This window comes from Sturnira hondurensis, unplaced genomic scaffold, assembly GCF_014824575.4.
Source record: "Sturnira hondurensis isolate 20B ecotype Veracruz unplaced genomic scaffold, ASM1482457v3 Scaffold0006566, whole genome shotgun sequence".
Taxonomy (NCBI): Eukaryota; Metazoa; Chordata; class Mammalia; order Chiroptera; family Phyllostomidae; genus Sturnira; species Sturnira hondurensis.
In genome coordinates, this window is record NW_028079197.1 from 237,780 (window position 1) to 309,868 (window position 72,089).

Sequence of the window (72,089 nt, forward strand, 5' to 3'; positions counted from 1 at the left end):
TATTTAATTTCTTTGTGGTTTAATTAATTTCTCCATCAAATTGAGAAAACTGTTTATCACATAGAGTTTTTAGAAAAATTATATGACATATGTAAATTATTTTCATAGTACTTGGCACATAAGAGTACTAAAATGTTATTATTATGATTATTTTTTGCTATTTTTTGTTATTCAAATATAACGACTAGAAATATATTCACTAAATGATCTATACTGGTTAAGTTGATGTTCTTTTTGGTAAAAGGTAGATTTTATATTATATACTTATGTATTTTTCAAGTAAAATACATTTTTTAAAAGTCTGTATTTATATATACTATATCTATATATTATCTTCTATACACAAACCTATCCTGTTTGTATCCTTTTCCTTAGAAATTACTTTATTTTTCATTCTACTCATTACTTTCCATCAAGAAGTGATTACAGATACATTATTTTTCACATCCTCTATGGTCCTCTGGTTTGCTGATTTATAGTTCTTTTAGTGCACCCAAAGCTCACCTCTAACACCTGAGAGTTTTATTCCTCAGGGCTTTCCTTCTTAACTGCCCAGGTGGCTTCCTTCTCATTTGCTCCACAGCTGTGTGGTGGTACTTCTATTAAGAAGATAGACCTGTAGCCATCAAAACCAACAATGCACTCAAGGAAATTCTGGAGTTCTCATAGACTCCCTTAGTGTTTTTCCCCTCAATAAATTCATGGCATTTCACTTCAATCAGCCCATCAATTCTTTTACAAAATCCTTGTCATGGTTTCAAAAGGAATGAAAGGAAAATATGGTAATGTTTTTGAGTTACTGGTGTCTTATTATAGAAATAACATACGTTTTTATTATTGAAAATTCTGGAGTAAAAATACAAAGAGAAAAAATCAGATGTCATTTTAAAAAATATACAAAATTATTCAGAAACAAACATATGTACATTTTAAGATCTGATATAATTCTGTGAATTACTGTATACTCTATATGTATTAAATATATATATATATAGATAGATATCTTATGTATACAAATATTTTATAATCTTTTCATATTTCTATTTTAAATTTACAGGTGTGTATTTATAACATACAAAAACTACATATGTGTGAGGATACACACAAACACACCATTATAAATTTACACTTAAATAAATGTACCATTTTACATGGTCAAAAACTATTAATATCACCTTATTCATTTCATTCTCATTAATTCATTTTGTCCATATTCTCCCTGTCTTTTTCTTCTCCTTTTCTTTTTCTCCTTTCATTTGTCTCTCTTTTAACTAAAAAGAGGGGGATAAAAGAGAGGGATAATTTCATTATTTAAAATATGCTTTTTAAAAAATTGTAACTTAAAATTATCATATTATCATCCAGTTAGAGTTTTTATTTTATAAAAGGTACATATCTTCTAGTTGCCTATGTTTATATTGCTTGATAGCTTTATATGGGATTGTTATAATCTTCATCAATGATTTTGTTATGGATTGAATTCCCCCTCCTCCCAAATATATATGTTGAAGTCTTAACTCCCAGTTCCTCCGAATGTGAGTGTGTTTGGAGACAGGTTCTTTAAAAAGATGATTATGCTAAAATTATCTTTTAGCAGAGTCTGTGTGTTGTGGCTGCAATGAACAAATTCACATGGACTACAGAAGTTCTGTGGAGAAAAGGGACAGCAGGCCACTGTCTCAGTGAGAGAGAGTGTCCCGCACAACCCTTGCCTGGACAAGCTTTTATTTCTTCTCTGGGCACATTATATCCAGGATTGTCCTCATTTACTATGCACAAGTTCACTTTCAGCGGTTACCTTTTACAGAAAACAAAGGAGAGGATGTTGCTAATTACATCAAAAAAGAGGGATGTTTGCAAAGGGAATGTGGTTGAACTGGTTACACTCATCCTTGGGAGGGTTAGCATAGATTTTAGGAAGTCACTTTAAACATATGCAGTGCACATTTTCTGCCTCAATTCAGGGTGAGGGAGTTTTAGCAAAAGCAAGCCTCAAAGCAGCCAAGGTACAATGCAGGCGTGATTCGCCATGGGAGAACCTATCCATCGACATGGGCCCTGTGTAATGACCTCTCATCCCATTGGTTTTCTTACATTAGGGACTGGGCTACATTCCCGACTGCCACGTGGAATGGTCCCCTATAGTAATCAGAGTTGGCATGAATCCAATATAACTGGTGTTCTTCAAGAAGAGATTAGGAAGCAGAAACAAAGAGAAGTGAAACCATGTAAAGACACAGGGAGACGACAGAAAAGCCTTAGGACAAAACAATCCTAAAAACACCTTGATTTTGGACTTCCAGCTTCTAGATTTTTTTTAAATTTTTATTTTTATTTAATTCTTGTTCAAGTAGAGTTTTCTGTCTTATATTCCCAGCCCTGCCCACCCCCCAGTGCTCCCGAACTCCTTCCCATTTCCACCCCCCACCTTAGTTATTGTCCATGTGTCCTTTATACTTGTTCATATGAGTCCGTCCCCTTTTCCCCTGTGATTCTCTCCCCTCTCCTTTCTGGAACCTGTCAGCCTGTTCCATATTGGAGTGTCATTGGTCATAATTTGCTTGCTTGTTTGTTTTGTTGTTTAGATTCCTGTTAATGGTGATAACATATGGTATTTGTCTTTCACCACCTGGTTTCTTTCGCTCAGCATAATGGCTTCCAGTTCAATCCATGATGTTGCAAAGGGTAGGAGCTCCTTCTTCCTTTCTGCAGCATAGAATTCCATTGTGTAAATGTACCATAGTTTTTGATCCAGTCACTTACCAATGGGCATCTTGGTTGCTTCCAACACTTGGCTATTGAAAATTGTGCTGGTATGAACATCGGGGTGCATAGGTTCTTTTGGATTGGTGCTTCAGGGTTCTTAGGATATATTCCTAACAGTGGAATTGCTGGGTCAAAAGGCACGTTCATTTTTCTTTTCTTAGAAAATTCCATACTGTTTTCCATAGTGGTTGTACCAGTCTGCAATCCCACCAACAGTGAACTAGGGTCCCCCTTTCCCCACAACCTCTCCAGGACTTGTTGTTTGTTTCTTGTTTATGATAGCCATTCTGACTGGTGTAAAGTGGTATCTCATTGTGGTTTTAATTTGCATCTCTCTGATAGCTAGCGATATTGAGCATCTTTTCAAGTGTCTCTGGATCCTCTGTATGTCCTTCTTGAAGAAATGTCTGTTCAAGTCCTTTGCCCATTTTTAATTGGTTGTTGGTCTTCTTTGAGTGGAGTTCTGTGAGTTCTTTGTATATTTTGGAGATTAAACCTTTGTCTGAGGTATCATTGGCAAATATGTTTTCCCAAACTGTTGCTTCTCTCTTTATCTTGATTCTGTTTTCCTTAGCCATGCAGAAGCTTTTAATTTTGATGAGATCCCATTTCTTTATTCTTTCCTTTATGTCCCTTGCTCTAGGGGACATATCAGTAAAAATCTTGCTGCATGGAATATCTGAGATTCTCCTGCCAAAGTTCTCCTCTAGGGCTTTAATGGCTTCATGGCTTATATTTAAGTCTTTTATCCAATTTGAATTTATTTTGGTGTATGGTATAAGTTGGTGCTCAAGTTTCATTTTTTTTTTTTTGCATGTAGCTGTCCAGTTCTCCCAACACCATTTGTTGAAGAGGCTGTGTTTACTCCATTTGATGTTATTGCCCGCTTTGTCAAATATTAATTGACTATAGAGAGTTGGGTTTATTTCTGGGTTTTCTCTTCTATTCCATTGGTCTATGTGCCTGTTTTTATGCCAGTACAAGGCTGTTTTGATTACAGTGGCCTTGTAATACAGTTTGATATCAGGTATTGTGATCCCTCCTACTTTGTTCTTGTTTCTCAACATTGCAGCTGCTATTCAGGGTTTTTTTATGGTTTCATATAAATTTTTGAATTGTTTGCTCTATGTCTGTGAAATATGCAATTGGTACTTTAATAGGTATTGCATTGAATCTGAAAATTGCTTTAGGTAGTATGGACAATTGATGTTGTTAATTCTTCCAATCCATGATCATGGTATATGTTTCCATTTGTTTGTGTCTTCCTTGATTTCTTAATTCAGTGTTGTGTAGTTTTATGCATACAGTTCTTTAACCTCCTTGGTTAGGTGTATTCCCAGATATTTTATTTTTGTTTTTGCTATATCGAATGGGATTTTTGTCTTGATTTCTGCTTCTGCTGTTTTATTGTGGGTATACAAAAATGCCTTTGATTTCTGGATATTGACTTTGTATCCCACTGTTTTGCTAAATTCATTTATTGGTTCGAGCAGTTTTTTGGTAGAGGCTATAGGATTTTTCATGTACACTATCATGTCATGTGCAAACAAAGACAGTTTTCTTTCCTACGTTCCAATTTGGATGCCTTTTATTTCCTTTTCTTTCTGATCGCTGTGGCTAGAACTTCCAATACTATATTGAATAGAAGTGGTGAATGTGGGCAACCTTGTCTTGTTCCTGATCTTAGTGGAAAAGCTTTTAGATTTTGCCCATTGAATATGATGTTGGCTGTAGGTGTTTCATATATGGCCTTTATTATATTGAAGAATGCTCCCTCTATTCCCATTTTTCTGAGTACCTTTATCATAAATGGGTGTTGTACCTTATCAAAAGCTTTTCCTCCTCTATTGATATGATCATGTGGTTTTTGTCTTTGCTTTTGTTTATGTGATGTATTACATTTAATGATTTTTGAATATTGAAACTTTACGAACCATCCTTGCATCCCTAGGATGAATCCCACTTGGTTGTGGTGTATGATCTTTTTGATGTATTGTTGGATGTGATTTGCCAATATTTTATTGAGGATTTTAGCGTCTATGTTTATCAGTGATATTGGCCTGAAGTTCTCTTTCTTTGTTGTGTCTCTCTCTGCCTTTGGAATTAGGATGATGCTGGCTTCATAAAGAGAGTTGGGGAGTTTTCCCTCCTTTTGGATTTTTTGGAATAGTCTGTGAAGAATAGGGGTTAGCTCTTCTTTAAAAGCTTTGTAGAATTCTCCTGTGAAACCATCTGGGCCAGGGCTTTTGTGTGATGGGAGTTTCTTGATTACTTCTTCAATTTCATCTGCTGTTATTGGCCTGTTCAGGTTTTCTGCTTCTTTTGCATTGAGCTTTGGAAGATTATATTTTTCTAGAAATGTGTCCATTTCACCTAGGTTTTCAAATTTCTTGGCATACAGTTCTGTATAGAAATTTCTTACAATCCCTTCTATTTCTGTGGTATCAGTTGTAATCTCCACTTTTTCATTTCTGATTGAAATGTGTCCCATGCCTTCACTGTGTCCCATAAGTTTTGGGTTGTTGTGAGTCCATTTCATTTGTTTCCAGAAGCTTTTCAATTTCTTCCCTAATTTCAATCTTGACCCATTCGTTGTTTAATAGCATACTATTCAGTCTCCGTGCTTTTGGGTATTTTGGTTTTTTTTCTTGTGGGGTTGGTTTCCAATTTCAGTCCCTTGTAATCAAAGAAAATGCTTATGATTTCTATTTTCCTGAATTTGTTGAGACTCATTTTGTGTCTTATCATGTGGTCTATCTTTGAAACTGTTCCATGTGCATTTCAAAAGAATGTGTATTTAGTTTCTTTGGGATGGAGGCCTCTATATATATCAGTTAGTTCCATTTCATCTAGTGTATCGTTTAATGTTGCAATATATTTGTTGATATTTTGTTTGGAAGATTTATCCATTTTTGATAGTGGGGTGTTAAAATCCTCTACTATAATTGTGTTGCTGTCAATATCTTTCTTGAGGTCCTCTAGGATTTTCTTTATATATTTGGGTGCTCCTCTGTTGGGTGCATATATATTTATGATGTTAATGTGTTCTTGGTGGATTCTTCCCTTGAGTAATATGAAGTGACCTTCTGGGTCTCTCTTGATGGCCCTTCTTTTGAAGTCTATTTTGTCTGATATGAGAATTGCTACCCCAGCTTTTTTTTCTTGTCCATTTGCTTGGAACATTTGTTTCCATCCTTTCATTTTTAGTCTGCAATGGTCTTTTGACCTGAGGTGGGTCTCTTGTAGGCAGCATATTTGTGGGTCATGCTTTCTTATCCATTCAGCCATTCTATGTCTTTTAATTGATGCATTTAATCTATTTACATTTAAGGTTATTATTGAAAGGTACTTATTCATTGCCATTTGTGTACATGCATTCCTCTCCGTCTCTCTCTTTTCTTTCCTTTCCTTAAAGGAGCCCTTTTAGTAATTCTTGTAGAGCTGGTTTGGTGGAGGCATTTTCTTTTAGACTTCTTTTGTCTTGGAAGCTCTTTATTTGGCCTTCTATCTTTATTGAGAGCCTTGCTGGGTAAAATAGCCTTGGTTGTAGGCCTCTGGTTCTCATTACTTGGAATATTTCTTGCCATTCTCTTCTTGCTTGGAATGTTTCCATTGAGAAGTCAGTAGCCAACCTTATTGGGACCCCCTTGTATGTTACTTCCTTTTTCTCCCTTGCTGCCTTTAGGATTCTCTCTTTGTCTTGGAGGTTTGCCATTTTAATGATGATGTGTCTTGCAGTAGGCCTCTTTAGATTCTACCTGATTGGGACTCTCTGCAATTCCTGGATTCGTGTGACTTTCTCTCTCCTCAGCTTAGGAAAATTTTCCCTTATTACTCTTTCAAGTAGGTTTTCTATCCCTTGTTCTTCTTCTCCTTCTAGTATTCCTATCATTTGGATATTATTACGTTTCACATTGTCTTGCATTTCTCTTAATCTCTCCTCATTCTTTCTGATTCTCTTTTCCATTCCTTGGTCCGTCTGGGAAATTATTTCTACCCTGTCCTTGAGCTCACTTATGCGGTCTTCCACCTCATAGACCCTACTCTCATACTTTCTACTGTGTTCTTCAGTTCAGAAATTGTATTCTTCATTTCCTCTTGGCCTTTACTGATGGTTTCTATTTCCTTTTTCATGTTGGTATAGTTTGCAGAGAGTTCATTGTAGGTCCCCTGTAGTTTCTGGTAGCTCTTTGTAAGCTCTTTGAATTTCCTGATAACCAGTGCTTTGAATTCCATATCTGATAGTTGACTTGCCTCTATTTCATCTAACATTCTTTCTGACACTTCCTCCTTTTCTTTTATTTGGGGATTGTTTCTTTGTCTTCCCATTGTTTGTGATGCTCTTCTTGTTGGCCTCAGCTTCTTATATTGATCTGTTCTGGTTCCCTGGGTTTATGGTGTGAAATTCAGTGGTGCAGTATCCTGGAGGTATCTTGGTGTTCTCCACTTCCGCCTACTCCTCTTGTTGGTTTCCAGCTGGTCAAACCTTTTCTTCTGGTCTCACTAGCTGCAGCAGCCTGAGGGGCTGTTAGTGTGGTCTTCCTCACATCTGCGTGAACTCAACTGATCTCTCCAGTGCTCTCCTAGATACAGCCTGGCACCACTCTCCAGTGCCCCACTGAGAGCAGATTTTTCTCCAGGCTGCCTAGCCACGCTTTCTGGGTCTCTCAGGCTTGGGCATGAACCTTTCCCAGTGCTGTGGCAGTACACACAGGGCAACTCACAATTCTCCCAAGCCAACAACCATGGCCTGACTCCCAGGTTTTTCAGTCTGGGCCTGGCTGGGTAGGGAGAGAGATGGCGATTGGCTGTCTTCCAGGGGATTTGCTAGCAACCCAAGGCTCCCAGAGTCTGTGGCAGACCCGGCTCTGACACTGCACGACAGGGAACACATGCACGACTCTCAGTTCTCCCAAGCCAGCAACCATAGCCTGACTCCATGGGTTATCAGAGCTCTGTGGTTTGCTTCCCAATGCCCAGTCCTCTCTCTGCCACTACAGGCAAACCGATCTCTCCTGGTGTTTTCCAATCTGCACCCTGCCAGATAGGGATGGTGCTGGTGACTAGTTCTCTCCCAGGGTTGTTGTTACTCGCCCTCGGCTCTCAGAGACCAAGGCAGCCTGGCCAGGGCCCTGGCATGGCCCAGCAGAGGTTCTGCAGCCTCTGCGCTGGTCCCTCGTACCTTATTGATCTGTAGTCGTCTCCTCTCCTCAATCTCTGGTCATTCAATGTCCACTACACTTTCTGGAGTCCTTCCTTCCTATATGCTGGGTCCCTGTTGGCTATCTGCTGCGCTCCTCCACAGATCAACTTGGTTTTTCTCTGGCGCATGGAGGGAAGCATAATCCTTTGTCCTACTCCGCCGCCATCTTCTCCAGCTTCCAGAATTACAAGAAAATAAATTCCTGTTGCTTAAGTCACCCAATCTGTGGTACTTCTTTATGGCAGCCCTAGACCCCTAATCTAGGTATTAATCACTTTTTTCTCAATATACATTAAAAACATATTTCCTAGTTCAATATTATTTTTTAAAGTAAACTTTTTTGAAATATGACATAATGCCAGAAAAGTACAGAATCATAATTGCACATCTTCATTAATTTTCTCAAAAACAGCAGAACTTCTCCCTCCTCCCTTCCCTCCTCCTGCCCACAGTCACCACGCTGTTGCCCTTGTCCACGAGTTTTCTCTTCTTTCTTTTTGGTCGACCCCCTCCCCCTGAACAGACACACACAACCTCTGATTCACTTTTATTCCTAGACTGTATCCCTTCAGTTTAAAACAAATGAGGGTCTGGAATGTTGAAAAGAGCTCAACGTCCTTGGCAGGTTCTGAACTCAAATATATGTTTTTAACAATATAGCCTTTGAAATTTATTGCAGAGAGAGAGAGAGAAAGAGATTGCTTGTTCCACTTATTTATGCATTTGTTGGTGATTCTTGTAATATATGCCCTGACTGAATATTGAAACTGCAACCTTGGCTGATCTCATATTTTTGTTAGAAAAGCTGTATATAAGGATCATGTGAAATGTCTAGGCTCACTCAGCACATGCAGCTTCTGATTCAATGGGTCTGGATTACGACACAGATATCTACGTCAGATACTGAACAGGCCTCTTCACTCCCCTGACCCCTGAGATTCTGATCGAAATATAGTACATATCACACTTTGACGAATGTTACTTTATTTTTATTTTTTTATTTTTTTAAATATATTTTATTGATTATACCATTACAGTTGTTCTATTCCCCCCTTCATTCCCCTCCACCCGCACACTCTCTCCCCTACTATTCTCCCCCCTTAGTTTATAACCACGTGTCTCAAGTTCTTTAGATTCTATATTTCCCCCACTATTCTCGCCCTCCCCCCTATCTATTTTCTACCTACCATCTATGATATTTTCTGTGCCTTCTCCCCCCTTCTTCTCCTCCCACCCACCTGTTTCCAACCCTCCATGTGTTCTTCATTTCTATGGTTCCACTCCTGATCTAGCTGTCCTCTTGGTTTGCTTTTGTTTTAGGTGTGGTTGTTAATAACTGTGTGTTTGCTGTCCTTTCACTGTTAATATTATTCATCATCTTTTCCTTATATAAGTCCCTTTAGCATTTCATATAATAAGGGCTTGGTGATGATGAACTCCTTGAACTTGACCTTATCTGAGAAGCACTTTATCTGTCCTTCCATTCTAAATGAAAGTTTTGCTGGATAAAGCAATCTTGGCTGTAGGTCTTTGGATTTCATGACTTGGAATACTTCTTTCCAGCCCCTTCTTGCCTGTAAGGTCTCTTTTGAGAAATCCGCTGACAGTCTGATGGGTACTCCTTTGTAGGTGACTGTCCCCTTATCCCTTGCTGCTTCTAGGATTCTCTCCTTCATTTTGGTCTTGGCTAATGTAATTATGATGTGCCTTGGTGTGTTCCTTCTTGGGTCCAACTTCTTTGGCACTCTCTGAGCTTCCTGGATTTCCTGGAAGTCTATTTCCTTTGCCAGACTGGGGAAGTTCTCCTTTATTATTTGTTCAAATAAGTTTTCCACTCGTGGCTGTTTCTTTCCCCCTTCTGGTACCCCTATAATCCGGATGTTGGAACGTTTAAAGATGTCCTGGAGGTTCCTAAGCCTCTCCTCATTTTTTTGAATTCTCATTTCTTCATTCCTTTCTGGTGGGATGTTTTGTTCTTCCTTCTGGTCCATTCCATTGATTTGAGTCCCAGTTTCCTTTCCATCGCTATTGGTTTCCTGGACATCTCCCTTCATTTCAAGTAGTTTAGCCTTCATATGTTTCTCTAATTTGTGTCTGTAGTCTACCAATTCTGTGAGCATCCTGATAAATAGTGTCTTAAATTGGGCTTCTGAGAGGCTGGCAATTTCCTGGTCACTTAGGGTTATTGGCTCTGGGACTTTGAGTTCCTCTCACGCCATCTTTTGGCCTGTTCGTGCCTGTTACGTAGCAGGATCGGAGCCCTAGGTTTTCACCAGAGCAGGGAAACTCAGTAGCTGGGTTGTGACATTGTATGTGGGGGCGGGGTCAAAGAGGGACAATGGCTTTCCTCCGCTGCCTGCTGCCGCGACCCCCACCGGCACCGCAGCTACCACTGTCACCGGGCCCACACATTTCGTTTCACTGCACTCGAGTGTGCCACCACTGTCGGCCCTCCACCACTGGGTTCGTCCCCTGGGGCCTGCATGGTCCGTCTCACCGTGCGCAAATGTGCGACCTTGGTCAGTCTGGCTTTGGGCTGCCCGAGCGCCTAGCACCTAGGTCGGGGGATCTGTCCTGCCCGACCCAGCTCTGTTGCTGGTTCAGCCTCTCTTATCGTCCCCGTTGAACGGTTCGTAGCTGTAAGCCTTCTGTATAATTCTGTGTTCTGGTCTTTGGGTGTGTTCTAGTTCTCCAAAACTTTTGTTGTAGTCAAACTTGGTTGTGGGAGAAGGCACAGTGTTTCCACCTGTGTCTCCATCTTGGCGGAAGTTCGATGAATGCTACTTTTTATTAGGAGTTAAACAATATTTTCAAGGCCCTATACTCTTTTAAAATTTGAACACTTTTCATCAATATATGGATTATCTTGGTTGATTTTATGTTTTTTATACTAGAATTTTAATCTAGCCATGAGACTTTTTTAGAGGTTCCTCAAACTCCCTGAATCAAAGGGATTGAGTATGTGTAGACATCAGATGGGTGGGACTCCCTTGGCTCCATAGAATACCACTTCTGTCTCCCCCGATTGCCACACTTAAGACTACATTGTAAAATATTCATTTCCCATACTTGGATGATATCTAAGGCAAGTCTTGTGATTTCCCAGGCAGAACTGAACATTAGAGCATTAGAACAGTCCGTCATCGTGTGTTCATAATCCTAGTGATCCAAATCTGCACTTCAGGCCCATTTCTAATATAAAGTTTCTCCTCTCCCCTCTAGTCGGCTTAGATGTGTCAGAGAAATCTGCAGAAAAGAAAATGGGTGCAGTCTGTTCTTTACCTACTTTTTGTACTTTACTCCTCTGCTCCACAATTGGACTGATGAAGGGAGATGAGGTTAAGGAGCAGAGGGGTCTCAGTTGGCTCTTCCAGTTGCAATAGCTCACCCCTGACACTTTCTATCGCTGGGGTTGAGTCACCCTAATGGGTAGCTCTCTCTAGAACAGGTGTTTGGAAGCGGCTCTATCTTCCCTTCCTTGATTCACTGCTTGTCCCCAGTTCTAGAAGTTTAGGAGGCTCTGTTGTGTCTCTAACATTTCTCTGCTGTCACAAACAGCTTTGGCCAGACTCACTTTTGTACTTTTCCAGATAAGATTTAAAGCAGGGTCTTCATGCCTCCCAAGTCCAGGAAAATTGGAAGAATATATTTTGAGAACTTTTTTGCCCATTACACTTTTGTAGCAATGCAAGTGAGTTTAAGCAATTTCATAAATCAGCAATAATCCTTTCAGGAAGTAAGATATTATACTGTACTCCTGGTAGATAATCTCACTCTTCAAGGCACTTTTACCTTTTGAAGCACAGAGGTATGATGATACATAAAGTAATATAACAATTCTCTTCAAAAAGAATATTACTCCCTCTCTGTGATCAACTTCCTATCTTTTCAAAGATATAAGCTAAATATTGGTGATTAAGAACCCTAATGCAAATAATTTATTATCTTCTATTTGAACTTTGAGAAATTTAATGGCCATCTTTTTTTTTAATTGACCAGGCTCCACCAGGATTCTGAGTCAAATCATAATGTCCTATTTAATATCCAAGTTCAGAAGAGCCATGTAAACTGTATGGCTTTGTTAAGAAGGTAAGCCTCAACATTGCATGCTGTATAGATTGCCTAAAGTACTTGGGTTCTGGTCATTTGAGCTGCTTTTCTTGTCTACTGGGACCAGAGCTAGGTCTTTGGTGCATTGTTTTCTTTCAATTTTATTTCAAGTACTAAAACTGAGTAGTTGTATATGGCATAAGAGCTAAGAGAATTACCCTAAATCTGGAGAAAAGATCCAATAAGTGAAAAGAGAAGCTAAATTACGAAACAGAAAGAGTGTCTACAAAAGCAGGAGCATGTGAGCCAATGAGAAGCAGAGCAGACAAAGGGAGAGGAGACATGGAATGACTGCAGAGAGGTCTGGTGGTGGTTATGGACCCCCGGACATCTCTAGCAGAGAGCTGAAGAAGACAGGTTAAAATGGGTCCACAAAGCAGCTTTGTGCACTACTCAAGATTGTCAGTTTCTCTTTTATGTATGCTTAATTATTTGTTGCCAAAGTGTCTTGAAAAAAAACTGAATTTATTTCCATTGTATTGAATATTTCAAAATGTTATTTCTCTATATATTAAGGTACAACAATTGAGACAGAACTTATATGACCACATTCCTTTAACATGCCATCTATTTGGAGGACATGGTATTAACTGATGATTTTCCACTTCTGCCACACATTTTTAAAATAGTTTGCAATTTTACTTTAGAAAGACATAAAGTAGAAATTTCTAACATCTTCCTTTGTATTACACTATTCATACTTTTGGCAAATCAAAAAACCATTATAATTTCTCTCCATTTTCAAAGTTATATTAATATCATGACTTTTCAGGCTACTTCAAAATTTGATAGTGTATTGTTTACTCTGACTGAGTTTAATTAACACATTTTCTTCTATGTCAAGCAATCTCTCTGGTGGAAAACAACTTTTTCATTAGTGACTCTGATAACCTTCCCTAATTATGAAACATGTCTCTATGTACACCTGTATTTATGAATCTGTCTATTCATGATTTTCTAAGTTATTCATATATATTTCATTGATTTCCACTTCCTCTTCAAATTGACACCTATATAATATTCAGCCTAACCCATATTTTAACTATAGTTGAAGCATGCACAGTTCAAATAACTTGTTGGATATTTCAGAGGGATGTTTAATATTTTAAGGTGTTGAGCATAAACATAAAAAAGGTGTCATTACTGATGGAAAAGGAAAATACTCTGAGATAAACTTGAGAGTTTGAGATGCTTTGAGTAGAGACAGACCATTGCCCCCTCTACATCAGGCAAAAAATTAAATGAGACTGTTAACTCTTGTCAGTGATTAAGGAAACTATCAGTTATCTTTACAACTTTAAAAGATAAAAACTACTCCAAGAACACCGGAACTCCTGATTTATAAGTTCTAGGTTGCAATCCTGGCATATGTGTGTTTTGCAGCCCAATAGAAAAGAAAATAGAGGTTATGTATTTATGTTTACTTTTATTTATTTTTTATTCATCAATGTGTAAAGAAGCAAAAGTTTGGCTCAGAAAACAAGGGTGTACTATGAAATATATTTCTCTGAGTTCCTTTTAGAAAGACAAAAGTTTAGTAATGTACTGAAGATTAATAATTTTCTACTATTTCTTCAAAAGACAACTATTCAGCAAAAGGCCATTTCTGAAGGGAGTGAGAGATCATAATAGATCACAAGAGATGGCTTCAATTTAATTATATGCAATAAGTAAAAGAAGATCTTTAAAAGGTGATTTTAAGTAAGAATTTAAAAAAAATCAAGTGTTTTAAAGGAGTAATGTAAAGGCTAGAAATCAGTGTAAATTAAAATTAAATGTAAAAGAATTCACAGGTATATGAAAACAATGATTAACAAAATAAATACTATAAAATTGTACTTAAAATTTAAAATCAATAAAGAAAAAATATATTTTTAATTTTTAAACATTTATTTAATTATTTTTCAAGTACAATTTTATGTCTATTACTCCCATCCAACCCACCCCCTTGTGCTCCCCCTTTCCCTTCCATTTCCACCCTTCTTAGTTGCTATTAAGGTAAAATATAATTGTGGTTATTTGTAACCCTAAAATGACAGAACCAACTTAATTCAAAAAATATAGATGCGTATAAATATGTGTGTATAAATATACATATGTATATACATATGTGTGTGTATATATAGATGTATATGTGTACACATGTATATATGCATGTGTGTATATGGTCTGGTAGATAGTATCCAGGTATGTACTATAAAAAATAGACACATTTACTGAAGAAGATACAAGAAACACTGTATATAGGACAATGACACCTCAGTTTTCTTCAAAGTAGGCACTTTGGGACCTCACACAGTGCTCCCATTAGCCATCAGCTGCCCCATCATATTTTCCTGAATTTCATCGATGGTCTGAAATTTCCTCAGAAAACTAAAAATGGATTTGCCTTTTGACCTGGCAATTCCACTACGAAAATTATACCCTAAGAACCTTGAAACACCAATTAAAAAGAACGTATGCATCCTAATGTTCATAGCAGCACAATTTACAATAGCCAAGTGTTAGAAGAAACCTAAATTTGCCTATCAGTAAATTACTGGATTAAAAAACTATGGTACATTTACACAATGGAATACAATGCAGCAGAATAAAAGAAGGAGCTCCTACCTTTTGTGACAGCACGGATGGATCTGGGAACATTATGCTAAGTGAAATAAACCAAGTGCTGAAAGACAAATACCATGTGATTTCACCTATAAGTGGAAATTAATCAACAAAACAAAGAAGCAAACAAACTATAACTAGAGACATTGAAATAAAGAACAAACTGACAATAACCAGAGTAGAACAGGGAGAGGGATAATTGCAGAAATTAGTGGTAGGGTTATATATATATATGTGTGTATATATATATATATATATATATATATATATATATATATATATAATGTCCATATATATATCACATGGACATTGCCAAAGCAGGTAGAATGGAGGGCGGGAGGCAGGGATGGGTGGTGCTGGGGGTACTGGTGAGGGGGGGAATGGAGACAACTATACTTGACAACAATAAAAAAAAAGGCATAGTGTAGTAAGAAGCGTTAGGAAATTATTTTCCTGAATAAAACAAAGCCACAAATCACAAGTATACTCTTTCCTCCCAAAGTAGTCTCTGTATGCTAAGCAAATTTAACCAAATAAAATTGTATACCCCAAATATTTCCTCCTTAAGCATTTAACCTTTAGAATAAAGATAATATTATATATACAAATATCAAGATGAAAATAAAAGGTTAGTTATAAATAAAAATGTATAAAGACATTTTTAAATTTTAAAAGTATGAATGAAGTTACAATTGCATAAGATTTGCCACTGCAACACTTTTTCTGTAATCTATCAAAATGCTATTCATGGATGCAAGCAAAAGAATAATATTTCAATATATATAAATTCATATTATATTATACTATACCCATCTAGTGTAGTATACAAGTTGGTAGTAGATAGTACATGCATATATATTCACATGTTGATAAATATATGAAATTGAAACAAGCTTAACATGTTCTAGGAAAAAGTTGGGAGCTCGAGGCTGTAAATGAGAAGAACATTGGACTGAAATTAAAGAGGGAGATATGAGATGAGGCCCTGGAACAAGAGACAGAGCCTTTTTCGAGCCTTTTAGGCAATGCTCAGAATCAAGGATTAATTATAAACATTAAGCATCGTTACTCCTTTGTTATCTTAGTCGTCAATAAAGAGTTTGGCTTTTATACCTCCTCAGTGTTTATCAGACTTCTTCTGTTCCATGATATACACCAGTGATTTTCAATGTTTTTCATCTCATGGCCCACATAAACTAATAACTAAAACTCTGTAGCACACTGAAAAGTAGATTATATTTTTGGCCCACCTGACAAAAATAGATACAATTTTTAAAGATTTTATTCATTTTTATTTTTAGAGAGAGGGGAAAAGAGGGAGAGAGGGAGAGAAACATCAGTGTGTGGTTGCCTCATATGTGTGGTTACATACTTGGCACCTGGCCCAGCATGTAACCCAAACATGTGCCCTGACTGGGAATGAAACCAATGACCTTCTGTTTTGCAGGCTGGTACTCAATCCACTGAGCCACGCCAGGCAAGGTAAACAGATATAATTTTGATTCATTCACAGCAGATAGCTATTGTATTGGATGTCTTCAATTTTTTTTATTTGGCAGTCTAGGGGAAAATAGGTCAGTGCCCCTGACTAAATCATATGGTATTGCATGTTTTAAATATTCTTGAAGTACACAGGTTGAAAATCACTACTGTACACTACAGGACAAATTTATTTATTGTATACATGATGTTAACTTCAAGCTTGAACATGACAATTACTTTGGGTGGATGTACACACAGTGATATATATTTCAACTGCCACTAAAGGGAGGTGATGCAGTCTGGCAAAACATACCTATTTTAGAATCCGGTGACAGGACCTCAGGATAGTTAACCCATTGTACTCCAAGAAATATGAAACCTGACCACTAGCCCTCACTTTGAAATCTTTGGCTGAACTTATCTCTGTCCTAATATGCAGAGACATTAGTAAAATTGTCTTACATTGGTAACTTTGGGTTCTAGATAGAGATGGAGATTTTTTCACATTTCATAATCCTTCATATATCAGATAACTACCCTACACTAGGAAGAATATTTAGATATGGGGGAGCAAAAAGAAAAGCAAATGTTCATTATGGTACATATTTTAAAAGGAACTGTAATAAATGTGGCACAAGCTGAAAACTGAACGTGTAACAAACACTCAATCTCAATCAGAAAACTGGTATTATGCAGGAGAGACACAAAGCAAAAAAACAATATGAAAATATGCAGGTTTTAACAAATATGTGTGGTGGGTGAAGGAGGCAAATGAATCAAGCAGGAAGGACCATGAAATACAGAGTTGAGCCATGCAAATTTGTTACTCTCAGCACCTAAATGATTTGGCCAAAGGCTCTTGGAGCCAGTATGTGAACATCAGCATAAAGGATGTATGTACTGGTCAAGGTGTTTTCTGCAATTCCACATTTCTAAGCTTGAGAGTTAGGAGATTGGTACTAATCTACACCCAAGATGGTAAGAAGGAAAAATGATTGGCTTATATAATGAAATTGGATTCTAATGTGTGCATTTGGACTGATACTGAGCTGCATCAAATAGAGTGCCTGGGGGCAGGTGTGTTGAAGATTCAGCTCAGATGAAAAACAGCCAAGGAGCCAATTTCATTTCCAAGAAAAAGAAAAATATCACTTGTTTAGAATGCTTTTACCCAAATGTATTAGTATTTTACACATCATTAATATTAAATAATAATAAAAATGGCTCTTTAATCAGGTAACCTTATTTTTTAAATATTTTTATGTATTTATTTTTAGAGAGAGGGGAAGGGAGGGAGAAAGAGAGGGACAGAAACATGGATGCATGAGAGACACAGTTGCCTCTCACATGCCCCCTACTGGGAACCTGGTGCACTGACTGGAACTGAACCTGAGACTTTTTTAGTTCCCAGCCTGGTGCTCAATCCACTGAGCCACACCAGCTGAAGCAAGTAACTTTATTTAGTTAGAACTGTTAATATTAATATAAAATATGTTACTTGCTCATTTGTGTAATATATGCTTTTATTACAGGTTTGTTAAAGTAAAGGAAAATTTCACTAGTAAAAATGTTGTTATTGGTTCTATGATTTGGTTTTCAAAGTCAAAGCTCAGTATGTTTTGTTGTAAGGCCAAAACATGTAAAGGAAAACTCAATAAGCTCAATAAGAGTAGCAGAAGTTGTCAAAATGGAAAAAAAAGAAAAATAATTTAGAATATTTGCTAGATGCAGATGCATGTGTACAGTTAATGCAAAAATTAACTAATCAAACTGAGGGGTAAATGCAGAATTTAAGTATTTGTATTATTGCCATTATGAAAATTAAAAAGTGATGTTATCAAAAAATACAGGAATATATGGAAGGTTTAGACACACAGAAATTTATTTACACCAGAGATATACTTACTACCTTACTAAGAGTTACAGAGAATTCCTCATATTTCTGGGAATATACAAGGAAGAGAAGGGAGTTTGGGCTTTGACTAGTTTGAATACACATTATCACCAAGGATACATTATTGAATGAGCAAAAATGGATTGTGGTATTGTACAACCTTAGTTCCTACAGGCATATCTAGATTTAATGCATAAAATCAAATATATTAAAATTGGCTTCTGAAATGCAGAAAATGCTTTTATGCACTTCAGCAAATGGTTTATTTTTTACTACCATAGAAGCACTATCAGTTCACTTTGTTTTAATTGTCCTTTATTTTTATCAGTCATAGCTTATTTAAATGCATGTTCCATAAAAATGGAGACCTGAGCTGCCAATTTTACAATATAATTATGTTATCAGTACCAAAAATACTACTTGGAATATAGTAGATGCTCTATAAATATTGACTGAGCTCATTGTATAAATGAGCTTCAGTTTCTTCAACAATTCAATTTAAGGGTATAAAACAGTATCTCTTTTATATTTATTATAAGAATCTGAGTCACCATTTTTAAAGAACACATTTTGTTTGTAATTAAATGTTTGGCACATAATAGAAAATCAGTAAGTGCCAGTTCTTTCTTGTTCTTTTCCCTGAACACACATATATACTCAGAGGCTAGCTCAGACACATTTTTAAATTGATGTTTACATTAATATCCATCATTAGATATGAGAAAAGTTTTCAACTATCCCACTTAAAGTTAGACTTTAAAATTGCATTACTTATATGAAAAATGAATATTAACAAAGCATTGCTTTTGTATTATTTTTGCCAAACTGATTTTTAATAGGATCACATCTTTTGTTATCTACATAATATATGAAAATATGGGATTCAAAATTTAGGCATGTCAAATTAAGTTGAATATAAAGTATTACATAAAAATAGATTTTCTATGATCACAATTTTAAATGCAGGATTTTATGTGAAGTCAATATTTTACCTTTTTATCTGGACTCCAAAATGATTTCCCCATTCATTTCAATCATTATGAAACTTATGTTACTCTTAGTTGACCCCTCAAACATTAAGACAAGTAAGATATTCATTTTCTCCTTGGGTTTCTATAGAGAATTACTAATTACAAATAGCTGAGCAGCAAATAATTAGTCTTTCTTATATGTAAGTCCAAAAAGGTTATTTCATCATATCATATTATGTCATTCTATCATATCATGTTATACTTTATACATATGTCTATAGAATCTCTCAACATGTATAAGTATAAAACAGAAAGGTAAAATTTTATGGTCCCTAACAAGAAAAGGTAATATAGTACCTGCTGTAATTTACTACCTTTTAGGTGAAATATTAAAATTACAAAACTACAGATTTGGACTGCCTTTCTTCACACTGAAAGTCTTCATTTCCACGCCTTTGACAGTCAGTCAGAAGGTTTCCTTCCAGTATCGGTGTGTTCGTTAGCACTGAGTAAGACAAGGTTTGTTTTCATATTTCACAATTTCATTTAAGGCATTCCAACTCTACAGCTGCAGTCATTAACTCAAATGATTATACAGTTTCTAAAATTAAGGAAAACTAATAAAACCGATAAAAACACAGTTTTTAAATTAAAAGTTAAAATGTTAGGAAAAATTTGTTGCTAATTTGTAGCTTTAGGCCAATCTAATCATTCCCATCTGCCCCAATGAAATTAGTTCAGTCAAGTGTAATCCAATTGCTGTCTTTAAACACAGGTAGCCTCTCAAGAGGATGTGAAAAATATTTGTTGCAAATGTAAAAAAAAGTAAATACAGCATGTGAAATAGTTTGTATTTTTTTACAGTATGCATACAAAGTAAATAATTTTTCACTCAGTGGGAAAACCAAAAAAGATCGTTAGAAAGCTGTGAAGATAAGTAATAGAAAGCAGAGACTTAGATTTCAATATATGTTTTAATATCTTCAGTTTATTCTGCTGTGATGCACGACTATGTGTGTGAATGTGTAATTCATTAGACTCTCTGAGGGTGGAGTGGCTGATTATCGCATACATTCACATTAAAAAATTTCCCCTGAGAATGTGTTTATAGATTTTTTAGAAAGAAAGGAAGGGGGCAGGGAGAGAGAGCAAGAAAGAGAGAGAGAAACCTCAATGTGAGAGAGAAACATTGGTTGGTTGCCTCCCTTATGTGCCCCAACAGGGGTTCAAACATGCAGCCTTTTGGTTTTTGGTGTATGGGAGGATGCTCTAATGAACTCAGTCACCCAGCCAGGGCTACATTCACATTTCCAATCAAATATAAAATACAAATATATACATATATAAGGAATATATAAATATAAATTTATTTCATAGCAAATGAAAAAATCCAACCGTTACAACTAATTGTTTGCAATATAACACATGGGGAATGGATATTGCAAAGCACTACATAGCAAACCTGTATGTACCCCTGATTACAAATACTACATGAATACTTACATGTAAAACAAGCTCCTACGGGTACACACAGAGTGAATGAGTCAAACATTTGTTACATTTCTCCATATTCTCTTCCTTGACTTGGACAGGCACTCGTGTTTGAAACAAAATATGAATAGTCATTGACATTAGCTATGACTATCTAGATTACATGGCTTAGTTTAAATATTTAATTTTTGAAAGGCCTCATGTTTCTTTCTGGCCCTTAAAACCATAAATTAGACTAGTATATGAAGATAGAAGAAACTTATATGAGGATGTACAATATATTTCATATGTATAAACAAAATTATCATAGTTTTTCAAATCGGTGTCAGAAATTGAATTATACAATTATAAAACTCTTATTCTGTGTAGAGTAGGAGTTCCTAATAAGAGTAAAGGGAATTTAGATTGTTGCTCACAAAAGAGGGAAAATTAAAACAGAATAGAGAATTTTGGCATCTGATAGAACAAATTTCAGCATGTTTTGTTCTAATATTTAGGTAATATAAATAAAGTGCTATTGACAATACAAGTAACCCAAGCAGGGAGAATGATGCTGTCTACTGTATATGAAAATATTCCTTTGAACAAAAAACACCATTTAGTTGTATTCTGTTGTTAATGGAACAAACCCCTAAAGGAAGGAAGCTTCAACCAAATTTTCTCATTTATCATGAAATGACATTTTGCTTTTAGTTTCTATAAGCCAAGCTGATTCTTTAATATCTGCCCATTTTATTATCTAACTTGTGTAAGGATCTCAAAAAACAAAAACAAAGAAAATCCAATACATTTCTGACAGCTGTGATCTGTGCTAATGTGAAAAGAATATTTGGGAGTATATCAGTGGGCAGCTTTCCTGAGCTGTGCACACGCCATGCTGCTCTCACAAATATGCCAAGACATGATTTCACAAATTGTGTTATTAAAGATATGACTCCTGGGCATCAGCTAGTAAACCTGGCTTTATTCTCTGTGCTTTTCAATAAAATTTTAAAATAAAAGATATATATAATATGGTGGAAAATACTAAACCATAATTAGTGAATATACCAGTTTAGAGTTATTAATATCAATCAAATCATATATTTCATATCAGTGTGATGAAAATATGTCTGATTATTTCACTAGCTCAAGATTATTTGCCTTAGTGTTTTCTTTTTTCTTCTTCTTGCAATAGATAGAACTATGAGAAGATAGTGACTTTATGTCTCTGAAATACTACTGTCTCACCCTTTCTCTCTGGATTATAAGAGTAGCTGTGGCACCCTCATAAAGCCTAAAGTACCCCTTGTGGCCATGATTTCAACCAAGATCTCCAGAAGAGAGTGCAAGTGAAGAGATTCATCATCTGGGCATTGAGCAAGGGTTGGGGAAACGGTGTCAGAGGAGAAGGCCCTATGTCCTACCCTTAAGCCTCAGCAACGTTTGGGCTTCTCTCTACATCTCAACTAGTAATATTTACCACGTAGTTTTAACTCATATAGATATTGCTGCAGCATTTCCTAGCACTAGTTTACCATTACCCAAGTGATCTCATAAGCTTGCCCTGTTCAGCTAATAAAATAACACAAGTAAAGGGCAATTTTAAAAACTAAAATTACACTTGTGTTATCTTGGGGAAAAAGGGGAAGGATTTACAAGAAATAATATAAAGGACACATGGACAACAACAGGGGGGGTGGAAATGGGAGGGAGGTGGGGAGCACTGGGGGGTGAGCTGGGATGGGAGTAAAAGACAGAAAACTGTACTTGAACAATAATTTAATTTTAAAAAGTAAGGATCAAATTATGAAGGAAAAAATAATACAAACTACCTAATTGGAGGAGGATTAGTATCCTGAGGGTAGAAGATCCAGATGAAAATTAAAAATCAGTGGTTTCTATGGAATGATATTATGGCAAAATTTTGAAACCTTTTTTAAAGAAAAACTATAATAATTGCCCATGTGTCCTTTATACTTGCTCATGTGAGTCCATCCCCTTTTTTTACTAAGGTGGGGGTCGGAGATGGGAGGGAGGTGGGGAGCACTGAGGGGGGCCAGGGCTGGGAATATAAGACAGAAAACTGTACTTGAACAAGAATTAAATTAAAAAAAAATAAAAATAAAATAAACAACCTGGGGAAAATGTAAAAAAAAAGAAGAAGAAGAAAAACTATAATAAAATGCCCAGTGACATAAAATTACAGTGCAAAAGGCTTCTCTGAATTGCAAAAAAAAAAAAAAAAAAAAAGTGAAAACATGACTTTTACATAAACAGATTAAATACAATAAAATATAGAACACCACTGCAAGCCCTGGCTGGTGTAGCTCAGTGGACTGAGCACAGGCCTGCGAACCACACGATTGCGGTTCGATTCCCAGTCAGGGCATATGCCTGGGTTGCAGGCCAGTTCCCAGCAGGGGACTCACGAGAGGCAACCATACATTGATACTTCTCTCCTTCTCTTCCCCTCTAAAGATAAATAAATAAAATATTTTTAAAAAAGAACACCACTGCTGTCATCTAAAGCAACATTCTGAAAGATCAAGTGGAAACATCATCTGACAACCAGAAGGTGAGCTCCAATATGGCAGGTGCACAGCTATACACCTCTCTCTACTTGAAGCACCCAAAACTGTACCCAGCACATCAAAAGGGCTTAGGAAATATTAATAAATACTTAATCAACACGTACAAGGTTAAAAATGAAAAATATTATGGAAAACATAATTGAGTCTAAACATGAAGAAAGAAGATTCAAGAATAGAAAATCATTAGATTATTATATTACAAATACAGAAATAGGACTCAGGAAGATGGTGGCAGAGTAGGACAAAGGATTTCGCTTCCCTCCACGCACTGGAGAAAGACCGGGCTGATCTGAGGAGGAGCGCAGCAGATGCCCAACAGGGACCCAGCATATAAGAAGGCAGGACTCCAGAGACTGTAGCAGACACTGAATGACCAGAGGTTGAAGAGAGGAGACGACCGCAGATCAACAAGGTAGGGGGGAGCAGCGCAGAGGCTGTGGCAGGCCCTCCACCAGGCCGAGCCAGGGCCCTGGCCAGCCGGCCCAGTCTCTGAGAGCCAAGGGTGGGCAACAACAACCCCGAGATAGAACTAGTCACCCGCACCTCCCCCATCAGGCAGGGCTCAGATTGGAAAACACCAAGAGAGATCGGTTTGCCAGTAGTGGCAGAGAGAGGAGTGGGCATTGGGAAGCACACCAGAGAGCTCTGATAACCCGTGGAATCAGGTTGCCAGCGTGGGAGAACTGAGAGTTGCCTGAGCATTCCCTGTGTCTCACAGCCTGTGCTGGCTCTCGAACAGTCTCGGGGAGTCTCAGGCTGCCGGCAGAACCTCCAGAAGTGAGTCAGTCACCAGCTCCATCCCTACTCACCCAGCACAGACCAGCTCCATCCCTACTCACCCAGCGCACACTGGAAAGCACCGGGAGTCAAGCCATGGCTGTTGGCTTGGGTAATTGCGAGTCGCCCATGCTTCTCCGGTGGCACGGGGCCTGCACTGGCTTGGGGAATTGAGAGTTGCCCTTGCATTCCCTGTGGTGTGGGACCTGCACCAGCTCTCCTATAGTCTCGGGGAGTCTTGGGCTGCTGGCAAGGCCCCTGGAAGAGAGCCAGTCGCCAGGTCCATCCCTACTCAGCCAGCCCAGGCTGGGAAGCACCGGGAGTCAGCTGTGACTGTTGGCTTGGGAGAATTGTGAGTTGCCCTGTGTGTTCAGCCACAGAGCAGGGAAAGGTCCACACCCAAGCCTGCGAGACCAGGAAAGCCTGGCTGCGAGCACACGCCCTCACACCAGACCAGGACTGGAAAGCCTGGGGAAAAAAACGCTCTCAGTGGGGCAGGGGAGAGCGGTGCCAGTCTAGATCTTGGGAGGGCACAGGTGAGACCAACTGAGCTCACCGAAGCGCGAGAAAGGCAACACTAACAGCCCCTCAGGAGGCTGCAGCTGGTGAGACCAGAAGAAAAGGTTTGACCAGCTGGAAACCAACAAGAGGAGAAGTGGAAGCATCATCCTAATTCCAAGCCAGCATCATCCTAATTCGAAAGCTAGATAGAGACACAACAAAGAAAGAAAACTTTAGGCCAATATCTCTGATGAACATAGACAATAAAATCCTCAATAAAATATCGGTAAATCGTATCCAACAATACATAAAAAAGATCATACACCACAACCAAGTGGGATTCACCCCAGGGATGCAAGGATGGTTCAATTATTGTAAATGAGTAAATGTAATACACCACATAAACAAAAGGAAAGACAAAAACCACATGATCATATCAATAGATGTGGAAAAAGCTTTTGATAAGGTACAACACCCATTTATGATAAAGGTACTCAGAAAAATGGGAATAGAGGGAACATTCCTCAATATAATAAAGGCCATATATGAAAGACGTACAGCCAACATCATACTCAATGGGCAAAAACTAAAAGCTTTTCCACTAAGATCAGGAACAAGGCAAGGTTGCTCACTTTCACCACTTCTATTCAATATAGTATTAGTAGTCCTAGCCACAGTGATCTGACAAGAGAAGGAAATAAAAGGCATCCAAATTGGAAAGGAGGAAAGAAAACTGTCATTGTTTGCAGATGACATGATAGTGTACATGGAAAATCTTATAGCCTCTACCAAAAAACTGCTTGAACTAATAAATAAATTTGGCAAAACAGCGGGATACAAAGTCAATATCCAGAAATCAAAGGCATTTTTGTATACCAACAATGAAACAGAAGAAGCAGGAATCAGAAAAAAAATCCCATTCAACATAGCAAAAACAAAAATAAAATATCTGGGAATAAACCTAACCAAGGAGGTAAAAGACCTGTATGCAGAAAACTACACAACACTGAAGAAAGAAATCAAGGAAGATACAAACAAATGGAAACATATACCATGATCATGGATTGGAAGATTTAACGTCATCAAAATGGCCATACTACCCAAAGTAATTTACAGATTCAATGAAATACCTATTAAAGTTCCAATGGCATATTTCACAGACATAGATCAAACACTTCAAAAATTTATATGGAACCATAAAAGACCCTGAATAGCAGCTGCAATGTTGAGAAAGAACAAAGTAGGAGGGATCACAATACCTGATATCAAACTGTATTACAAGGCCACTGTAATCAAAATATCCTGGTACTGGCATAAACCAGGCACATAGACCAATGGAATAGAACAGAGAGCCCAGAAATAAACCCAACTCTCTATAGTCAATTAATATCCGACAAAGCGGGCAATAACATAAAATGGAGTAAACATAGCCTCTTCAACAAATGGTGTTGGGAGAACTGGACAGCTACATGCAAAAAAATGACACTCAAGCACCAACTTACACCATACACATAAATTAATTCAAGTTGGAGAACAGATTTAAATATAATCCGTGAAACCATTAAATCCCTAGATGAGAACATCGGCAGGAAAATCTCAGATATTCCATGCAGCAAGATTTTTATGGATATGTCCCCTAGAGCAAGGGACATAAAGGAAAGAATAAACAAATGGGATCTCAAAAAATTAAAAGTGTCTGCATGGCTAAGGAAAAACAGTATCAAGAAACAAAGAGAAGCAACAGTTTGGGAAAACATATTTGCCAATGATACCTCAGACAAAGGTTTAATCTCCAAAATATACAAAGAACTCACAGAACTCCACTCAAAGAAGACCAACGACCCAATTAAAAAATGGGCAAAGGACTTGAACAGACACTTCTCCAAGGAGGACATAGAGAGGATCCAGAGACACATGAAAAGATGCTCAATATTGCTAGCTATCAGAGAGATGCAAATTAAAACCACAATGAGATACCACTTTACACCAGTCAGAATGGCTATCATAAACAAAGAAATGAACAACAAGTGCTGGAGAGGTTGTGGGGAAAAGGGGACCCTAGTTCACTGTTGGTGGGATTGCAGACTGGTACCACCACTATGGAAAACAGTATGAGACTTTCTAAGAAAGCTAAAAATGAAGGTTCTCTTTGACCCAGCAATTCCACTGTTAGGAGTATATCCTAAGAACCCTGAAACACCAATCCAAAAGAACCTATGCACCCCGATATTCATAGCAGCACAATTTACAATAGCCAAGGGTTGGAAGGAACCAACATGCCCATTGGTAAATGACTGGATCAAAAAGCTATGGTACATTTACCCAATGGAATTCTATGCTGCAGAAAGGAAGAAGGAGCTCCTACTTTTTGCAACACCATGGATGGAACTGGAGAGCATTATGCTGAGCGAAATAAGCCAGGTCGTGAAAGACAAATTCCACATGATCTCACCTTTAACAGGAATCTAAACAACAAAACAAACAAGCAAGCAAAATATGACCAATGACACTCAAATACAGAACAGGCTGACAGGTTCCAGAGAGGAGAGGGGAGAGAATCATAGGGGAAAGGAAGGGACTCACATGAATAAGTATAAAGGACACATGGACAACAATTAAGGTGGGGGGCGGAAATGGGAGGGAGGTGGGGAGCACTGGTTGGGGGCAGGGCAGGGAATATAAAACAGAAAACTGTACTTGAATAAGACGTAAATAAAAAAAAACAAATACAGAAATAGTAGGACAATTTCCCTGTCAGTTGAGATATGCACTACATATACATATACATGTACATGTACACACACATACATATACATACATATACATATGGATAAGGATAAATATATGTATGTGTATTTTATTGAAAAATATTAGTGGAGTAATATGTATACTGTGATCCCACCTTTTTAAAATCAAAAACCCAATTATGTATACTTAAATAATACAAGGTATTTTTCGATCAATTCTATATGGATATCAAGAACGATTTGTCAGCGTGATGGCAGGTATTTGCAAGTGCTTCATCAAAGGAGTAAGATGGGGGCACCAGAGTGGCAGTTTTAGTTTCTCTTTATCTTGTGAATATTTCCTTATTCATTATTAAATTTTCTAATAAAGATCAGTTAAAAAGGATTATACATGGAAAACAAATAGGAATAAAAATCCAAGATATTGGTAATCCCAGCAGCTGTACACCTAAAAGGCAGGTAGTATATGATATTTTATTAGTTTTACTATAATATGAGATAGTAAAAATTTGTTTGCAACTGCACAGCATGGGGTTGAACTGCTTATACCAAAACACACACACACACACACACACACACACACACACACACACAGTCATAAGAATATTTTTTTATCTGTAAAATGAGAATAAAAGTAATGGTTCCAGCCTCATAGGCTGTTTTGAGGATTGATGAATTAACACACCAAAGATTTAGAATTGTAGACAATCATATGTTTTTGTCTACATTTAGAAATATAGACAATCGTATGATTGTCAAGGATCTTAAGGAGTATTATTGTCTCACCTGAACTTGAACCAAGTGAATAAACTACAGGGTATTTTGACCACATCACAAATCCCCAAAGACGCTAGCAAATTTGAACGTTGGAATGATAGGTGAACTCAGTTTTATAAAACCCCACTCTCGCGAGTTTTTCTGTCACTCTAGAACTGGAAGGCCAATGACTTCTGCTATTGCCTGCAGTGACAGGATAATTTGAAACAGATTTTGCTCAAGGCCTGTAAGTGGTCTGGCCACTTCTCTAGACATATGTACATATATCATTGCATGCGAGAGCCCCTGCAAAGAGCAGAGATAGAAGAGGAAACCACTAATCCAGTGTGTTTTGAGAGAGAGAGATATTCCCTAATACCTCTCTCCCCAGGCTCCCTAAATCTAAAAATGTTGCTGTAGATAATTCTAAAGGTGAAGTACAAATATTCTTGGGTCAAGTTACAATTTATATTTTTCTGCTAATGGGTTGTAGAGCTTTCCTTGAGTGAAGATTTTCAAAGTTCAAAAAAATAACTTAAGTGAGAATAGGATAAAGTTTGTAACTGGAAAGCTGGCATAATGACTTTGCAGTCTGGTGTAGGTCAGTGCTGACCTCACACACAAAAATACAGGTACTGAATACTCATCAATATCATTCCTCATCCATTTGGTAAAGTCATACCTTGACCATATCACAGGCCACCTTCTCATAGCCTTGTTTTTGTAGAAGTTATGTGGTTTTTTAAATTTTTATTTATTAATTTTAGAGAGGAAGGGAAGGAGAGAAGTATCAATGTATGGTTGCCTCTTGTGAGTCCCCTGCTGGGAACTGGCCTGCAACCCAGGCATGTGCCCTGACTGGGAATCGAACCATGATTGTGTGGTTCACAGGCCTGCGCTCAATCCACTGAGCTACACCAGCCAGGGCAAAGTTATATATTTTTATGATAAGTCTGAATCAAGGGGGGACATGTAAAAGGAGATACAGTTTCTGAATCTTTATTCCAACTCTTAAAATCATAATCAGTAATGGATACCTGGTATTGCTCATGATATTAATATTAATACTTATTTAAATTTATTTATTAACTGCCGAAGCCTTTTTTCCTTTTTGGTTTAACATGGACTGTTCTTTTTACAGACAAATTAGTGTATGTGAGTTTGTGTACATGTGTGTGCATGTATATAATATAATATAATACAATATAATATAATATAGTTTAATATGAATGCCAATATCTTTCTGTCTGTCTACCACCTATCTCTATTTAGTGGCTGCCTGCTACATTTTTGCAGTTGTACATCATCATTTGTTTAAGTAAATCTCTGTCTAAAGCTAATAATGTAATAAAAAATGTTGTGCCTTGGCTGGAGTGGCTCAGTGGATTGAGCACGGGCCTGTGAACCAAATGATTGTGGTTTGATTCCCAGTCAAAGCACATGCCTGGGTTGCAGGCCAGTTCCCAGCAGGGGACGCATAAGAGGCAACCATACATTGATATTTCTCTCCCTCTCTCTTTCCCTTCCCCTCTAAAGATAAATAAATAAAAATCTAAAAAAAAATTCTGGATCAAGGTCTTAGCTTTTAAAGGTTTTGATTTCTAATTAAAAAGTTTGTAGTGCATTGCCTACATCCACAAAAGTACTCGCGATGAGTCATTTTAAACATTATCAAGTATAAAGACTTGGAAAATACATTAGATTATTGTTTTTCTTTGTATTTATTTGATTACTAGTATTGCATGTATATTTTTCATACTTATTGTATACCTATTTTGGTATGAATTTAGATTCTCAGGAGGTTTTTCTATAATGTTTTGGGGGTTTATTACTGATTATTAAGGTACTTTCTTAAATTAAAGCTATTACCCCCCTTTCTATCATTTTTATATTATATCTCCTTTAAGTTCATTATTTATCTTTATTTTAATGGTTTTTTTTTAGTCATGCAGAAGTTTTATATTTTATGTAGTGTGTGTTCCAATGCCTTAAGAAGGAATTCTTTGCCCAAATGTTGCTTAAACACTAGATATTATAAATATAAAAACATTTCCTTTACATCAAGCATGCACAACTAATATGTCATTCAGTATTCCACAATATCTGTCATTAGATCCACAATTTAAAAGATTAAGTTTGGGGCAAAGCACAGAAAACATATCTAGAGGGCTCTTCTAACTTCGGAGTTGTAGAGGAAACAATCTTTTGGTACACCTTTCACTTGCATCAAGAATATCTTTGAAATTATAAGAGCTTCACAGTCATTATCTAATTAGTCAATTACAGAAGACTAATTATTTTCATATTTTCTTTTTATTTTCAGAGAATGAGTAGATCATTTATTAACCTTTATTGTAGGGGAAGAAACTGCAGCATGGTGTGATTTCAATAAATGACCCCAGTCATTCCACAGGCCAGCATTAAGAGAAAAAAAAAAAACCCTCGGCTCTTCAGATCCTTCTAACTTGCTCAGCCTCTTATCTGGCCTTAGCTACTGGCAGCTGGGATTTTACTTATCACTCAACTCCTTAGATTCCAAGGGTCAATAGCATAAATAAAGTACATGGGATTTGCAATATTCCTGAGCAGAATGGGAGAACACAGCCTAAGTGACCTCAGGATACAGGAGGTAAAGTGAAATAATTACAAAATGCTGGGATGTAAGCCATCCCTCGGTATGAACATGAATAAAATTCTTAACATTTCCAGAACCCAAGTGTGCAAATTGCAAGACAGCTGTCAGATTAAATGCTGGGTGTATTTCCAGAGCGAGAGGACACTGAGATGCACAAAATACAGTCTTTCCTTGAAGTGACTTCCATTAGTGAAAGTTCACCTACTGAGTGCTTAATTGTATAGAAGACTGTTTGAGGAAGAATTCTGGCTGCAACACTGGAGGTTTAACACAAATCCAACATACAAAATAATTAATGTGAACAAGAAAAAGAAAGAATGTCTCCTCAAGTCCTTTCTGAATCTTTGTAAACAGGCCGCCAGCTGGCATGTAGGAAGGACCAGCTGTGAATTTTTAGAATTAAACTTCCCCAGAACATGGTTTCCCCAGAAGTATAAGACAATGAGTTCACATAAAACATGGGATGTTTATCTAAATAATTATCCCTTCCTTTCAGTCAGCTGTGCACCCTGACTGATTATGACTCAGAATGACTATTCCCTGTTATAATAATGATCTTATTTTTTTATTTAATTCTGTTCAAGTATTGTTTTCTGTTTTATATTCCCAGCCCTGCCCTCCCAGTGCTCCCCACCTCCCTCCCATTTCCACCCCCCACCTTAGTTATTGTCCATGTGTCCTTTATGCTTGTTCATGTGAGTCCATCCCCTTTTCCCCTATGACTCTCAAAGCTCATTTTGAGCTTTAGCATAGTTATCTTAAAGAGAAACTGGAATACATGTTGAGGATTGTTATGAGAATTAAATAAATTTTATGACGTGCACAGGCCAGGATCTACCATGTGTTTGGTTCTTCTTTCTTCTTTTATATTTAATTTTTTATAAACCTAATTGAATATTTCTGCCTTTAGATGATTGCTCCTCACTTCAGGTGTTCTTATTGATTTCCTTATGCGGCATCTCACATCATACACCACCATCCAATTATCTATCTGCGAAGAGCTAAACATACATACTTCAACTTCTTGACACTTCCACTTCCAATATACTGCTTCAGATATTTTAATTTAGCTCTTACAGCTACTATTTCTTTACTTTTCACTGCCTCTGGTTACCAGGCCCCCAAACCTGACACACACATTTTCTTTTAATCCAGTCTCTGTACTCTTCCCTTAACTGTTTTATACCTCATGCAAACCAGCATTATAACGTCTACTAGACTGTGTTGCATTACTTGGACTGAATTTCTCTTCCTTCTAGACAGTGTTTGGTGTATGGCTGAGTAAAGAATGCTGCTTTGAAACACGTGTGCATCTGTTCCACAGAGAAACACTAAAATAGAATGTAGTATGAACATAGAGATGAGCCAAAAGATGTGGATCCTTGAGGTGTAACCCATGGAAAACTTCTTGAATTGTTTGCCCCTAACTTTATCATCTACAAAATGAAATTTGATAAATCTAAGCATTTACTTAAAAATTATTTTTGGAATGAAACAAGGTAATGGATGTGGAATTATTCCATTTACTATTGCTGAATAACAAACCATCACCAAATTTACTAGCATAAACATTTCATAAGGCTACAGAGTCTGTCATTAGGAATTAACCATGGAAATTAATTCAGGTGGAAATTTTTGCTTGGGATCTTTTTGAAGCATCTCAGCTGAAGTGAGCCTGTGGCTGAGACTCTAAATATCTGAATGTTATACCTTGTTTGCTGGAACAGTTCCTTGGATTCCTAAAACTTCATGTAAAAATTTTCCTGTCTGAGGCCAGCATGCTGTAAGTAAGCTCCGGCCAATGTTGGTCCCCCAGTTTGTGGCCTACACTGATTCCCAGATAATTGCCATTTTTGGCTTATTCACAGGGCTTGCAATTGGTTCTCTATCTCAGCTGGGATTTCAGTTGAGGCTGTTTATTGGAACACCTGCAGTGGCCATTCCACTCAGCCTGAGCTTCCTCACAGTACGGTGTTCTCAGAGAAGCTGAAGTTCTCATATGGTTGCTCAGGACTGTAAGCACAAGCAATCCATTCAGAAGACTGAAGTGGCATACTCTTTTATATCCTAGCCATGAAACATAACTTCTTCTGAATTATTTTCTCAATGTCACTAAAGGTGCTCACAATGATTCACCAAAATGTGTAAAGAAAAAAAAAGACCAAGAAGTGAAAAGCAGGACAAATGTGCTGTTTGTCTAAAGAAAGGTAGTGTCAACCATTTCAACACAAAGTTAGAAGCATAGATTCTAAAAAATTGGAAAGGACCGACACCAACATCTTAGCTGCTAACTCAAAAGCCGCTCTGTTTTCTTGGTGGCTGGGAGAATTTCTTTCTTTAGTTGCTCTCCAGTCATTTGGCTTTTTGCTGTCCAAGTGGGCAGATACTGAATATTGTAAACCATCTGGAAGCCCTGTTCTCCATACCTGTTACTTGTCCGGGTATGTGCATGATGTAATGTCAATCAATACTCAAGGAAAGACTACTGAAGAACATCCAAAAAAGTATTTCTTAGCTTTTCAGTGAGAAACATAAGACTTTTCCTCTTCTAACTCTGAAGAGGACTATGTGAGGAGGTGGTGTCTGGAAATACGGCATTGCACTGAATCAGGAGATCTGCCTTAAAGAGACAGCACCAGCACTTTAAGGTGCAGATAGGAAAAATGAAAGAACCTGGGTCTTTAGTAGTATCATTGAGTTATCAAGTTAGCCATGGGATAGTCCCTTCTCTGTGTTTCTCATCATGAGAATAAAATGAACTGGGTATTTATTGATTTCATTAGTCTTAATATGGTTTTTTGTTCATTGTAGCTATAAGTATCCTACCTTATTTAGGGACCTTAGACATTAAAAGCCCAGCGCACATGAAGAAAGTGAAAAATGTTAAGTTACAACCACCTAGGTGTTCTCTCTCTCATTTATCTGTCCCCTCCTTTCTCCTTCTCTTCATTCTTTTTCTCCCCTCTTCCTCCACCATCTCCCTCTCTTTGTCTCTCTCTCCTGCCCTCTTTTTCACACAACCCACTCCTGTATAACCATTCACTGAGTCTTCACTTAATTCTGTTTTCATCATGTCTAGAGAAGACCAAGACTGAATACTACTGACTCATCTGAGTGCCCAGATTACTCACCGCATGGACTGACATGCTGCCCATCAGATATTTGAGGACTGTTTGTTTCTACATTGTAAGTTCAGAAAATTTTAGATAATGATGCTATAAAAATTGTTTGGATTTTAATGACTTTGGATACATTTAATTCAGGACTTAAGACATGTAATAAAATTGAATCTGTACACAAAATATATTCTGGAAATTAAGAGCCAATGAATAGGTATTGTTTTAATATCCATTCATTTCTGATATAAAATATCTTATGGGATTAATAAATACAAATTATTGAATCGTAAAGGGGCTAATTAGTTTTGTGAATTTAAAGTGCTGTGCTGTAACATGAAACCTAGTTACTGATTATTGCAGCCTTGAATCAAATATTTTTTTCATGTGCTATTCTGATGATTGTAAACCTAAATTCACTAAGGTTTCAGGCTTTTCCTGAGCATCCATATTTAAAATATTGAGATAGAAAATAATTTTGTTATTTCTCCTCAAGCATAATCACCAATAAATATAATCTCAAATCTTTAAGAATGCCTCATGTTTAATATCTGCCAGAATTATGCACCGTGGAATCTACTCTAACTCTGATGTATGATACATTAGCTATAATGTTTTAATTAACACTAGAAGAATTCTAGCAATTATATCTTATATTATTCAGCTGGCTTAGTTTAAATTCTACACATACATTTTAGGTCAATTATGAACATAGGCATAAACACTTGAATAAAAAAGAAGGAAATCACTTACTTGTATATTATTTCTAATGAAAATAGGAAAACCTGAAATTAACCAAATAAATAAACTTGTCTGTTTTACCAAAAAGAAATCCACACATAATTACTATTTGCAAAACGGGTATTTTTTTTGCAAGACATATATCAGTCTTCAGAAGCTAGAGTTATCCTGCCCTATAACCTTTTGCTCCCCAAGGGACAACCTGGTAAAAGTATGTCACCATGGCTTCAATTTTTTTCCATTATTTGTTAATAGTACACAAAAGGACAGAGAATAACTTTCACAGTTTCTCTCATACTTTCTCTATATCTCCTTGGGATCTGCCCAGATGTCTACTTTACCTAGAAGCATGGTAATTATTTCTTGCATAATAATGTTTCAGGTGAAGGAGGAAGATACAGAAAGAAAAAGAGACAGAGGGAGGGAGAGAGGGAAGGAGAGAGAGAGGAGTGATTCTCTGGTATCAATTGCACTGCCTTGGAATACAACTTTACCTTAGACAAATATGTGAAAAAAAAATGTGTCTGCAGCCCTTTATTTTATCCTTGTTTATTCTATCACAATTGTCCCAGTTTTTCGCACCATTGTCCTTCTCTGTCAAGCCCACTTCCTGCTTCCACAGTCCATCCCCAAATCCTTGTCCATGTCCATGGGTCATTCCTATATGTTCTTTGACTAATCCCTTCCCTTTCTCCCATCCTTTCCCCACTTTCCTCTGGCAGCCATCAGTCTGTTCTGTTTCCATGTCTCTGGTTGTGTTTCACTCATTAGGTTATTTTGTTCATTAGATTCCTCTTATAAGTGAGATCATATGGTATTTGTCTTTCATTGACAGGCTTATTTCCCTTAGCAAATATTTTCTGGTCCCATCCATGCTGTTGCAAAGGGGAGGAATTCCTCCCTCTTTCCTTCTGCCACAATGTATTCCATTGTGTAAATGTACCACAGATTTTGTGTGTTTTTTTTTTTTAATCCACTCATCTGCTGATGGGAACATAGGCTGTTTCCAACACTTGGCTATTATATATAGTGTTGCTATGAACATAGAGGTGCATAGGTTCTTCTGAATTGGTGTTTCAGGATTCTTAGGGTGTATTCCAAGCAGGGGAATTGCTGGGTCAAAAGGCAGCTCCATTTTTAATTTTTTTGAGAAAATTCCATACTGTTTTCAACAGTGACTACAACAGTCTGCATTCCCACCAACAATGCACTAGGGTTCCCTTTTTTCCACATCCTCACCAGCACTTGTTTGTTGATTTATTTTGAATCTTTCTGATGGCTAGTTATGTTGAGCCTTTTTTCATATGTCTATGGGCCATCTGTATGTCCTTGGAGAAGTGTCTGTTCTCCAAAGGTATTTTGCCCATTTTTTAATTGGATTGTTTGTCTTCCTGGTAGTGTTGTTTAAGATTTTAATAAAATTTAAAAATTTTATTCATTTATTTTTTGACAGAGTGGAGGGAGGGAAAACGAGAGGGAGAAAGACATCAATGTGTGGTTGCCTCTCACACATTCCCACCTGGGGATCCAGCCTGCAACCCAGGCATGTACCTTGACTGGGAACCAAACCAGTCACTCTTTGGTTCATAGGCCAGTGCTCAATACACTGAGCCACACTAGCTAGGGGTAAGATTTTTTTTTTAATTTTTAGAGAGGTGGGAGGGAAGAAGAGTGGGAGAGAAAAACATCAATGTGCAGTTGCCTCTCACATGCCCCTACTGGGAACCTGGCTCACAACCCAGGCATGCGCCCTGACTTGGGAATCGAACCAGTGACCCTTTCATTCACAACCTAGCATTCAATTCACTGAGACATGTCAGCCAGGGCTATTTGTCTTCCTGGTATTGCGTAGCATAAGTTCTTTATATATTTTGGAGATTAAGCTCTTGTCTGGTGTTTCATTGGCACATATGTTCTCCCATATAGTTGGTTCTCTTTTCATTTTGATGCTGAGTTCCTCAGCCAGGTAGACGCTTTTTAATTTGATGTAGTCCAGTTTGTTTATTTTTCCTTTATTTCACTTACCCCAGGAGATAAAAGAGCAAAATATTGCTATATGAAATATCTGAAATTTTATGGCTATATTTTTCCCCAGTCAGACTTTTTTGGTATCACTACTTATATTTATGTCTCTTTTACATTTTGAGTTTATTCTGGTGTATGGCGTAAGTTGGTGGTCTGGTTTCTCTTTTTGCATGTACCAGCCCATTTTTCAAATTCCTATTTATTGAAGAGATTGTCTTTACTCCGTTGTATGCTCATGCCTCCTTTGTCAAATATTAATTGCTCATAGAGAAACGGGTTTGTTTCTGGTTTCTCTACTCTGTTCCATTGATCTGTGTGTCTGTTCTTATGCCAGTGCCAGACTGTTTTGATTATAGTGACCTTGTCATACAGTTTGATATCAGGTATTGTGATCTCCCCAACTTTGTCCTTCTATCTCAATATTGCTGTGGTTATGTGCTGTATTTTGGGTTCCATATAAATGTTTGGAGTATTTGTTCTAGATATGTGAAATATGCCCTTGGTATATTAACAGAAATTGTGGTGGATCTATAGATTGCTTTCAGTAGTATGGACATTTTAGCGATGTTTATTCCTCCAATTCTTCCATTTATTTGTATCTTCCTCAATTTCTTTCTTTAGTGTTGTACAGTTTTCCCAGTATATATTTTTTAAATCCTAGGTTAAATTTATTCCTAGGCACTTTATTTTATTTTATTTGCTATTATAATTAGTGAGATATATATTTTTTTAGTTTCTTTTTCTGATAGTTCATTGGTGGAGTGCAATAATGTCATCAATTCTGAATATTGACTTTGTAACCTGATACTTTGCCAAATTCACTTGCTAGGTTAGTATTAGGTTTTAAGTGGAGACTATAGGGTTTTCTATGTACACTATTTTGTCTGCAAATAAGGACGGTTTTACTTCCTCCTTTCCAATTTGGATGCCATTTATTTCTTCTTCTTGTCTGATCACTTCGACCATGTTTAATAAGAATGGTAAAAGTGGGTAACCTTGTCTTTTCCTGCTCTTGAGGGAAATAAGTTCAAATTGATCAAATAAGATATTCTATTGATATTATATGATTTTTGTCTTTCATTTTTATGTGATGTATCACACTTATTGATTTGCAAATATTGTACCATACTCGAATCCCTAGAATAAATCCCACTTGATCATGGTGTATGATCTTTTTTAATGTATTGTTGGTTGTGTTTGCTAGTATTTTGTGGAGAATTTTAGCATTTATGTTCCTCAGAGATAGTGGCCTGTAATTTTCTTTTTTGGTGTGTCTTTACCTCATTCTGAAATTAGGCTAGTACCGGCCTTGTAAAAAGAGTTTAGGAATCTTCCCTCTTATTGAATTTTGGGGATAATTTGATAAGGAGAGGTGTTAGTTCTTTTTTGAATGTTTGGTAAAATTCAATTGTGAAGCCATCTGAACATGACTTTTGTGTGCCAGGAGTTTTTTTATTACTGCCTCAATTTTGCTAGTTTGGTCTGCTCAGGTTTTCTGCTTCTTCTCAGCTCAGTTTGGAAAGATTTTATTTTTCTATAAATGTATCCATTTGGCCAAAATTGTCCAATTTCTTGGCTTATAGTTGTTCACAGTAATTTCTTACAATCCTTTGTATTTCTATGGTATCAGTTGTTATTTCTCCTCTTTAGTTTCTGATTTTGGGGGGGTCATCTATTTCTGTCTTTCTTTCTTTCCTCCCTTCTTTTTATTTTTTTGATAAGTCTGGTTAAAGTTTGTCAATTCTGTCTATCTTTTGAAAAAACCAGCTCCTGGATTCATTGATCTTTTGAATTGTTTCTGTTGTTGTTGTTATTTGTTTTTGTTTTTTATTTTTTAGTCTCTTTGTCATTTAATTCAGCTCTGCTCTTGAGTATTCCCATCCTTCCACTTGCTCTGTGTTTTCTTTCTTGTTGTTCTTCTAGTTCTTTTAAATGTCAGGTTAAGTTGTTTATTTGAGATTTTTTTAAAATATATTTTATTGATTATACCATTACAGTTGTTCTATTCCCCCCCTTCATTCCCCTCCACCCGCACACTCCCTCCCCCACCATTCTCCCCCCTTAGTTTATAACCACGCGTCTCAAGTTCTTTAGATTCTATATTTCCCCCACTATTCTCGCCCTCCCCCCTATCTATTTTCTACCTACCATCTATGCTATTTTCTGTGCCTTCTCCCCCCTTCTCCCCCTCCCACCCCCCTGTTTCCAACCCTCCATGTGTTCTTCATTTCTATGGTTCCACTCCTGATCTAGCTGTCCTCTTGGTATGCTTTTGTTTTAGGTGTGGTTGTTAATAACTGTGTGTTTGCTGTCCTTTCACTGTTCATATTTTTCATCTTCTTTTTCTTATATAAGTCCCTTTAGCATTTCATATAATAAGGGCTTGGTGATGATGAACTCCTTGAACTTGCCCTTATCTGAGAAGCACTTTATCTGTCCTTCCATTCTAAATGAAAGTTTTGCTGGATAAAGCAATCTTGGCTGTAGGTCTTTGGATTTCATGACTTGGAATACTTCTTTCCAGCCCCTTCTTGCCTGGAAGGTCTCTTTTGAGAAATCCACTGACAGTCTGATGGGTACTCCTTTGTAGGTGACTGTCCCCTTATCCCTTGATGTTTCTAGGATTCTCTCCTTCATTTTGGTCTTGGCTAATGTAATTATGATGTGCCTTGGTGTGTTCCTTCTTGGGTCCAACTTCTTTGGCACTCTCTGAGCTTCCTGGATTTCCTGGAAGTCTATTTCCTTTGCCAGACTAGGGAATTTCTCCTTTATTATTTGTTCAAATACATTTTCTACTCATGGCTGTTTCTTTCCCTCTTCTGGTACCCCTATAATTTGGATGTTGGAATGTTTAAAGATGTCCTAGAGGTTCCTAAGCCTCTCTCATTTTTTTGAATTCTCATTTCTTCATTCCTTTCTGGTGGGATGTTTTGTTCTTCCTTCTGGTCCATTCCATTGATTTGTGTCCCCGTTTCCTTTCCATCACTATTGGTTTCCTGTGCATCTCCCTTCATTTCAATTAGTTTAGCCTTCATATGTTCCTCTAATTTGTGACTTTGTTCCTCTAATTTGTGACTATAATCCACCAGTTCTGTGAGCATCATGATAAATAGTGTCTTGAATTGTGCTTCTGAGAGGCTGGCAATTTCTCTGCCGCTTAGAGTTATTGGCTCTGGGACTTTGAGTTCTTCTTACGCCATCTTTCGGGTTGTTCGTGCCTGTTCCATAGCAGGAGCAGAGCCCGTCCCCGTTGAACGGTTAGATGTAGTCGGACTTCTGTGTAATTCAATTTTCTGTCCTTTGGTTGTATCTTTGTTTCTCCAAACCTTTGTTGTATTCAAACTTGGTTGTGGGAGAAGGCACAGTGTTTCCACCTATGCCTCCATCTTGGCGGAAGTCCTATTTGAGATTTTTTTAACTTCTTTAGTAGACCTGAAATGCTATGAACTTTCCCCTCATGATTGCCTTCCCTTTGTTCATATGTTTTGGATTGTTGTCTGTTTGTTTTCATATACTTTTTGATTTCCTTCTTGATCTCATTGTTAACCCATTCATTACTTAATAACATGTTATTCAGCTTCCATGCATTAGAATGTTTTTTAGATCTTTTCTTGAGATTGGTATCTAGTTTCAAGCTGTTGTAATCTGAGAAGATGGTTGTTATATTCCCAATTTTCTTGATTTTTTAAATGCTTGTTTTATGTGCTATCATGTGGTCTATCTTTGCAAATGATGCATGTGAATTTGACCAAAAAAATGTGTACATTGCTTCTTTGGGGTGAAAAAGTCCTACAAATATCATTAAGTCCATTTGATCTAAAGTGTCACTCAACTCTGCAATAATTTTATCAATTTTTCATTGGAAGCCCTGTCCATTGTTGATAGTGAGGTTTTCAATTCCTCTACAATGACTATATTGCTGTCTATCTCTTGCTTAAAGTCCTCCAACAGTTTATTTATTTAGGTGCACCTCTATTGGGGCATATATGTTTATAAGAGTTATATCCTTTTGTTGGAATACTTTCTTAAATATTCAGTAATGACCTTCTTTGTCTCTTGTTATGGCCTTTGTTTTGAGGTTTATGTTGTTTGGTATAAGTATTGCTACCCTATTTTTTATGTCAATTTGCATAAAATATTTTTGCTATCCCTTTACTTTCGGCATGTATAGGTCTTTAGTTCTAAGGTGGGTCTTTTGTAGACAGCATATATGTAGGTCATGTTTTCTTATCTATTCAGCTACCATATGTTTTTTATTGGAACATTTATTCCATCTGCATTTAAAGTTATATTGATAGGTACATATTCATTGACATTTTTCCCTTTGTACCTCTGACCCCCTGCCTCTTTCTTCTTCTTAAAGCAGTCCCTTTAGCATCTCTTGCAGTCTTAGCTTGGTGGAGATGTACTCTTTTAGCCTTCTTTTGTCTGGGAATCTCTTTATTTCACCTTCTATTTTAAATCAGAGCCTTGCTGGATAGAGTATCTTGGTTGCAGGTCCATGATTTTCATTACTTGAAATATTTCTGACTTGTATTGTTTCCCTTGAGAAAGCAGCCGATAGCCTTATCAGAGCTCTTTTGTATGTTCCTGGCTATTTCTATCTTGCTGCCTTTAAGATTCTCTTTGTCTTTAAATTTTGATATGTTGGTTGTAATGTGTCTTGGAGTGGGCCTCTTTGGGTTCATCTTGAATGGGACCCCCTGTGCCTCTTGGACTTTCATGACATTTTACCTCACAGTTAGGGATGTTTTCTATTTTTTTTCAAACAGGTTTTCTATTATTTTATTGTTTTCTTCTCTTTTGTATCCCAATGATGTAATTATTGCTATGTTTCATGTTGTCCCAAAGATCCCTTAAACTATCCTCATTTTTCTGAGTCTGTTTTCATTTTGTTGCTCTAACCAGTGGTTTTTCTACCTTGTCATTCAGCTCTATGATTCAATCATCTATTTCAGATACCCTGCTTTTAATTACTTCTAATTTGTTCTTCATTTCAGATATTGCGTACTTCATTTCTAGCTGGTTCTTTTCAAGGTTTCTATGTCCTTTTTCATGCTGATGTAAGTTCCTTATAGTTCTCACTAAGTTCCTTGAACATCATTCTAACCATTACTTTGAACTCTATGTCTGATAAATTGCTTGCCTTGATTTCACTCAGCTCTTTTTCTGAAGATTCCTCCTTTTCTTTCCTTTGAGGGCTGTTTCTTTGCCTTCTTATTTTAGTTGTCTCTTTGTGTTTGTTTCTGTTTTGTGTTGACTTGCTATGACTCTCTGTTTTGTGGATGACCTCGTGTGTTAGGAGTACTGTGGCACTCAATGGTGCAGACTCCTTGACATCCTGATCTGGATGCTCTAGGGATATTCTCTGTGTGGTTTATGTGGACTCTCCTGTTGTATTTTGGTCCTGATTGTTAATGGCCCATTCATGGGTGGGAACTCTCCTGTACCTGGTTGACTAAGAGGGTCAAACTCCATCACTTGTTGTGCACTTTTGTATAGGTGCTGGCTAAACAAAGCAAAACAATACAAAAACAACATCAGAACAAACAACCTATTTGTGATAACCACAGTAATATCAACAAGAGAGGGAAGCATGTTAAAATGGAGAGAGAAATGAAATAGTAGAGAAAGGGGAAAAGAATATGAGAGGACAAAAAAAAGAAGTGATTATGAGAGGAGAAAAAGGAAAATAACTACTACTCATAATGAACTGAAAGAAAAAAACAGAAAAGGAATACAGGAAAAGTTAATAAAAATACTAAAAGAAGAGGAGAAAGGAACAGTGGAGAAATCAAAGATAAAAGTAGAATAGAAGATATGAAAGGAAAATCAGAATACCGAAAATAAAAGATTAAAAAATAAATGAAAAGGCTATGGAAAAGAAAAACAATAGCTAAGACAATGAGAAAAGTGCCAAGTGTATTTGTCTCAGCACAGTTTAGATCTTGCCTTCTGGTTTCTCCCTATGGATACGGCTCTGATGCCAATTCTGGTGAAAGCCAATAATGACAGGTGCTGTTCACATCTGGCCCTCAGCCACCTTTTCAAAGTTACTCATGATCCACAGTGAGCGGCTGATTCCTCCAGCCTTGGTTGATATTAGGGTGGGCCAAGCTGCTGTGAAAGGTGGCTTTTATAAGCACTGGGTCCAGGGGTATGTCAGCAAGCGTCCCAAGTCACCACAGGAGCTGCCTCTATCTATCTCTGCCTCTGGTCTGCTGTCAGCTTTAGACTAGTCACAGACCTCACTATTTCTGAGAGGACTTCTAGTGGAAACCGGGGGCTGTGATTCCTGGTTCTCCTGTGGTAGGTGTCTTTCAGACTTCAGGAAAAATGATGGGGTTGTTCCCCCTCCCCTGAGCCACTATTCTGAGTCTGGGATTACTTCTCAGTATTCAGCAGAGCAGGGCCCCTAGTAGGCTCCAGAGCCCAGATTGTGGGTCAGCAGGATGCCAGGAGGGTGTTTCTGGGGCTCTCCCATCAGGGTGAAGCACAGTCTGTTTCCAGCATAATGTATGGACTGGCTGTGCTCTACTGCCAGCCTCCGATGACCCCTGAGTCTGTTTTTGCTGCTGTTTCCTCAGGAAGGATTAAGATGCAGGATGGGAGAAAAGAAGAAAAACAAAACCCAGACAAAATAGAACACCAAGACAGAATAAAAGTGAAAAATAAATTTAAAAAATGTTGCTGAGTGGAGCAAACAGAATTTCAGAGGCTGTGGTAAGAAAATTTTCAAAGTAAGGTAAGATGGATGCTTTGTAGCCCAGGTATATCTGGGCTCCCCAAATCCCACAGTCACTCCCTCAAGAGTCTCTCTCAGGCCTCTCACTCCAGACTTTTCTCATGGGACTCCAGTCTGTGCTACTGTCACTGGGGCCCACTGGGTAGCCACAAACACACAACCTATAATTTGCCCCTTTTAAGAAAAAAAAAGTGATGTATTTTCTCCAGCAGTTTTCATCTCTCCCCAGAGAAGAGAGACCCCTGGTTCAGACTCCTTGATCTCCTGATACAGGTGCTCTAGGACTGTCCTTTGCATGGGTTATGAGGACTCTCTTGCTTTATTTGGGATCTGATTTTTCATTGGCCTGTTCGTTGCAGGAACTTCCCCTCTTCTGGCTGGCTAAGCGGCTCCACCCTTACCACGCCTGCTACTGCCTGGAGAGGGCTTCTCCATGGGGGTTGGATCCCCAGTCCGGGCACCTACAGGAGGCTACCTATCCACTCTTCTCTCTCACACAGGCGGCTCACCCCTTCTCTCCCAAATCAATAGAATATATACTATGTCTTTTATATACATCACTGTCTTTTAAGTCTCATATCATGCAAGAAGGAACAGAAGATTCCAACAGCCAAACTAGAATACTGGACGATGGCCGGGGACTCGCACCACTCCCTCCAATGAGTCTCAGCCTGGTCTCCCTGCCGCTGTGCTCTCAGGATGGTCTCTGCCACCAGCTCCACCCTGGCCATCTCTCTCTGCCTCGGGTGCTCCGGGCTCCTTGGCCAACCTACAGCCTCCTCAGTCAGACTCCGTCCTAATCGAAGTCCAGCAGCACCCAGGGATGGGGGAGACTACACGGTCCCCGCCACTGCAAGTACCGCAGGCTCCCAGAGGCAACAGGATGTGTGTGGCCTGGCCTAGCAGGCACGGAGATCGCAGAGGCAAGACCAGGTGCCGAGGCCCAAACGCACTGGCAGCTTCTTCTTGAGGAGGATGTTACAAATTCCACAACTTGACGCCCGCTCCAAATCTGCCCAGCCAAAACTGCCGGGCGGGGCAGTGGCCGCAGCAGTGGCGCTGCTACCCCTTCTAATCCCCCTTTCTACCATATGTGACAACCTGTCCATCTGCATGGATGGACTGCCCCCAATTATCTAACTCTAAGCTCTTTTCCTACCGAGGAAAAATATTTGATGGTTCTATAATCATTCATTCATTATATACAAATATATACGTAATTAATAAAGATTGACACACTATTTTTTAAAATTTCATGGAAAAGCACATGCTGAGATTTTAAGTAATGGTCACCTGAAGAGCTGGGGATACATACTTCTTTGATATCATAAGTAGAAAAAATGTCAGAGAGCTCCCCTCCTATGGTGTTTCAATATTTTCTTTTCCACCCCAACAGTATTCTTCATCCGTCTCCACGTCTACTTTTAGACCTCATCCTGAATTTCAGGTATGCTTAGAGAGTTGTTTTATTTTTACAAAATTTGGTGGTTTTTTTTTTTGCCCAAAAGAAACCCTCATTTTAAAATAGTAGCCCTAGGTAATTATGAATAGTGGCATTCCACAATATTAAGTCCTCAATACACAAAATTCTACATCTAAAACGATGCTGTTCAACATCTACTTTTATTCTTACTTCTCATGCTTGTCTCACTGTGCCACACAGGTCATTTATATTTAAGGCCACAGCCATTTCTATTACAGGTTATTATCATTTGAAAGTGGAAACGTTTCTTTGGCTCGGGGATCCTGTAGCCCTGGGCACCTTGGTGTGCAGCTGAGCAGAGCTGAGTGATAATGGCTGATCATGCCTCTACTGCCCTGTGGGGCCCACAAAGCCACAGCGGCCCTGACAGGTGGTGTTGACAGGAAAAATAGTAGAAGCCATGACAGCTAAACTTGTATTACATGAAAAAGATGCCTGTCTTTGTCATTATTTCCAAGAAATAGATTTTAATTTGGAAAAAAATGCCTTTCTGTCTCCAAATGCATATTACACAAATGTTCCATACAATTTCACACACAGACACACACACACACACAATTAAAATGTTTATATAATATTCACATATAAAATATGCCAACAACTAAGCAGAGATTGGCCTTTCAAAAAACCTTATAGATTATTACCAGTTCAGTTAAAATAATACCGAAAATACTGAGAAGACTATTATTGAGCTGTGAATGAAACTAAAATTCTTAGGGAAAAAATTGAATTGTTTCTTTTTTTAGTTTGTCCCTCCACTAGAGTACCACCTTTATTTTGGGATGTCATCTTAAAAACAGATATAAAAACTAATAATTTTAATATACTATATTTTAATATTCCTCTTGATGTGAATAATAACTACAATGTATTAGAAAGACATAACCATGCATAACTATGTGGGTTTCTCTTCCATATCTATGGCCATTTTAGTGAAATCAATATTTAAATAATGATTGAACATTTTCAAGTTTACAGTTGGAAATTCTCCATAAAATTTATAAAAGCAATTCAAAATATGGACCACTTCATATATATTTTAAACCTTTTGCACCACTGAAAATATATCTCACAGTGTTTATAACTTTATGGATAAAAAGCATAATAAATTTATTAACACAGTTTCCACTTGTAAAATATCTCAACCTCATCAATCCCTGTGTTTAGTGAATCCTTAATTTCTTAAGATCAATTTTTCTCTCCTGACAGGCATATCTCTGTCTCTAAAAGTAACCTTTTGGCAGAAGCTCAGATAATATGCAGGTATAAAAAATTTTTTCTCACAGTAATCTTGTCATAGTTAGCAATAAAAGTGAACTTAAATTTCTTTATTGCCTCCAAAGTAAGTTTTTCTTTCACATAAACAAATAAGGAGGAATTTGATCTCTTGGAAAACTCATAAATAAAATATTTGGTGCATTTAACTATACCTGAATGAAACATCATTGCAATACTAAAGACAACATTCCAGCTGCGAACTATGAATAAATATAATAGAATTGTTTACATAATAAATGATAATATTTAGAAATCCATTAGAAAAATATAAACAATGCAATGAATAGAATACTAATAATCAAAGAAAGCCCATTCTCTAACAGAATATTTTTAATGAACCTTTCCCCCACTCATAGGTTTCAAAAATAGTGTGAAGAGAAACCTGCTTTTGTGACTTGCTGTGAGTGTAACTCACAGCAAGGTTATATAAACACCTTAATGCTGCAAATAAGTAGGACAGGAAGATTCGAGCACATGGGTTTGCTGAAAGTGGTGCCATAGGATTTAAGCCTAAGGAGCACTTGCACAGTTGAGAAACACCAAGGCACCAGACCAATGCCTAATATTATAATAACTATGGATGGCACCAGGTGGATACTCGACTTATCACGGTGATCAGTTCCTAAGGTATAGAAATGCCTAATCACTCTGGTGTACACCTGAAACTAATATACTATTGTACCTGAAAGTAGTATAATGTTTTATGTCAACTTTAACTGGAAAAATAAATTTTAAAAATCTAAAATAATAAAAGACAAAAGGGAAAAACTTAAAAGACTATAGCTATTGAGCTGCCCTGAAAGCAAAAGGAATTGCCTTGGTTACTGCCTGGACTTTAAAATTGCGTCAGGGTAAAACCCATGAATATGAGGGCTTAAAACCAAGGTGGTCATTGAGAGCATTTGGGGTCACTATACCCCCAAAAGGGGACTATCCTGAATCTGCCCTTCAAAACCCAGAGCTGAGATTTGAAGTTAAGCTGGCAAAGGAAATGTTATCACTAAATGAAGATGAGAGCAGCAGGAACAGAAACCAGAGGCAGATTTTAACCTCTGAGAGAGTCAGATTTTAACACCACTTAGTCCGTAAAGCTGTATTCAAATAAACCACCCCTCTTTTTCACTTTCCTTCCTCTACTATAAAGCTTAATTATTTATATGAATGTGTTTTGAAATAAGAAGAGACAAAAATATATTTATTATATCAGAGTGACCTAACAGACCATTGGTCTTGGCCTGGATTTTTATCCAGGGATTAGGGAAAAGAACCAACTTCTGAGTGTTTTACAAGCACTTGAGAAAAAAAGGGAAAAATTTGCTTTATTAATACACCATACTGGATTCCAATTTTTCATAAATATGTCAAACATGTGAAATAAATATTAACTTTACTACTAATCAGATGCATACATATTAAACTAAAAATAAATTTTTATTTAATAAATATCAAATTTGCAGAAAAACTTCAGTGTTGCCATATCAAATGTTGACAAGAGTTTGGAGAAATGAGAATTATCATATACTCCTGTAGACAGGATAAGTTGTTGGGGAACTGTACATTACCAGCTAGTAAAATTAATCCACATATCAAATACCAGACTAAGCAATTCTGTCATGCATGTGTGTGCTGAAGGACCTCCTACGTGTGAAAAAGGAGGTATTTCACAAAAATTCATATTACCGTCCTATTTAGGAACAAATGAAATGTTCATCTAGTGTAATGGTAACTTACTAAATGGATGACACAAAACTGTATCATGGATAAAAGTAATATATTAGATGCATGCTTATTTATTTAAATAGAATACAAAAATATAACACTGGGTAAAACATTTGCCAAGACATAGGAATAATTAAGCTAATTATGATATTTTAAAACAGAAATAATATTCATTATGCTTATAAATTCATATATGTGATTGTAGGTAAAGGTATAAACATAATAGAATTAACAGATATACAATAAACTCATATGGTATTCTTCTGTATTGGTCAAAAATGTCTTTGACTATTTATTCTGGCTCTGGAACAGGGTATATCTTCAATTAATTTTTTTTAGGATTTTATTTATTTATCTTTTAGAAGGGAAGGGAAGGAGAGAGGGAGAGAAATATCAATGTATGGTTGCCTCTCATGCGTCGCCTGTAGGGAACTGGCCTGCAACCCAGACATGTGCCCTGACTGAGAATCGAACCATGATTGTGTGGTTAGCAGGCCCGTGCTCAATCCACTGAGCTACACCAGCCAGGGCTTCAATTAATTTTTTAAGTCTTAAGCCTGAAATGTTTATCTTCTTATCAGTCACATGTGTTCCCTGTTAATCTTCTCAGCACTGTGTCACAAAATAGATGCAATAAATTATTCTGAGGTACAATAATTTTATATATTAAAAACAATAAAGTTCTAAGGCCCTATAAGCAATAAATAGAATAATATTAAATTATTTTTTAATAGTTTTATTTTATTTTTATTTTTAGTGGAAAGGTATAAGCTTTATCATGTTAATGAAATACACTACACATTACTTTCTATGATGTGTGTGTTTATGTTTCAGAGGTGTATTTTGGAAGTATTACTATATCTTTAGCGATCACTATTTGGAAGTCATTATCCATCTCTTATTAATCCTGTTAACCAGTAGAAAATTTTAATTCTATTAAACTAATCTTTATTTTGTTTAGGACTACAAAATCTATGCTTTATAAATTGATAATATAATTAAAACCATAGTTTCTCCGTTCTTAATTTATTGTTGTCTCAGATAGTTCAACTACAAAGAGACAGCAGTTTCTTATTCTATCCCACTGGTATAGAAAATGAATGCAGAATCACTCAGAGCCATAGAATGTGCTCAGTTAGCCCAAAGAGAGAACATTAGCATTATTGATTAAATGGATTTCAGTGCTCACTTTGTCATTCACTCAATGAAGGGTGAGCGAGTGACAAATAGACCTTTTTTCCCCCTGTACCTTTTTATTTGCCTTACAAAAAATACTTGTTAGTTACAAATAAAGTAACATGAGAATGAAATCTAAATCATTAAATTGAAACATGTCATAAAAAAAACTTAATTTTTCTCTCCATTTCACTCCCTGTCCTAACCTCACTTAGTTCAAAGTGCCCAAAATGGTCATCACCCTCACTAGTAATCCCTAGTGCTTGCTGTGTAATTTTGACCCCCAAGGTCAAGTAACAAGTTAACACTTAGATTTCAGACTCTAAGAACAAATTATACAATTAAGTATATAATCAATTAGCAAAAATACAGGTAGAATCTGTTGATAGAAACACCCTTACAAATACTCAAACTCAATAAATAACTTTAGCGTGTCTCCCAAATGAAAATTATTACCAGACTTGCTGGCAATTAAAATTTACCTGTAAAATATGTTAATGCCCTGGCTGATGTAGCTCAGTGGATTGAGCACTGGTGTGCGAACCCAAGGTTCGCGGTTCGATTCCCAGTCGGGGCACATGCCTGGGTTGCAGGCCAGTTCCCAGCAGGGGACGCACGAGAGGCAACCATACATTGATATTTCTCTCCCTCTCTCCTTCCCTTCCTCTCTAAAGATAAATGAATAAAATCTTTAAAAAATTAAAAAATAAAAATAACTAAATAAAATATATTAAGCATTGTTGAAGCATCCCACATACAACTTCCCTGGTTTCTTGTTTATTTTGATACTGATGCATGAAGAACTGACTATGCCAGAAACTTAACCTAACGATGCATTTCAGTCAATATCGCTGTAGATGTGATTACGAAACACTAAATCCAGCTTAAAGAAGTGATCGCTTATAAAATATTAAATTAAGCATAGCCACTCGCTATAGAAGGACACATTTCCCTGTCAGATTATAATTTATCAACCTCCAAAACATTCCATTGTAAGCAACATAAGTCTTTGTAATAAGGGTAAAAGAGAAGTAGTTTTACTTTTCTTCTTTTTGTGTTATGTGCTGCTCTTTTATTCTGGTGAACACTTGGCAGTGATGCATTAATTAAAAAATTTACAGATGAACATAAATGCTCTCAAATTTCTGACACTATTGTTTATATTCATAGATATTTTTCCCAATACCCAGAATCCAAGTGCCACATGGAATTCAGATACTAAAAATTACATAAATGCATTTCTGGAGAGACAGAGTTGTCCTCTGAATTAGCTCACAGCACTCAGTTAGCTGTCAGTGAGCCAGTCAGAATGAAATAAATCTCTCCACAGGTGAAAGGGCCAGCATGGTCCCAGCTTTCTAGTTACCTATATAGTTACAGTTGACATACCAAGAGTTGGAATGCATCTTGATTAAGGAAAACTACTACTCAGACTTTACTTTGCAAGAGCACTTTAATGGAAAACACATGTATGTGAAGAACAGCAAAGAATGAGGGCCCTCTCCTGCAGCCCCAACCACGGTGTCAGGGGCACTCGGAGTCAAGCACGCGTTACTGTAAGATGGTGAAAGAATTAGTGACAGCCTGCTTCCAGCAGCTGCAGAACTTCCTCTTCACAGTGCTAGCCTGTGCTCTTTAACTTTCGAATGTTGCTTGATAAATCAATTTTAATGAGACGATCCTCAGATCGCAGTCTGCCACTTACATGAAATCCTGTGAAGCAAATGGGTAAAGGGAAATCTTCCCACACTTAACTTTCTAATCAGAGCCACATCCCAACAGAGGCCTGTAAAAATCAGTCAATGGCAAAAGGACCACTGAAAATTTTCAGATGAAATTAAATACGTGGAGCTGAAATTGTGAGTGTGTCTAGAGAACAAAGATAAGATGCATGAAAACAAACCAAGTTTAAATTCCCATAAACACTCTTCTCATTTTAATGTGAGCACTCAGCTTAGTACACAGATTTGCCCTTATCAATAATATTTGGGGCCTCCACATCAATCCTTCCCCCCAAAGAAATGTGCGTGGATTTTGGAATCCAAAACCTTAGATTTATATTCCAGCTCTGTCATTAATATTTTCACCTTTACAAAATCGCTTAAGGCTTCTGAGTCTTTAAATACTCATCATCAATGTAAGAATGGTAATAACAACCTCAAGGCTATTTGAAGGATTAATGAAATAATATGTATGGTATTTCTATGCACAGCCACTTCATAAGGATTGGTAATCTTTCTTCTGCACATTGGAATTAATTCGTGCTGGTTGTACTGTTGCCATCTCCTCTCCTCTGATACTTTAAAAAGTGCAAATCAAATAGAATTCCTTTGCTTCATTTCGTTTTTCTATATCACGTGGTTTACCATCTCTGCCAAGGGCACTTTCTTTGTGACAATCTGAATTACTAACAACACAGAGAAAGACTGAATAGTACTGGAGGCTAAATTCTGCCATCTGATATACATGGCAACTTAGCTCTGTAAAGCAGACTAAGTTAAACTTTCCATGAACAGACAGCAGCTTTGGTACATGATTTATAATCTGCCAATACCCTATCATCCATAAAAGTTTTTTTTAAATTTTATTTATCTATTTTTAGAGAGAGGCAAAGGGAGGGAGAAAGAGAAAAACAGAAACATGAATATATAGTTGCCTCTCATGTGCCCCCTACTGGGAACCTGACCTACAACCCAGGCATGTGCTCTGACTGGGAATTGAACCAGTGACCCTTTGGTTCGCAGGCCATCACTCAATCCACTGAACCACACCAGCCAGGGCCATAAAAGTATTTCTTGACAACTGTATATATTAGAAATTTCTGATGTAGTTAGCAGATAGGAACTCCCTATTTATATTTATAGTTCAAGTGTAGAGTGGATAAAAGAACAAGTATGATGATTTTTATAATTTGCATATTTGAATTTGGAACACTATTTTATACAGTCCAATATACCTCTTAATTTATCATTTCTCATTAACCTCCATATATAAAATAATAAAATCAGTCATCTCACTTTCTATCCACAATATAATTTAATTCCAGCTCTCTCAGTCAGCTTCTCCCCATAAATGGGTTGCTTGGTCTCACAAAACATCTCAGTGTTTTTTCTCCATCTGTCAGGCCCATGGAAGCTAATTTTCTTTTTCTCCCAGGCTATATTCCACAATCTATTATTCTTTAGTCAATCACTGGGCAAAAACTCGGGCCTTGGTTAAATCCCTTCATCATTTTCACCAAGCCTCCATTTAAGCAGGTTGGAGACTCTGCAGCCACTCTCTCTGGGCCCCATGGCACCTGCAAGTACACTCTCCCATTCCTCTGAAAAGCATTTAAATTCACATCATGGAGAATTGCAAACATTTACAAAATAAACCAAATATCACAATAAACCTCAACATACCCACCATCTCCCCTTAACAGACGTCAACTGTCTGCCTTTTTATCCCCTTAACTCTAAACACTCAGTAACCCCCTGAGTCTCATTTCTTTGAGTGAAATTCCTATGCATTGAAAGGTACAAATCTTAACAGTTAAACTCATATAAAGGTATATCCATGTAATTCAGACCCATATCAAGATATAAAACATTCCTTCTACAACAAAGAAGTTCTCTCTTCTCTTCCTCCATCCTCCCTAAATAGGTAACCAGTGTTCTGGTTTTTTTCTCACCATAGATTAGTTTTGCACAGATTAGATTAGGTGAGATTCATTAGTTTTACTAATGAAAGACTAGCTCCTTTTAATAAGTATTATGTCTGAGAGATTCGTTCTTGTTGTTGCATCTATATTCATTCCCTTTTGTTATGGGTATTATTTCATTTGCTAAATGCACTACAATTTGTTTACCTATTCCTCTGTTGATGACATCTGAGTTGAGTCCAATAAGCAGCTGTTATGAATAAAGCTATTGTAAGCATTCTTGTACAGGTGTTTGGTGGACATATGCACCCATTTTTTCTAGGGTAAATGTAAGTGAAATAAAAAAGTAGGCATATGATTAATTGGCTCTCTAATATGATTATATCTGAAGATAAAAGTGACTATTTCCTGTAGAGCATGGAGAGTTCATGGCATAATCTTGCAATAGAAAAATTTTAAAACCTCCATTTGCTACTCCTTATCAAATATCTGAAGGAAGTAAGGATCTCAGTGACCACATATGTGTTACTTCCAAATATTTTTGTCACACTAATAAATATAATGAGGTGGGCTAATTGCTCCTGGTATCTCTGGACAAAGTGGATAACAAAAAAAAGATGAGCTCAGAAATTAAAATTCCCACCACAATCAATGAATAAATGACCTGAGACCTTCTATACTTGCCTCGAATAATACCCTTAGCTCCTTGTGGCCACAGAACTGAGATGGCTGAAACCCATACTCAGAACATTATCCTGTGAGTGGCTGAACTGCAATGCAAATTGGAATCCCAGCTCCCAGAGTGTCTGCTACCAAAGTTAGTGTAAAAAAGGGAATCCTGAAAGTTGGAATGGGGATATGTGGTATGAACCTGATGGAACTGAGGACACTGTGCAGCTACATTTGACATGTCTTCTCTGTCAGTAAAAGCAGCCTCTCCTGTCCCTCACCCATATCAGTGACCCCTCGTGTACCTCCTTTCAAAGAATTAACCCTGCATTGCCAGAGGAAATCTAATCACCTCAATAGAAGCTGTTACCTTGTAAGACAATCTTCCAGGGATCCACTTCTATCACCTCTCTTTGCTTCTAGACCTATGACTAGATTCAAGTCCCAGTCGATCCTTAAAGGTAAGATATAAAGGGTGACCCATGAAGAGGTATATTACACCTCAAAAACATGACTTGAGTTTTCTAATTATACAGACAGAAATGAGGAGAATATATGTGGAAAGGGATATTAAGGATTTGAGATAATCATGGAAGGGACATAAAGTTGGATAAAGCTGAATTTATTGATATGGACCCAATAAGTAGGGATTCTGCATTTAGTGATGCATCCAGACTCCAGACAATACCGCACCCATGATGAGTGTGAGAAATAAATTTCTGAAGGAGCCCCCACAAACTTAAAGAACTCTGTGATCATTCTACTATGTAGAGCAGACCCTGGAGCGGGGACTGAGGTTACAGAATAGGTGAACCCGAAAGTAATATGAGTACTTGTGTTCCAGAGTGACGGGATCCAAGTGACAGTGTTCAACTGCCAAAGACAAGATAAGCATGGCCGCTGTGATGTGCAGCACAGTCAGGCCAACACTCATCCTCCTCTGACCTAAGAACCATGGAGTTGACTGGCTGAACAAAGTGTTCCTAGGAGTAAAATAGCTAGTAAGCCTACTTCCTACATTCTCACTTGATCTAGGTAAGCAGAAGAGTTCTGGGGCAAGTGAACAACAGTCTAACCAGGGGTGTCCAAACTTTGGCATCTGTGTGCTGCACTGGAAGAACAGTTGTTTGGGGATATACATGAAATACATTGTGACATATAATCACAAACAAATCTCCTAATGTTTTAAGTAAATTTAAGAGTTTGTGTTGGGCTGCATTCATAGCCATCCTGAGCTGCATGTGGCCCATGGGTCACAGGTTAGACACCCTTGGTTAACCTGAATCATAAAGACGAGTCACAGCCTCTCAATCAATTCCCAGACTCAACCAATTTATAAACCCAGATCTCCTTGAGGAAGGACTTTGGTATACTACCAAGAATTTATACTGTTAATCTTTCTTTGTTTCTCTCCACAAAGGGACCTATGGCCTTTACCAGGGTAACAGTTCCGTGGGGAAAAGTTAACAATCACTTTGGTTGAACTGCTGGACACCAGCTCTAAGCTGACACTAATTCCAGGAAACCAAATATGTCACTTTGGTTTACCAGTCAGAGTAGGAGCTTATGTAGGTCAGTGGAATTATAGCTCATGAAGTCCATCTCACCTTGGGCCCAGTGATTCACTGAATCTGTACTGTGGTTATTTTCCCAGTTCCCAAATGCATAATAGTAATAGACATACTCAGCAGCTGGCAGACTCCCCATCTTGATCTTCTGACCTGTGGAGCAAGGGCTATGATGGTGGGAAAGGTCAAGTGTAAGCCACTAGCACTGCCTCTACCCAGGAAAACAGTGAACCAAAAGTAATACTCACTGATTCCCAGAGGGATTGTAGAGAATAATGCCATGATCAAGGCCTTAAAATATGCATGAATTATGATTCCCACCTCATATCCATTCAAAATCACCCATTTGACCTGTGCAGAAAGAAATGGATAGACCCTAGAGAATGAAGCATATTATCGTAAGCCTAACCTTGTAGTGAGTCAAATTACAGTTGCTTTCTAGATGGTTTATTGCTTGACCAAGTTAACACATTTCCTGGTATCTTGTATACATCTATTAAGCTGGCAAGGGCTTTTTTTTCTCCACACCTGTCAATAAAGTCTACCCAAAGCAGCTTTCCAATGTAACCAACCTGAATGCTCACACCAGTGAACAGTGCAGTGAGGGACATTCTACTAGTCTCTTTGCTTCACCACTGTCTTTCAGGGATGTCTCAGAAAGTGAATGTAGTGCTGCAGGCTGTCCCCTTTGGGTGGTGTCTGCACATGGTGCAGTGCCATCTCTAAACCAGGCCCAAGTTCTTGCTTCCTCTGCCAACTGATTATAGGGACTCCCTCTGAGGATGTATGTGCAGGTGCAGGGTAGGAGAGACAAAGTGTAGTAGGAGTCAGTACCATGAAAATTTGGCCCACATCTTCATGGAATTTACTTGTGCCTTTAGGGACTGCTTGGGCTCTCAAGTAGTGAAGCGCTGTTGGAACTTATGGTAATAACAACAATAATAATACATATATATGGTAATTTCGTATATATATACATATATACGCACACATAGCCTGTCTGGAAAAAGTCTAGCCATTGTTACTATAACAAGAATGGTTTGTGTGACATTGTTGTAACATGGTAGCCAAGGAGACTGGACTGGACTGTGTGTGTGTGAATAATGATGATTTTACTAGTCAGTAAGGGTAGTAGACACTGTTGAGTGAGCACATGTACTGTGTGACTGTCCCATTCAAAATGAGTGAGTGAGGAGTAAATTTGCATCAAATTTTGCATTAAGCTTGAACGTGTATCTACAGAAACTATTTGGATGATTTGGAAGGCTTTTGGGGATGATCCAATGAGTGCCATTCAAATAAAAGTGTGGCTCAAATGCTTCAAAGATGGTTTAAGAGAAGATGCGGCAAAGTTGCAGCAAGATGGAAACCATGTTAACTGTGTTTTTTGATTGGGAAGGAGTGTGCCCCTCCAGGCCAGACAATTAATAAGGATTACTACCTGAATGTTCTTGGTCAGCTGAGAAATGCAATACAATGAAAATGGCCACAGCTACTGGCAGCTTCATCATGACATTGTGCCCACTTATACATCAAATCTTGTGCAGAGTTTTTTGGTGAAACATCAAATGACTCAGGTGGCTCAGCCTCCCTACAGCCTGTATTGGGTGCCCTGTGACTTCTGGCTTTTCCCAAAGCCAAAATCACCTTTGAAAGGAAAGATATTTCAGATGATTGGTGAGATTCAGGAAGCTATGCTGGGGCAGAGGATGGCGATTCCAATGAAGGATTTTGTAGAGTGTTTGAACCGTGGAAGAGACACTGGGAGAACTGTATGAGGTCCCAAGATGACTACTTTGGTGAACACTAAAGCATCATTTTCCTATATACAACGTTTTTTGTATCTTGTGTCTTCTTTAATAAACGCCTCTATTTTTCATAGTACACTGCTGTGTTCTTTCTAGACAAACCTCCCCCAACCCAATGAAGACATTTTTAAGTTTAGGCCACTATGATCTGATCCCTGTTATACACACTTATACTAAATACTAATCAACGCATAAATTCAACGCTATTTACATATTATCAGTCAGAATAATTAGAACCTCTGAAAGGCTTCTAATTACCGGATGAGAATCCAAACATATTACAGTAGTATGAGGATGCATTTTAAAATCTAGAAACTGCTTTGTTCTTTGGCTTACTTTTTGGAAGTGATTGTCCATGAACTTTTAAATCCAACCATACTTCAGTACTTAAAGGTTTTCTAATGTTTCTCATTATTGACCATTCAGGCATCTACACAATATTCTCTTGGACCTTCCCCTGAGATTATATTTTAAGCCCTAATTTTCCTTCAGGGTTTAGTTTAAATATAACTTCATCTATGAATAAACCTTGCCCTGATCCCTCCAGGCCGTGCTGATTGTTAATCCTGTGTACTATCAATTAAGAACTCTTCATCTCTATCATAGTTATTACAAACCTGAATTAAAATTCTCTGTTATCTCTTTCTCTTTTTCATATATGACACTTCGAAAGATATTTAAGGGAGGCATTATCTGATTTATCATCCTCCCCATTTTTAAGATAGAACATTTTGTATAACTTTACATACATATACTTCCCATACATATTTTTGTTGAATTTCAGTTAGAAAGACATAGTAAAGCTTCTACTTTGATTTTTATTTAAAATTATAATGTCATTAGCTCTTTCAAACCTAGTAGAAATTTTCTATACAGGTGTTATCATGACTATAGGGAAACATGATGCTAAAGATAACAATGATTATATTTCAGAACAAAGCATCTGTTCTTCAAACTTTTTTAAATTTTATTTATTTATTTATTTTTAGACAGACGGAAAGGGAAGGAGAAAGAGAGGGGAAGAAAAATTGATGTGTGCTTGCCTCTTATACACCCCTTACTAAGCTCTGGCCCACAACCCAGGCATGTGCCCTGACTGGGAATTGAACTGGTGACCCTTTGGTTCACAGGCCTGTGCTCAATCCACTAAGCTACCCCAGCCAGGGATATTCTTCAATCTTTTAATGTGAAGAGCTCTTTGTTGTCCTTTAGTAGCATATTTTCACTGCATATGCCTGCACCTTAACATCTGTGCCTTTTTGTTTGGAGTGTTTGACAGGGAGATTATTCAACAGGTACACCACCTGTCAAAGCATGCCATTTGTGATGGTTTAACAAGCAACAGAACTATTCCTGAGCAGGGGAAACCTCCACTGGGAACCACTGCCTTAAATGTTCTGAAGCATGCACAGGACACTTATACTTTTCAACATCAGGTCTCCTGCATTCCTGCAAAATTTGTTTCTGCTCATTAACTCCTTCACCTTTTTCCCCTAAGGTTACAGAAATATGATTGATAATGTCTGCTGACTTCTCAACAGGCCTTTAAATACTGTCTTATCTTTGACATTTCACTTATCTCTGGTGTATTGCTTGTCAGTTATTTACCTCATATATTAATTATTTCTTTATTTAATAATAACCTTTTTCTGAGAAGTTGCATGCACTTGATGTACATTTTCCTTTGATATCAGAGAAATAGTGAGTACTACAGATGGGAGAGGCCGACAAAAAGAAAGATATAAGAGCAATTTTAAGCTACTTCTTGGAAGTAGCATAATAAAATTTTAAGCTACTTCTTGGCAGCAGACTGAAAATTTTGCTATGTAAGAAAGTTTCTTCATATGAAGAATAACTTTTATTATTTAAAAAATATTATTTCAAGGAATGTTGTGCTATATAACAAATGAGACAAGGGGGAGTATTCTTTTTTTACTTCTTGAAACCTAGTATCCCCCCTCTGTTACTTATCTTCATTGGGAATACCTTATGCACCCCAATGTCCTACAGCAGAAAACTTGAATAATCCTCAAGGTCACCTTCTCATATTTACACACATTCATGGAATCGTTTGAATGAGTATTATATTTACTCATTGAAATCATCTTATTAAGTACTTGACCACTGGTATTTTGACAGAAATTGCATTGAATCTATAGATTGCTTTGTGTAGTATGGACATTTAGTGATATTAATTCTTCTAACCCATTATTACAGTATATGCTTCCATTTATTTGTGTCTTCCTTAATTTCTTTTTTCAGTATTCTGTAGTTTGCAAGTACAGGTCTTTTACCTCATTGATTAAATTTATTCCTAGGTATCTTATTTTTGTTGTTGTTGTTGTTGCAGTAGTAAATGGAATTGCTTTCTTAGATTCTCTTTCTGATAGCCCATTACTGGTATGCAAAAATGCCATCAGTTTCTGGGTGTTGATTTTGTATCCTGCTCCTTTGTCAAATTCATTTATTAGGACTAGCAGTTTTAAAAATGTGGAACTTTTCACATATGTGTTTGTGTGTCATACTTGCACAGGGGCCACGAAACCCACTGTAAGGGGGGATATTTTTGCCAATGAAAGATCTAATAAGGGTTTAATCTTCAAAATATATAAAGGATTAATACAACTTAACAACAGAAAGTCAAAAAATAATCAAAAGTGGGAAAAGAGCCCAAATAGACACTTCACCAAATAAGACATACAGATGCCAATAGACATATGAAAAAATTCTCAACATCAGTAATCAGTAATCATAAGTAATCATCAGTAATCATAAGAGAGATGCAAATGAAAACCATAATGAGATTCCACCTCACATCTTTCAGAACGGCTACCATCAATAAATCAATAAATAACGAATGCTGGCAAAGATGTGAAGAAAAGGCAATCCTAGTGCACTGGTTGGTGGGAATGCAGACTGATGCAGCCACTGTGAAAAACAGAATAGAATGTCTTAAAAAAATTAACAATGGATGTCCCTTTCCATCCAATGATTCTATATCTTGGAATATAGCCTGAGGTTCTCAAAACTCCAAAACAAAAGAATATATGCACCCTATGTTCATAACAGCACTATTTACCATCAGCAAAATCTGGAAACAGCTTACGTACCCACCAGAAGATAAGTGGATAAAAAAGCCGAGATACATTTACACAATGGAGAACTATACAGCAGTAAGAAAGAAGAAACTCTTACTTTTGCAAGAGCATGGATGGCCTGGGGAATATTGTACTAAGTAAATTAAGTCAGTCAGTGAGAGATAAATACCATACGATCTCACTTGTATGTGGAATCTAGTGAATACAATAATCCAATGAACAAAATAGAAACAGAAGCACAGATACACAGAACAGACTGACAGCTAACAGAGGGGCAGGGGGGAGATGGGATGAAAGATGTTAAAAGATTAGCCAAAGAACATTTATGCATAACTTATGAAGATGGTGGGGGTGGGGAAAGGGAGAAAAAGTAAGGGACTGTGATAGTACAATCAATTAAAAAAATTTAAGGAAATAATACCACTGACTCTGGAAATGGGCAGAGCTAATTTGTCCCATCAGCAAAACGAGTTCTTCATGATTTATCATTCCTAGGTTTGGGTTCAACATCCAGAGCAGATCAATCTGACTGAAGGTGCATATATATATATATATATATATATATATATATATATATATATATATATGATGCTCAGGCAGTAGCTTCTTGGGAAACTGTAAAAGATAAAATGTAGAGATTTCAACTTCTACAGTGAGGAGGAGACTATCATAGAAAATGGAGGAATTCCTCGCATACAAGAAAAATATTTCAGATGGTGTGACAAACAAAGAAAAGAAAATTACAACAGACACTAGTAATGATTTTTAGAAGCAAAAACTACATGCATTTTCTCTACGCACTGACAATTACTTCTATTTTTTCAAAGGGTTTCTGGTGCAATACAAAAGCCTTAATTAATGTTCATGGATTGCAGCCCACTTGACACTTTAATTATGAGGCAGTGCTCCATAACTTAGGACTAAATTACTTAAAAATTGTGAGGGTCTAAATCTTGCTAAAGTTCCAGACAGATATTTATTACAATGTAAAAACTTCAGTATACGCAGTCAAAGGAAAAATTTAAAGGGAATTTTTAAGTACACATTTTCATAAAACCTTCTGGTTAATAGCTAAGAATAGTAAGAGGTATGTGGAATTCAGCAGGACTTTCTGACAAGGCTTGGTCTCCATTGCCAAACTTTAATGGAAAATAGAGGGAACATTTGAAGGATTATTTTTATTAATGTACTCTGAGTCAGAACTTTGTTTAGATGCTGGTCATTCTATCCAAATAGGTAACTCTGAGTAAGAATGATATTTCATCGTGTACAAAATAGGGAGAATAATAGGCAATTTACAGCTTTATGCAAGGAATATGAGGATTATAGTTTGATGACAATAATAAATGTTTATTAAAATTCTCAAAAGGAAAATACTGCATATAAATATAGTATAATGTACATGTGTTTTTCCTTAATCTCCCTTTCCTCTCAATACCTCAGATTCCACAATTTTGGTTAGCTTCCATTTACATCTGATTTGTTTTCTTCTCATCTTCCTCTCAGTCCACCTGTGCTGGAGCCCCAAAAGTTTGGAGCACAAAGCCAGCATGTCACGGCATGGACTGCCTCTACAACACCCTCTTCCCCCTGTGATATTCAGAGAGCAGGGACATGTGACTGTTAATGCTCCTGAAGGCTGACCGTTTTCTGCTGGCTGTCTCTGTGTTATGGTTTACAGTTCCTGGCCTCTGCAGCCAGCACTCCTAGGTGTTCATCCCCCAGGAGGCCACATGAAGTTGTGCAGGCTGTGATCTGCATAAGATACCTCCATACATGGGAGCGGAAGCAGACTGATGACCAGCCTATGCTCTACTCGGTAAGCATGTGTCCTGGCGGCGGGATGTACCTGCTCAGAGGGGGTGCCTTTTAATCTGACTTTTACTAATTCTGCTATGGGCAACATATGGCTCTGGGCATGTTATATTTTTAAAGCCTCAGTGAGAACTCCCCCATTGTATATTTTCCTGATTTGGGAAACCTACTCTATCTTTTCCACACCTTGCTTACATTGGAAGTGCACAATGCCACTTTTGATTATTGAAGTCTTCTCACGGCCCTCTAAAGTGGGAAAAGTAGCGAGAGAACCCCAAATGACTGACTCTTCTCCGTGTCCACTTGATCCACAGGAAATCCATGGCACTGTGCCATTGTGCCCTCGTACCCAGTGTACTGCAAACCAAGTGATAGCTTAACCTCTGTCTCTCTTTAATTTCTCTCAAATGTACACCCAAAAAGCTCCCTTGGAATGAATCTCAGACTCCTTTTCCTCTAGAAACATACATTTTTAGACACACATTGAAACACATTAAAACTCCCCTGTTCATTGGGAAAAGGGGATAGAAAAGTTCCCTTTCCCTTCATTTACAATCAAAAAGGCAAAATGAGTGATTCCTCAGAAGGACCTCAACTCTCCCCACAGCCAAAGACACCCAGACCCTCTCCTTGCTCCCCCTGTGATCTTTTGCTTATACAGACTGAGGAAGAACTTTGGAAGAGATGGTTATAGGTCTTTCTATCGTTGATTCTTCTTTCTGTCAGGAAGTTTGAGAAAAGGAGTTTATACCTACCTAATGGTTAGCAGTTTTCTTCCTACTTCATTCCCATTGGGCCTCAGATTTCACGTTAGAAACAAAAGTAAAAGTTCCAAATCCACAGGAAAGACCCTTATGGCATAGCAAATGTTCAATAAATGTTCGTGGAAACTGAACTTTAATTTCTTTAGTACATAAAATCCATTTGTTATATGTGTTTCCAATATTCATGATGGAGATCCATTGACTGATTTCTATGTTAAAAGCATATCCTGAAAAAAACACAGATTTATATCATGTCTGAAAGTAAACTGAATGAGGTAAGCTAGTAGCTAAATGTTACTCTACAAATTACTAGTCCAGCAAGCTATTCTGAAACTCCTAAACCTACTGACTGTTAAAAATTTTAAGAAGGAGCCTGGACCTGCCATTTGGAAATGTTATCTCAGGTAAATTGAACACAGCTTAGAATGAGACACATGTCTAGAGCTTATCCTGTATCTGTTGTATCATGTACACATGAGTCTTGGTTTTTGTACATACTATGTTAGTCCTGAAAACTTATTTTACCTTTTTAAGCCACAGTTTCCTCATTCATCAAAAATATTCATACTAGCCCTGGCTGGTGTAGCTCAGTGGATTGAGTGCAGGCCTGCGAACCACACGATCGCAGTTCGATTCCCAGTCAGGGCACATGCCTGGGTTGCAGGCCAGTTCCCAGTGGGGGATGCATGAGAGGAAACCATACATCAATACTTCTCTCCTTCTTTCCTTCCCTTACCCTCTAAAGATAAATAAATAAAATCTAAAAAAAAAGTCTGTGTCTCAAATTGAACCATTTTTATAAAAAAATTCATACTAGTAATAAAACAGTAAACAGTTATCTCTGAATATAAGAAAAAATAATTATTTAAAAACTCATTTAAAGTATAAGTTCTAAAGAAGATATAAGATATTATTTGTGATTTGTGCCACATATGATGTTTTACAAAATAATTTCACATGTATTCTCTCATTTAATATGTCATTTTTAAAAATTTATTTAATTGTTGTTCAAGTACAGTTTTCTGTCTTTTACTCCCATCCCAGACCACCCCCACCCCCCAGTGCTCCCTACCTCCCTCCTATTTCCACCCCCCTTAGTTGTCGTCCATGTGTCCTTTATACTAGTTCCTGTGAATCCTTCCCCCATTCCCCTGAAATTCCCACCCCTCTCCCCTCTGGTCACTGTCCACCTGTTCTCTATTTCAGTGTCTTTGGTTGTATTAATATGTCATTTTATCTCTAACAATCTTATGAGGCAATTCTGCAGCTTCCACACCACTGCTGCATTGTACCAGACAGCACCCATTCTTCAGTGTGCTTCCGTGAAAAACAGACATGACCCATCACTCCACAACATGTACGTGAGGTATGACCATGCAGGTGTGGATGTGATTTCTATCATGTAATATCCAACAAATACATGCTAAAGTCAATGCCCAGTCATGGGCTATTAGCCACTTAATAAATTGTTCTTATGCCCCACTGATAAAGCTACACCACCACATGTTGTATCCACATTGAAACTTTTAACAGTCTAAAGCTTTTACTCAAATTATTTCATACATTTGAATATCCAAGTTTATGCTCAATCTTTTATTGATAAAGATATTTAAAAGTACTGCAGAATAGAATGTCGTATATTAGCATGGGAAAACCACTGGACTAAGGGAAAGAGAGCCCGAGATCTAGCTGTGGACCCATCGCTAAGCTACTGCACGACCCTCCCTCAGGCCCGAAGCCTGCAGTCTTGATCTACCACCAAGGCTGCCATCCTGAGTACTTGGCATTGAGTTTCTGAGCTGCCTCTAACCATTCTGTGACACAGTTACTTTATCTGTAATATAAAAAGTATAACATATTGAAGACAAGATTAAAAATATTGAAATGTAAATTCTGAATGTAAAACATCTAATGTTGTGATCAGCCCATAAAAGGCACTTGGGTGATATCTTCTCTCTCTCTCTCTCTCTCTCTCTCTCTCCTCTCATCTCCTATAATGTTTAAGCACATTAAAGAGAGCTTTCTCCATTAATTTGTTTAATATTCTCATATTCTTATGGAAACAAAAGGAGATATATAGACACATCAATAGGTTTTTAAAAATGTATTGCCCTTACTAATAATAAACACAATTGTTTAGCTATGTTTTACAAACACTGTTTGAAATGCTCCATACTTCCAGGAGAAGGCAGTATTCATCAGTTAAAAAATAAAAATAAAAACAAAAATTAATCCTTTGACTATATATACAATTAATTGTTCTGACCAGCCCTAATAATATCAAATATGACACAATAAACTAAGCAGAAGTAGAGACTCTTGTCTTGAGGAAGTATGTATTACCTAAGAACAACAGAAAAATATAACACTCAATGGAAGAATTATGCTTAATTGAATTATAATGATCTTGATATCAAAGACTGTCCTGGGCAAAGAAATTGGCTTTCATCTCTACTGCTTAAGGTTGAACAAGACTGCAGATGTAGCTAGAGAAATGATGAAAGGAAAAATTAATGAACATAAATTAAAATTTCTTCTAATGTCTGTCATGATAAACTCTCCTCAGTCTCAAATGTGTTTCCCTTTTCAGCCCACCTAGAAGCACCTGAGGCCTGTAGTTTTGCTTCATTCGTCCCATATTTTTGTGCATTATACCCTTGCACGTCTGACACTGGGTTTCTGGGATGACATTATGTAGCCCTTCTCCCACTGACTGAGCTAACAGAAGGGAGCATGAGTTGACAAGGTAGTGAAAATCCACTGAGAAAGAATGAGAGGGGTACGAAGAAAGAGATGTATGCAGCCAGTGACACTGTTCCATTATAGAACACAGTAACTATTTATAGAGTGGGTATCCCAGGAACTTCACACTGAAATCAATATGCCAGCTGTAAAATATAGCTTGGCTGCAGGCAATGTTATTCAAGGAAAAAAATTAACAGATTTAACAAAAACAGAAAGCGTATGAGTGGCTTTATGCCCAGAGAGCGAATCGTTCCTACGAGCAGAATACAACTAGAAAACCATTAGCTGCCTGTGATGCCGCAGTTTATGACTGAAGGAAGCGTGGCTGGCAGGACACACCATCTCCTCCAGGATGGTCTGAACGCATCTGAGAGCACCACTTACTCAGACAACCTCCCACTGAGTTTCATTGACCCCACCTCCACCCCATACACATGCCTGTGCGCACACACACACACACACCTTCCACAGGGCTAATATTAAATGGGCCTTCACATTTTTAAATATTTACCTAATTCTGAAAGGATCAGGCACTTTCACTGGCTGGCTTTAGATAAAAAAGGTCCTGTTTATGAGAATGACTGTATGAATACATGTTCTTACTTTAGATTTCTTTAGGGATTGTGCTGCTTTTAGGATGCACTAGAGAAATGCAAGGCCTCACACTCATTGACAGAACTACAGCCAATGGCCCTCTCTCAGAATTTCCGACTCAGGGTATTAATAAATATAAGCTAGTAAGACTGGCAAAAGTTAGCAGTTAGCAAACTTCTTAAAGAATTAACAACCAGGATGTCAGTATTTCAAAGTGGGGAAACATAAGCCCTCCCAAATTGTTTAGATATTATTTCTTTTGTGAATAGACTCTGAGAAAATGCTCATATTCTGGAGTAATAATTTTGGACTAAAACTATGTATCGGGGACTTTCCTAGGTATGTTATGCAGGTTATCTTTTAAAAAAATTAATCCTGTGAGGGAAATCCTGTTATGACTCCCATTCTGCAGTGGGACGTGGAGGTGTAACACTTTCTAAAGTGAAGGAAATGATTCTTGTTACACTGAGAACACTTGAACTTAAAAACATTATATAAACCATGTAAAGAGATTATGGATGTAATAAGATAAATGAAAATAGATTATGAATTGAAGTAAAACATTAAAAAATTCCTCCTGACCATAAACCTGAATAGAAAATAAGAGGTTTATTTCACAGTGGAAGATGAACACAAAGAATCATTGCCCTCCACCCTCCCTGCCCTGACTGCCAACTTCCTTGGGAAGTGAAGAAAGTACAAGACCTTTTCTCATCAGTGGTCAGATGTTTGTGATTCCAAAAGTGTAGAACTGAAGCGTTTATGACTTGAGATGGCAAATCTCATGACCTCATATATTTTGCATATATCTGTATACCTGCATCCATATCTCTCCATGTTTATAGATATGTCAACATATATAGTGTATATATATACAGCATAGTATATATATAGTATATATATATATATATATACTATATATATATGTGTGTGTTGAAATGTACTGTTCAAATATATGTATATATGTTTAAATATATATGCATGTATATATATAAATACATGTATATTTAAATCAAGAATCAAAACCAAAGCCCTAAGGCAATTTTAAGAAACAAAAGTTGAGCAATGTGGGAAAGCTAATTCCTGCTGGTAAGCAAAAACAAAGAAGTAAGATGAAACAATGTATTTATAGATTAAGAACTGTTTTAAGATTTATTCCTAAAAACTTGGTTGAGAATTATAGATAATATAGTCTCCCACGGAATAGCACTTGTTGATACTTTCATGTATGAGTTACATTAGTATGTTATTTTTGACACATTATCACAGTCCTTTTTTAAAAGTATTTGTTGTAGGTTATTTTTTGGTTTTCCTAATAAATTAAAAAAACAGAACAAAAATAATGCATGCACTCTCCAGTTTGCAGAACAATTTACCACTTCCTGAGATTTTACAACTTGCAGTTTTGTGTATTCATTTATGCATCTAGCAAGTGCTTAAATATTCCCGTGAGTTAAAGACATTTTTATTATAACAGAAGTACTGGTCTGAGTCTCTGAAAGGGGTGAGGGCAGGGTGGCAGATAGAATACTGTCACTTTGTGTTTTGGCACACTGTACAGCTTGTTCTTAGCTAGCCAATGAAGCTCTGTCTTCTGAGGAAAAAGAATGACCAACCCAAGTAATAGGAGTTGAATTCAAAAGACCCCCGGAGCATATCTTATGACCTGCAGTCTCATTGTGAAACCACCCAGCACATGGAAATGGGTTAACCTTTGTCCAGTGAAGTGACAGCCCTGTCTTCCTGAGACGCAGGATGCAATCAATAACTACTTGATGCTGCCAAAGATCCTGCCTTAACTGCAATCGACTATCCCATAGAAACACCGGCGAGGATGGATCATCCATGAACCAGCAGCAATTAACTTTCCACATTACTCAACTTCTGTTTCTTAAAGTTGCCTTAGGGCTTTGGTTTTGATTCTTGATTTAAATATACATGTATTTATATATGCACACACATATATTTAAACATATATACATATATTTAAACATATATGCTGTTTAAATATGTATATATTTAAAGAGTACATTTCAACATATATATATATATAGTATATGTTGACATATCTATAAAATGGAAAGATACAAATATAGATATGGATACAGCTATATAGATATATGCAAAATATGTGAGGTCATGAGATTTGCCATCTCAAGTCATAAATGCTTCAGTACTACACTTTTTTTCTCCAATTTTTTTTATTTAATTATTTTTCAAGTACAATTTTCTGTCTATTACTCCCATCCCATCCCACCCCCCGTGCTCCCCCCTCCCTCCCATTTCCACCCTTCTCAGTTGTTGTCCATGTATCCTTTATATCTGTTCCTCTAAATCCCTCCCTTATTTCCCCTGAAACTCCCTCCCCTCTCCTCTACACTTTTGAAACAACAAACATCTGACCACTGATGAGAAAAGGTCTTGTACCTTCTTCACTTCCCAAGGAAGTTGGCAGTAAAATACATGCAGCCTCATTACTGCCTTTTCAGCCAAGTGTGGGAATTTAATCCACGACAGTGACAACCAATTTCCTAACACATCTTTCACATATATATTAATGGAAGGAGTTTAACAAAACTGAAATATATCATTGCACAAAACAAAACAACCCCCTCAAAAAAGCGATATAAATAGCCCTGACACTTTCCTTCATTTCTCAACACATAAAATAGACAAAAGTAAAATCTCAGTCGGTAAAGTACGATACACATCCTGGGTTGCCCGCACGAGATTCCCATGACCAAATCACAGTAACTAACCTCTGCTGAGTGCATTACCTCACTGCCAGTCTCATGTAGCCACTGTTGTCCACGTATCTTTTATTTGATTATTGAAATCAAATAAAGTGGTAGAAATATCTTCTCAGGCTCATTTATTTTCTATTGAGAGCTCATAAACTCATTGACCAGCAGACCCACTACCAAGAAAAGGAGCACCATTACTGGGTTCAACACATGGTCCATAAAGTATTTATTGCCAAAATCTTCTCTGAAAGTCCTGCAATGATGAACTTTGCTGTCCTGTCCTGGAAGCTGCCTCGGGGCTTAAGACTATCAAAGCTTCTCTTAAGGACCTTGCAGCACTGTCAACCATGTGTTGTTCAGTCCTCCGAGAATGTGTTCATTTTTCCCCATCAGTAACCATTTCTGAAGCAATGAATTATTCTTAGCACTAAACATACTAATAAAAGAAAGCATGCATCCTGACACATGTGTCTTAGTTGGTGGGGCTCATTCTGCAAAGCGAAGGATGCTGGTTGGATTCTCAGTCAGGCTACATGCCTGGATTGCAGGTTTGATCCTCAGTTGGGGGGTTTTGAGAGGCATCCTATCAGTATATCTCTTTCACAGAGGGAGAGGCTTCTCTCCCTCTCTTCTCTCCTCTCTCCCCCTCTCTCTAAAAATAGATAAATCAAATATTTTTAAAAAGAAGGCATAAAATTAAGACTTTAGCCTCATCTTTTACTGTGGAGGAAAGTGTCCTATTTAAAAATGGTAATAGAGGAGGTTGTTTCATCTCCAAAGTGATTTCAATTTCCTTAAAAGTCACTTTGCTTTTTCTTCCATGGGAAGCTTTTTATTTGATTCTAAAGCTTTGATTCTAAATTATAACTTTGCTTGGTAATCTTGATTGTAGGTCCTTGCTTTTCATCACTTTAAATATTTCCTTTTTTTCCTTGACACATTCAAACATTTATTGAGCATCTACTATGTGCAGGCAATATGCTAGGCATTAGGGATTTTTTAAATAATATAAACCTATTCATTTATCTTCTTTTTCTTTTTTTCTTTCTTAATTGCTGTTCAAGTACCCTCATTCCCTTGTGGCCTGCAAAGTTTCTGTTGCAAAATCAGCTGACAGTCTTATGGGAGTTAAAGAAGTTCATCACCACAAAACCAGTATTACATAAAATGTTAAATCATCTTTTTTAACAAGAAAAAATAAAAAATATGAACATTAAAATGGCAATAAATGTATTGCTATCAAGAATTGAATCTAAAAATAAAATGAATAAGCAGAACAGAAATAGACTCATAGACATAGAGAACATTTTGATGAATGCCAGATGGGAGGGGCGTTGCAGGGATGGGTAAAAAAAGTGAAGAGATTTAAAAGCACAAACTGGTAGTTACAGAATGGTCATGGGGATGTAAAGTGCAGCATAGGGAATGTAGTCAATGATATTGTAATAACTGTGTATGATGACAGATGGGTAGGTGATTTTATCACGATGATCACTTAGTAGGTTATATAATGTTAGTCACTGAAGTGTACACCTGAAACTAATATAATATTGTATGCCAACTGTAATTGAAAAATAAAAAGTGATTCAATCCTTTTTAAAAAGTCACTCTGAGGATAGGAAGACCTCCATGTCATCTACCTATTCCAATCCAGAATGTTCCTTGATGTCTCCAGCCCTCAGTTTCTCAACTGTGAAACAGGGATCATGGCATTGATCTCTCAGGGCTATTAACGAGTTTTCCATACCATCTATCTGTGTGACACAGATGGCATTTAAGCAGCTTAGTAGAGAACAGTAGTACTCTTAACAGAGTATTTTAATGAAACATTTAAAACTAGTAATGGCTAAAACATATCTGTTGATTTAATCAAAAAATTAAATCAAGAGTCATAGCCAGGTTATCCCAATAAAAAAATGATGGGAGTAAATGCTTAAGCAGGTGGCCAATAACAATGATTTGGAAAATACAAAAGACTGTTCTTTATACAATTAGAGCAGGTAGAACTCTGGGACTCTAGTCTCATGTCTATGGGGAATGCTTAGAGGTTAACAGTTAACAAAGCATGGCCAGGATATTTTGCCATAACTTTTTAGTTCCACTGATTTGATTATAATAAATTTAAGAGCTGTTTTGAACAAAGGATTGTGACCGAAATAACACTGTGCAAGTTCTAAAGCCTAGGCCTCAAGAGATACTATGGCTGTTTCCTCCACCTTCTCGGAGTGCTGACCTTAGACGCTATTTTAGGGCGTCAAGTTGGGTACCAGAGATGAGAGGGCTCATGGGGAACTGAGGGTGTCCCAGGGGACACTGAACTTGAACTGCCCAGATTCCAAGGGGCCTTTAGCTCAGCCATCCCTCAACAGAACTAGTAACATGAATATACAGGTAAAGCCAGCAGAAATCTCCCCAGCCAATTCATAAAATCTTGAATTTTATGAATTGGCTGTTGTAAATCACTAAATCCTGAGATGGTTTTTATGTAGCAATAGACAATCAAACCATTACTGACAAATTAACTCAGAAATAATTGAGAGGCTTTTCTCAGGGAAGGATCTAAGTAAAGCTGAATACATAGCATCTTTGTCTGAAACATCTTTTGCCAATAGTTTTCCCAGTTACTTCATATCTGTGGTTAGAAAACCCTAGTTTATGGAAGTTTTATAAGTACAAAATAAATAGATTATCATACAACTTTAAAGTAATAAAAAACTGTATCATATTTAAGATCAGTGCTTTCATGACGTCTCTTATCAGAAGTCACTCCACATGTGACAGAAGCAACAAAACTACAATCCTTATTGGCCTCTACAGTTAAATGCCAAGGTGTCCTCTGGGATCTATTCTAATTCCATTAAAAAAACGTTAAGTTGCTTACAAGCAGATTATAGTTTAACAGCGGTTTCTTTTTCCTTCTTTTTTAAAGTTACTTTCTCTGAGTTTTTGCTGGAATACTTTATGAATTTGAAAGAGAAAGAAAGACACACACACAGAGAAAGAGAGAGAGAAGTCACTCAAGGCTGATGTCAGAATGTCTCCAATCTTCTAATCTTCTGAAATATAATATACTTAGGTAATACAGTCATTCTCAAAAGAGAAATGACACTAAATGAAGCTGAATGCTCTAAAGTTGTTAAAACTGGAGTAGTTATCTTCTCTCTCTCAGCTGTTCCAAGCCTATAATCCTCAATAACATTATAGTTCTAGGAGTGACAGGCAGAGAATAAAAATAAGTTAAAGGAGAATACATTCAGTGCAGTTTAAAATATTCATTTAAATGATAGCACTAAAACAGAATATATTAGAAATGTCTTTTACTGTGGGACAAGGTTTTTGGCTATTTTCTAAACCTGCTAAGTTTCACTGAATTGGCCTTAGCTAAAAATTTCCACACAGTTTGTTTTTCAAACTGATTGGAAGGCTTCATCAAGATGGACAGTGTCAAAGATACTATAGACCATAATTTTTTTAAATGTAAATTGAGGAAAATTCACTTATTTTCAGATACAGTTGTAACGATTTTGACAAGTGGATAAAGCCTTATCTAGGCCACAGTCAAGATACAAAAGTCACCTTCCTGTTGCTCCTTATCATTGACCTTCCCTCCTGCTCTCAGCCCAGCAAACGTCTGTTCTGCATCCCTGTGGTTTTTCCTTTCCGTAAAACATCATGAATTTTAATTACATGGCTTTTATTACATAAATATGATCAGTCTTTAATAAGATAAAACACCATTTTTCACAATTGCTGAGTTGTCTTCGGAAGAAAATTTTTCCTTTGTAGCTCCACCAAGCTGTGATTTTTAGGTTGAGGTTGAAAAATCTTTATTGGGGTTACGTTTT